Source organism: Miscanthus floridulus, chromosome 19 (assembly GCF_019320115.1).
Source record: "Miscanthus floridulus cultivar M001 chromosome 19, ASM1932011v1, whole genome shotgun sequence".
Lineage (NCBI taxonomy): Eukaryota > Viridiplantae > Streptophyta > Magnoliopsida > Poales > Poaceae > Miscanthus > Miscanthus floridulus.
The window spans coordinates 85328555-85389502 of NC_089598.1; the positions used below are offsets into that span (position 1 = coordinate 85328555).

Sequence of the window (60948 nt, forward strand, 5' to 3'; positions counted from 1 at the left end):
TTAGACTTCTCCCAGTGAGGTGGGCTTCTCCTAGTGTTTTAGCATTCAAAATTTAGTATAATTTTTTTCTACTAAATGCCTCCGAATGAGATTTCCATGTGCTATGACTAGTGGTAGTGTTTTACTACTACTTAAAAACACTAGGAGAAGTCCAACATTTTGTTAGTGTCGGGTTCATAAACCCAGGGTCCCTAATGGGCCTGCTCCCTTGCAAAAGCTCAGCCTAGCAGACGGCATTACAAACGACGTGCAACTCCTAGGCCGGCCCAGATACCTAACGACAGGCCGGAAGAGTGATCCAGTCTCCGACCGGAAGGCCTGGCTAAGGAGAGGACGACGCTCGCTTCCGACTTCGACCCGCTTTTTCGACCGAAAGGCCTAGCCAATGAGAGGACAACGCTCACTTCCGACTCTGACCCGCTTTTACGACCGGGAATACACCGAACCTCTGCTTACGGCTCTTCTCCGACCGGCGCGGTCGGAGCCGACTAGGAACGACCGGCCGGGGACGCCCGCTCGGTGAGGACCCAAGAAATCAGGCGAAGCAGATAAGGTAAGGCGCTCAAGTCAACCGTAATACCGAGGACCATACCCTGCACACCTACAGGACACTACTGTCAAACCATGCTAGAAGGGTACTTTGCAGCCTTCTAGATATATCAGAACACAAACAGTGTTGTAGGCGCCGACATTTGTCCTACAATATGGTAGGCGCCGACATTTGCCATACCAGAAGAACAAGATGGAGCCTGCCACATGCATCTGGGCATCAACAGTATTGTGGACGCCGACAAATTGTCTTGTATCCGACGGCGTGGGCAACAAGACTAAGGAACACTCTTTCTCTCTCTCTCTCTCTCTCTCTCTAAACTTGTAAGGCCATCCCCTTCACCTATAAAAGGGGATGCGCTCTCTCCCAACAAAGGACGGTCATTCTGACTCTCTCTCTCTCTCTCTGCTAGCTTTAGATATTCAGAGCACTCGAACAGTTCCACGGCTCTAGAACTCTAAAGCCACACAGAGCATACGTCCCAATACTTAGCGCATGTAGGAGCTCCCGTCACTCTTGACCCTTCGGTCCAGAGTCCGACCAGACTTCTAACATCTCCCATCTTATTCCCACTCGTTTATAACCCCATAGCAAACTTCGAGCATCTAGGCTCAGGAATAAAGTCACCGACTGACTCAAACTAGACGTAGGGCACGTTGCATGAACCAGTATAAACCCTGTGTCATTGAGTGCTAGGCCACATCCGATCACAACGTAAGGCAAAATCACAAATATTTACTTGTTGGTCACTTTTCGCACCGACAGTTGGCGCCGTTCGTGGGGAGGATGCCGTACGTTCACGCTTTTGGTCATCGGATGGCCCACCTTTCCGCCATCTTCGTCATGATGGGCTCAAGCGATACGACTCGCTTTGGCTCGCTGGAGTTTCCCACACTCCTACCTATTGGGATGTGGGTTCCTCTCGTGTTTGAGCCATCCCAGATCTTCCTCTATGGAAGCCTAGACTTCATCGCCAACTAGCTCGGTGTGCTTCACCTTCACGAGGAGGCACTTGTCCCGGCGCCGGTCAGAGTAGTGCCCTCCGTCGGCTCTAGGACACCCGGCGACCTCAACGGCAAGACACCTGCGCTTCGCTTCGAGCCCATGCTAGGCTCAAACCCCACTATGAATAACATACATATTGTTCTTTACTCATTATTTAATGTCTTCCACCGACTCTCCGGAGGGACCCCGTTGTCCCCACCACAACCGCTATGCAACCGGTTCCCCTACGGCCTCGCGTCGCCCACGGACACGTACGCACGGGGGCTCCGAAAGAATTGGACGCTGCCCCCTCTCACATCCAAATTTGTGGTGATGGCGGGCTATGCTCCTGCCTCTTTCCACAACCTCATGGATGATGAGGTTGAAAGCGACGGCTCCAGTATTGGCGACGTCGTGGCACCTAGCCACCCTCTGTCCCGGGAGTGCACTATGGCGGACGCTCCGGGACAGCCACCGGTGGTAGCGGAGTCTCTATAGACTCACACCCCTCTAGCCCCTCATGCAGAGGCCCTCGCGCATGCGTAGTAGCACGGCGAGGAGCTACGACAAAGGCAGCAGAGCTAGCCGCCGCCTGGGTTGACACGCTCGGCGCAGCACGCTGCGCCATGCGCGGGTAACCTAGCGAGCAGCGCCTGGGGTCGCGCTCGCTAGGTCCAGCGCAACATCATGGACGAAGGAAACGATCCCCCATAGTTTGCTCGGGCTGGCCAGAACATCACCGCGCGGCGATGCTTCTGCGTGGCCTTCCAAAGCCTATCGACTCCCAGGAGCAGGCGATCCGCCGGAACCTTCGGGCGCTGGTGGAAACCACCGTCGTTCAATAGGCGGAGAGCTCTGCATCGTGACACCGACTCGCGACCTCTCTCCCCACCAGGAGAATGGGGGCGCACTAGTCGAATCGCTCCATTCGCTCACCACTACAGTCGCCGGGTGTGGAACAGGAGGCCACAGCTGCACCATGGCCTGACCAGGCGCCCGCTCACACCGACCACATGTGCGCGAATGGCTCGGCCTGAACCAAGATGCTCGTAGCGTCATCAACAATCGGCGTCAAGCCCGACGTGATGATGATGTCCATCATGGGGCGGTGAGAGCAGGCGGCATGGGCCTCGGTCGGATCATCGAGGGGAGCAGGGAAACGCACCCCAGGCATGGTTGCTGACCAGACAACCGAAGTCCCAGTCGGACGGCCCAGGACCATAGGCCTTTGGTCGTCGCATCTAGAGAGCATCGTTCCCATAACGCTTCCGACCGCCTACCAACATCGCCAAATACACCAGGGAAACGAATCCCAGTATATGGCTCAAAGACTTTCGGCTCGCCTGCCGAGCCGGAGGAGTGGATCATGACCATTTCATCATTCATTACCTCCCCATCTGTGTGGGGGAGCATGTTCAAGCATGGCTCGAATTCCTCTCGCCTGACAACATCCGCGACTAGGCGGATCTCAAGAGGATCTTCATCAGGAATTTCTAGGGGCGTATGTCCGTCCTGGGAATTCCTGAGACCTCAAGAGCTGCCAGTAGGAGCCCAATGAGTCCCTGTGGGATTACATCCATAGGTTCTCAAAATGATGCAACTCCCTTCCTGATGTCGTTGACGCGGACGTCATCAGTGTGTTCCTCTCTAGGACAACCTATGAGTCATTGATCCACAAGCTTGGCTGTCTGAAGCCCCGTACCACCCGTGACCTACTGGACGTCGCCATGAACCACGCCTCCAGTGAGGAGGTGGTCAGAGCGGTCTTTAGTGGAGGCCGGAACAAGGGCAAGGCCAAGCACGAGGAACAAGACGAGGGTCCCTCCACATAAAGGGGCAAAAAGAACAAGAAGGATTGGCGCCGACCGGCCAACTTTGCTTTGGTAGTCGTGGGCTGATTGTGCGGGCAAGCAGCCCCAGTATGGCTAGTCCGACCACTTCAACAAGCTCATGGAGAGCCCATGCACCAACCACGCCTACCCCGTCAAGCACCTCTACAAGGAATGTGAACTCCTCAAGCACTTTCTACGACATGCCGGCGGACCAAAAGAAGGAAAGGGCAAGGAGGCAGCGGCCAAGAAAGGAGGCATGGCGGGCAAGGATGGGGACAGCTTTCCTGATCCCGAGGAATGCCTCATGATCTTTGGGGATCCGATGCCATCTACTCCAAGCGCCAGCATAAAGTGTGCTATAGAGAGGCATGCATTGCCGAAATGACCGTCCCCTCTTTCCTTACCTTGTTAGAATCTCAAATCACTTTTGATCAGAGGGACCATCCTTCCCATGTCGCCAAATTGGGTCACTACCCGCTCATCATCGACCCCATTGTCCGCAAGATGTGCCTCACCAAGGTGCTGATGGACAGAGGCAGTGGCCTCAACATCCTCTATGTCGACACCCTCGATGCCATGTGCATCCCCCGGTCGGAGCTCTACCCAGTGAGCTCTCCCTTCCACGGCGTGATCCCAGGGACACAGGCATACCCGCTCAGGTAGATCGACTTGCCCGTCACATTTGGAGACCGAGCCAACTTCCGCTAAGAGGTCCTCACCTTCAAGGTGGTGGACTTCCTAGGGTCCTACCATGCCATCTTGGGGTGGCCATGCTACGCCAAGTTCATGGCTATCCCGAACTACACCTACCTCAAGTTGAAGATGTCGAGACCGAACAACATCATCACTGTGGGTAGCACCTTTTCACATGCCTACACGTGCGACCACGAGCATTATGAGCTCACCACTGCCGTCATCAACTCAGCCGAGCTCCCTTAGCTTAGAAATTCGTTGACTCTGGTGGTCCTAGACTGCAACAAGCCCACCTCCTCGACTGCCTTCTGCCCAATCGAGGAAACTAAGGCGGTGGGGATCGACCCCACTGACCAAACCAAGATAGTGCGGATCGAGGCCAAGCTCCTAGCCAAATAGGAATATGAGCTCGCTGGCTTTCAATGCACCAATCGTGATGTCTTCGCATGGAAACCTTCTAACATGCTGGGCATACCGCGGGAGGTCGCCGAGCATGCATCATGCCTTGTCCCAGGCTCAAAGCCCGCCAAGCAATGCCTGCATCGCTTTGACGATGAGAGGCGTAGGGCCATAGGTGAGGAGGTCGCCAACTCCTGGCAGCCGAATTCATCAAGGAGGTATACCACTCTGACTAGCTAGCCAATCATGTTCTTGTTAAAAAGAAGACCGGGAAATGGAGAATGTGCGTTGATTATACTAGCCTCAACAAGGTGTGTCCGAAGGACCATTTTCCTTTGCCACGCATAGACTAGATAGTCGACTCCACCTCAGGATGTGAAATCCTCTCCTTTCTGGATGCCTACTCAGGCTACCACCAGATCACGATGCAAGAGTCCGACTAGCTCGCAACTTCATTCATCACCCCGTATGGTTCGTATAGTTATGTAACCATGCCTTTCGGTCCAAAGAACGCTGGCACCACCTATCAATGGTGCATGCAGCAATGCTTTGCTGACCAAATTGACCCGCTCGACTAGCCTGACTAAGTCGAGCGGCCAAAACCAACAATCGCCATCTATGTTGATGACATAGTGGTCAAAACGGCTCAAGCTTGTGACCTGATCGTGAACTTGGCCGCAACATTCATGAACCTCTGAAGGTTCAACATCAAATTGAATCCCAAAAAATGTGTTTTCAGAGTTCCATAGGAGAAGCTGCTTGGATACATCGTGTCCGAACATGGCATCGAGGCCAACCCCAAAAAAATCATGGTCATCTCCAACATGGTCCCTATACGCAACGTCAAGGGCATACAAAGGCTCATCGGTTGTTTGGCCGCCCTGAGATGGTTCATCTCCTAGCTAGGCGAGCAGGGGATGCCTCTCTACAAGCTTCTCAAAAAGACAGACGCGCTCGTCTAGACTGAAGAAGCACAGCAGGCTTTGGAAAGCCTCAAAGCATCACTGACGTCGGCCCCAATCCTCGTCGCTCCCGAACAGGGAGAACCCCTCCTCCTCTATGTCGCGGCAAGCAACCACGTGGTGAGCGCCACCCTAGTCATTGAAAGGGAGGAGCTGGGACACCACCTTAAGGTCCAACGACTCATATACTTCATCGGGGAGGTACTCACTGATGCCAAGGTTCGATACCCCCAGGTGCAAAAACTTCTATACGTCATGCTAATGGCGACCCGAAAGCTCCTACACTACTACACCGACTACAAAGTCATGGTCGTCACTTCATTCCCGCTGGGAGACATCATCCGCAATTGTGACACCGCAGGACGAATCTCCAAGTGGGCAGTCGAGCTAATAGGCCACGACATCAGGTATATCCCCCGCACCGCTATTAAGTCTCAGGCTTTCGTGGACTTTGTCACCGAATGGACGGAGGTCTAGCTCTGGACCCCAGACGTCACCCATGAGTACTGGACGATGTACTTCGATGGGTCCGTAATGGCGCCCAGCTTGGGGGCTAGAGTGGTTCTGATCTTCCCAGATAGGAGCAGGCTCTGCTACATGATCCACCTCCATCTTTTAGCCTCAAACAAAGCCACGGAATACAAGGCCCTCATCAATAGACTGTGCATCACCATTGAGCTCAGCGCTATGCGGCTGTATGTCCGTGGCGACTCAGAGTTGGTCGTCGACCAAGTCATGAAGGAGTCCTCTTGTAAAACCCCCCTCATGGTAGCATACTGTCAGGAGGTGCGCAAGCTCAAGGACAAATTCTAGGGGATTGAACTACATCATGTCCCCCAAAAGGACAACGATGCCAACGATTTTCTCACAAAATTGGCTACCAGGCAGGTCCCATCTCCAGATGGGGTCTTCATCACCGACCTTCACAAGCCATCTGCCCGCATCGTGGAAGGTCCAATCCAGACACACCCCGATGCCAATCTAGCACTCGGGGGCTCCGACCTTGGTGCCTCCATGACAACGTCGCCGCCATGGTCGCACTCGATCAAGCCGGCTAGAGAGCACCCCTACTCACATACCTCCTCGAAGAGATTCTCCCAGCAGAAAGGACTGAAGCGCAATGAATTGCTCAATGTGCCAAGATGTTCATCGCATTCGGTAACGAACTTTACAAGCGAAGTCAGTCGAGAGTACTCATTAAGTGCGTCCCTACCGACCAAGGGAAACAGCTCCTCCTTGAGGTCCATGCCGAAATCTACGGACATCACGTGGCCCCAAGATCACTGGTCAGAAAAGTCTTTCGCCAAGGTTTTTACTGGCCCACTACGCTGCGAGATGCAGAGGAGGTCATCCGTAGGTGTGAGGGATGCCAGTTCTACGCTCGGCAAACTCATTTGCCGGCACAGGAGCTCCAAACCATCCCTATCACCTGGTCATTCATGGTCTGAGGCCTCAACTTGGTAGGACCCCTCAAAAAGGGCCCGGGCAGCTTCACTCACCTACTTGTAGCAGTGGACAAATTCACCAAGTAGATAGAGGCGAAGCCTATCACCAACATTCACTTAGAAGATGCAGTCAAGTTCTTCCTTGACATCATCTACTGTTTCGGTGTTCCTAACTGTATCATCACTGACCACGGAACTAATTTCACTAGGAAGAAGTTCCTGGACTTTTGTGATGGATACGGCATCAGGATCGACTGTGCCTCGGTCGGACATCCACGTACTAACGGTCAGGTCGAGCGGGCCAATGGCATGGTCCTCCAAGGACTCAAAGCCACTCATCTTCGGGCGATGGGTTGCAGAGGTCCCAGCGATCCTCTGGAGCCTGAGAACGACCCTAAACCAATCCACAGGGTTCACACCCTTCTTCCTGGCCTACGGAGCTGAAGCAGTGCTGCCCTCCGACCTCGACCACGGTGCCCCAAGAGTGAAGACCTTTGACCGAGACCGAGCCATGGAGGCTTAGCATGACGCGGTCGACCTGCTCGAGGAGGCTTGCGAGACGACCGTCATCCGCTCCGCTCGCTACCAACAAACTCTTCGCATGTACCATGAAACAAAAATCAGAGGGAGGATCCTCGAGGTCGATGATCTCATGCTCCAAAGAACCCAATCAACCAAGGAGAAACATAAACTCTCTCCACCATGGGAAGGACCCTATATGGTGACCGAGGTGATCCAACTGGGCATCTATCAACTGAAGGACGACAACGGCAACGTTCTCACCAACACATGGAACATCAAACATTTACGTCGTTTCTTCCCCTAAAACTCGGTCTTACCACTTTCTTTCATTCAACGTTTGCTCCTACAAGCACCCCAGCCCGAGCACTCTCGGCCTAGGTCGCTCGGGGGCTCCACGAGGGTGCGATACCACCTCTCTTTTTACTATCATATAGTAAATACTTTTTACCCAAATGAAAGGTTAGTTCATTCCTTTAATTAACCTACGTAACTTTGTTTGAAACTCCTAACCGATCACACCCCGCCACGACCTATGATTACGAGCAGCTGAGCCTCGTGGGCCACACCCGGGTTCCTAAGGTTGCAGCCTATGGGTCAAACGGGCAGGTGTGAAAAAGAAAGGATAAAAACAAAGCTATGCTAGGGTAAAAACAAGGAACAGATGGGACAAGCTTCCCCTTACAAAGTGATTCCATTACAAAATGAAATTAAAGTATTCATGAATATGAAAAAACTGTTCACACGGTGGCTTTCCCATGAACTTAACTTTTCATGTACTAACTATTTCCACCCAAAATCCTATTGTGGCCGCCCGGCAGCATCGGCTGATGGCTCAGTCAGCGAGGATAAGGATTGCTCGCCTTTCGATGGGACAACGTTCGGCTCGGTCGGAGGCGGGATGACGCTTGCCCTCGACCTGGTCTCCACTCTATCCACAGGCGGGATGACATCTTCTTGATGCACGCCTTCAGCCATGCTCACACGGTGAGCCTCCATCACCCACTACGTGGAGACTTGCTCAGCAACCATTTGTGTGTATGGCACCAAGCTCTCCTCGAGCGCATGGATGGCATCCACACTCCAACCGTCGGCGTACCCTATGTAGATGATGGCAAAGTCCAGGTCTGGGTGGTGTGTCGCCACTGAGATTAGCACCCCAACGTCCCATAGAACATCCCATCGAAGATGAGCGCCTGAACTTTGTTTGGGACCTCCGCAAGCTAGACGACGGGCGTACTGGTGCTCGGCGCTGACCCGAACACCTTGGAAACAACCACCTGGGCAACGTTGAGGATCTGGTCGAGCTCCCCCTCGAGAGCACGTTGCTCTTCAAGGGACTTGGCTAGCACCTCCGCGCTCCGACTGATCACCGCCTTGGCTGTCTCTAGCTCCCGCTCCAGAGAACCAACTTTTCCACCCAGTTCTAAAAAAAGCACGACAAGTTTAGAAGCAAGGGAAACAAAAACCAAGACATCAACCAAAGGCGGAACAGATACATACTGAGGCAGGTGCCTTCGAGGATGGAGAGCCCTTCCTCTTGCTGGGTGATCTTCTTGAGCAGTCGAGCGTTCGACTCGTCCACCCCAAGCACCTGCCCCCGGAGCGCGAGCACTTCTCGATCAGCCTCTAACTGGGCCTTCTACTCCATCTCTAGAGCCACAAAGGACTTTTGGAGCGCCGCCTTGGTCTCCCCCAGGTCAACCTTCGCTGCGTCGAGTCCTCGCTCGGCAGCAGTCGCCCGTTCCGCCGTGAGCAGTTCCGCCGCCTGCGCTCCCGTCGCCTCGACCGCTTAGTCTTGGGACTCGTGGCAGGCGGATTCTAGCTAGCGCTCAAGCTCGTCGACCCGCCATGACATCGTGGCTTCCAGCTCCATTTGATCATGTTCCTCCTGAAGGAAATGGGACTTGCGAATCGATGTCGCCTCTAACTCCTATAAAGCGAGAAGCAAGCACGTTGAGACAACTAGTGGAAGACCAAGGAGTTGAGGACAAACACTAAAAACACAAAGGGCATACCTCAGCGATGTGTGGTAGGTTGACTGAGACTGCCTGATGGATGAGCTCAACCCGCTCCAAGGCCTCCTTGAGCTTCACCTTGGTTTGGGCGTGGTCAGACTCCATTGGCAGTCCTCTCTCCTCTAGGAAGTGCTAGAGCGCCACCTCCTCCTCGTTGCGAAGGACAAACTGAGACTTCCTCAGGTCACTAGGCTAGGGCCACACTAGCTTGTGGGTCGGCCCCAACCTGCTAGAAGATCCAGCCGCCGCAACATCGTGCAACGATCGGACCACCGCCAGCTCCTACGATGGCGGGATGGCCGGCGGCTCCACCCTAGCACCTGCCTCACCGGAGCAGAGGATCTCCACTATCTCGACTCCATGGCCAGCTGGCGAATGTTCTACCTCTAGCCTGGTCGTGTCTCCTCCTGACCCCTCTAGCTCTGACCAGGACGGCGAGCCAAGTGTTCCTCCACCGGGCGAGGCAGGGAGCCTGGTCTCCCTCTTCTCTTCCACCATGGCTATTGGGGGAGGGATAGCAAGGGTTACCTCCAACCCAACCTCCGCCGTCGCCATGAGGATCGCTACCATCACCGCCGCCGCCGCTGCCGCCGTACTCACGGCCAACCGGGAGGACGCAACCCCCAGAAGGGAAGGTCGCACCGCCACCAGTCTGCTTTCCCCACTGCTCGTCGTGACTTGCTACAGGCTGGGCCTCCACTCCTCCCGCATAGGAGGTGGGGTGATGCCCAGACCCATCAGTCCCTGGCCGTTGTCAAATAAGTATAGGTCAGTCATGCTCAAAAAACTCAACTATGAGATCAAAAAGGAACATAGATGCATACTTGGATGAAAGCAACATGGCCCTAAAGCCCCGACCCGCTGGCAACGAGCCCACCGGACGAGGACTGCTCATGGGTCATGACCTATGCCCCCTCACATCGATCGAGGGAGGAGCCGCCCCGGCCGGTTCCCAATTGGCCCACGAGTCGCCGCGACCGTCGGCTCGTGGCGCACCCACTAGGGCAACTGACAGGGCATCTCCCCGTTGTGGGTCACGCGCACACACCAACCCCGAAGATGCAGGGGTACGAGCATGCTCCTCCGATCGGCTGGCATGCCCCTCCACGCTCGATGCAGGGGGGCGAAGCCAACGATGCCTCCAAAGGGCGTGGCGACCGCACTCGCTTTGCCTCTCGCTCGACGGCGGTGTCCGAGCTCACGGCGCGCTTCCTTGACATGGGAACATCAACGTGCCTCTCTGTATCCTGCCCATCGCCGATGGACAAGGCCATAGGTGCACGACGCTCCACCAAGGTCACGACAACACCTTTGTCTCCATCATCCTCGGAGGTGCTCACATCACCACCCATCTCCGTGGGCTCCTCAGACTCGAGCTCCGCCTCCACGTCGCTTTGGTTTTCACCGGCCTGCACCTGCTAGGCGATCTCCTTCTCCTTCTCGTGCCTCCTTTGGGCCTTCTCAATTCTCTTCTTCTTTTTGGCAACTGCTGCCTCTTTCAGAGCAGCTTGCCGAGCTACGCCCTTCGACCCCTCAGAAGATGCGGTCGGGACTTGTAACCCGTGAGCCTTATGAAACGGATGACTCAAAGTCAAAATATAGGAGAGCAAAAGGGAAAAGGACACAGAATGAGAAGAGTGGAGCATACCAGATTGGACAGCTTCATGGCGTGAAGAGGTCTAGGCTTTCCTTCAAGGGACTCTTTGTCCCTTAATTGCAGCACCCGGTCGAGCCAACTCTAGACTTCGTCCTTCACCAACTCCTCTAGCGACGCACGGTCGGGATCCATTGGGCCGGAGTAGGCCCACATCAGTCACCTCCTCTCCACCAGTGGGGTGACTCAACGGCGAAAGAAGGTGTGGAACACCCGCAGCCCATCGAGGTCGTGCTGCACCAGCTTCTGGAGCTCCACCTCGATGACCTCCAGCTTGTTCTACTGACTAGAGGGACCCCACAACTAGCTCTCCTGCCTCTCCGAGCTTCTTTCGATGAACGACGGGAATGGCGCCTCCACTAGGTTCTTGATGTAGAACCACTCCCCATGCCACCCCCGATTGGAGTCACAGGGGGAGTACACGGGGTAGGAGCCCAACAATCTCGGCTTCTTCTACAAGGCAAAGCCCCCAACCAACGTGGTTCTGGGTGGCTTCCCCTCTGACAAGGCTTGCCCGGTGAAGATCAGTTGGAAGAGGTCCACGTGCGGCTCCATCCCGAGGAAGGCCTCATAGACGGTGATAAAACGAGCAATGTGCAGCACCCCAGTCGAATTGAGGTGCTGCAGCTCTAGGCCCCACTTGTTGAGAAGCCGACGCAAGAACCAGTGCGTGGGATATCCTAGCCCGCGCTCGTGGAAGGCGAGGAAGGAGATAACCTCATCGGCCCAAGGTCACGAAATGGCTTCCCCTAGTGCAGGAGCCCTCCAATGTGCCACCTCCTTCGGCGGAAGCAACCCCTTCTCGGCGAAGGCGGACAACACCGCCTCATCTACATTGGATGGCCTCTAGTTCGACATCGCGCTCCAGACTCACGAACGGATCTGTGAGTTCTCCTCTCCCTCGCTTTACCCTCTTTCTCCTAGGAACTGCTATGGAACATGAACGTGCTTGGCGAGAAGGAAGAAGGAGGAGAGGCGAAAGATGGAGAAAGGCGAAGGAATGGGACGAACTCTCTCTCCCTTCCCCTATTTAATGCGGATAGGCATGCGGTGGGACGCGTCTTGACTGATGGGACACACCCTGCCCAATGAAATGTCACCTGATTAAAGCGAGACATGGCCTGGGTTGGGCCCACCACTACCACAACCCAGGCATAGGAAACATAGCGCAACCGCATGCAAATGACCCTCCACCTTCCCAGGTAGGGTTTGGAAGGGCCCACTGATAGGATCTCTATCGAGGGAAGACCAACGGGCCACCTGAGTCGATCGGATGGCTCAGGCAACTGCCGAGAGACAGGTAAGGAGCAGTGGGATGCCCCATGCGGGCTACGCTGACTCCGTCATGAATGATGGATATGGATCCCATTCGGACATATCCGATAAGAGCTCCTCAAACCCGTCACTCAAGTCATCAAGGTAACTTTACTAAGCCTTCTTACTTTGTTTTCTGATGCATGATCATTCATTCATCATTTCTCATACACGCATTCACATATTCATTCATACAATCATTCATTCATCCCATACATCAAAAGCATCACATATGCAATCAATGCATCACAACGCTTCGTGTTGCATCACGAAGCGGTAGTTGCCTCATTCAGCATGAGCAACGACCGGCCCGCGAAGGGCTCGAGGCGGCCTCACGTCAAACAAAGCTAGGGGAGAAAACGCAGATGAGCCCTAGCGGCCCTTGCCCGATATGCTCAGAAGCAGATAGGGTCATCTCGACCTTCTCGTTCGATCCTAACCTCAAGCCATGACCACAGAATCTCCATCGAGCGGAGGCCAGCGGGCCACCTGAGTCGGTCTTCGGAACGACCCGAGCATCTGTCGGGATGCGGGTTAAGGAGCAGTGGAATGCCACATGAGGGCTATGCCGACCCTGTTACGAACGTGCCCGTTAGTGAGCTCACCGAGCGCGTCACTCGAGCCATCGAGGCAAGCGACGTTAGCTCAGCACCTACGGTTGTGGAAACCACAGACGCGGTAACACACGGAACTAGACCAACCCCTACCAAACCCAACAGGGCTCAGGGGCTCAGGTCGTCCGACGTCGACTCGGGAAACCAACCAACCGCGCAGGTTGCGGGTAGGACAAACATGGGCGAACACCCCGACCGGTAGAAACACAGAAGTCTACGGCCCTAGGAAAGAGTACCAAGATACTCAGCCTCCAACCGACTCACCAGCCGCATGCAGGCTCTGGGGCTACACCGACCGCCGCGCACCCGCTGGCAAGTCAAAAAATCCCCCAGACGATTCTACCCAAATCGCCTGGGGCCTCGGGGGCTACACCCACCAGGTGCACTCGCACGCACCCGCTGGCAAAAACAAAAAATCCCCTAGACGATTCTACCCGAATCACCCGGGGGCTCGGGGGCTCCTGTCGGGTTTATAAACCCGGGGTCCCTAATGGGCCCGCTTCTCCGCAAAAGCTCAGCCTAGCAGACGGCATTACAAACGACGCGCTACTCCTGGGCCGGCCCAAATACCTAACGACAAGCCAAAAGAGTGATCCAGTCTCCGACTTGAAGGTCTGGCCAAGGAGGGGACGACGCTCGCTTCCGACTTCGACCCGCTTTTCCGACCGGAAGGTCTGGCCAATGAGGGGACGACGCTCACTTCCGACTCTGACTCACTTTTCCGACCAGGAATACACCGAACCTCTGCTTACGACTCTTCTCCGACCGGCGCGGTCGAAGCCGACTGGGAACGACCGGTCGGGGACGCCCGCTCAGTGAGGACCCAAGAAATCAGGCGGAGCAGATAAGGTAAGGCGCTGAAGTCAACCGCAATACCGAGGACCATACCTTGCACACCTGCAGGACAGACTGTCAGGCCATGCCAGAAGGGTACTTTGTAGCCTTCCAGACATGTTAGAACGCAAACAGTGTTGTAGGCGCCGATATTTGCCATACCAGAAGAACATGATGGAGCCCGCCACATGCATCTGGGCGTCAACAGTATTGTGGGCGCCGACAAACTGTCTTGTACCCGACGACGTGGGCAACAAGACTAGAGAACACTCTCTTTCTCTCTCTCTCTCTCTAAACTTGTAAGGCCATCCCCTTCACCTATAAAAGGGGATGCGCTCTCTCCCAACAAAGGACGGTCATTCCGACTCTCTCTCTCTGCTAGCTTTAGATATTCAGAGCACTCGAACAGTTCCACGGCTCTAGAAATCTAAAGCCACATAGAGCATACGTCCCAATACTTAGCGCACGTAGGAGCTCCCATCACTCTTGGCCCTTCAGTCCAGAGTCCGTCCGGACCTCTTGCGCTCCCAATCTTACTCCCTCTCGTTTGTAACCCCACAGCAAACTTTGAGCACATGGGCTCAGGAATAAAGTCACCGACTGACTCAAACTGGACGTAGGGCACGTTGCCTGAACCAGTATAAACCATGTGTCATTGAGTGTTAGGCCACATCCGATCACAACCTACGGCAAAACGACAAATATTTACTTGTTGGTCACTTTTCGCATCGACAGGTAGTGAATAGTTAGCTCTCAACTATTAATACATAGATCACTTTCTTGTCCCACAAAGTTTCTTGATTCTTGTGCATAAGCTGGCTTTAAACTTACATGTTGCTTCCCATCTCTCTCCTCTTCTCTTTTCTCCTCCTCGGTATTTAGCGTACTTACAGTCTGTTATTACACTGCTCTAGGTTTAAATCCCAAGGCCCTTTATTGCACCTACATGGGTTATTTGGTTCATGGTCTGAGAAGCTGCCTGGTCCAGGCAACTCATCCTAGGCGTTCATTTTTCTATGCCTGTGGACAGGATTGTTGCATGGCTGCTGAGCTGCCTGCCAGGCTGCAACCAAACAGCCGAATCCAGCGAGGCAAATTGAATAAGATTGACTTAGTTTTGTGACAAAGTAACAAACTCTATAGCCTGTTATTCTAAAAAAAACTCTATAGCCTGTGGATTAGCCTGCTGAGATTCAAGGTTGTGGGAGAGTATAGTCAGCCCGCTCTAGTGGAGATGAAAGTTCTTATGAAATCCCTTTAACATTTTCAGTGTACCATCAGACAACCAAACTGAAAGTTTACTTCACATTTTGCATGTTACGGCAATTTTTTTATTATTGTAGTAAGGTTGTACGCCAGTAAAGATTCATACATCAGGATTTAAACGTAGTACCTTGATATTCTCTCGAGCGTCCATACCTTCTGAGCTACACAATACACTTGTGACTATATTACTGATGCTATTTTTTAACTATAATTTATGAATCTTATATTATATATTAGACACTCTAAATGATCTCAAATGAAAAGGTTGTTAACTGGAAATTAAAATTATAGATCTCGTCAAGTACTACAACTTTGGTATTGACTTCGGGTCCATTCAACATTGTTAATTAACTCAAATCCTATCCAAGAACTTATATTAAATATTTAAACATATAAATTATCTCAAATTAAAATGTTGACAACTAGAAAGCTTTAGATCTCTTTGAACTCTATAATTTTAGTATAAAGATTGTCTTACTTCATATGAAAAAATTACTTTTTTTACAAAGTAGCCTACCACTGTTAGTTGTAGCCACAAACCGTTAATGAAAACCTATCTATCACTGTTCACTGCCCTGGGTTTGAAAGAAACCGGTAGTTATATTATTAAATCTATAGCAGTGAACTAGTTTCATCAGCCAAGCCGATAGACCGGCCCATATATGTAGTAGTGAAGTAGTCTTAGCCATGCATACTTTTTTCAGGCTAGTAACATCCTGATCAAGTCTAAAGCGTTTACGCCAAATTACAAGGTCATCGCAAACCTTAGAAACTATGGAACGTCTTGAGGAGTTGAGGGGGATTCATTCTGGAAAATTTCACCATTCCTAGCGTCCCACAACCGCCACAAAATCGTCAGCGGGATGAAAGGCCAAAGCTTTGCGTCCAAGTGAGGAGGGATACCAGCGTTCCATATGCCTACCTCGGAAAGAGCTGCAACGTTGCGAAGCTTCAATTTGTTTCAGCCATGCATGCTAGACGATAGACCCGGCCCATATAGCTAACAAAAATTAGAATTTTGCGCCCCAATGATCCATCTATTATTGTTTGCCCTCTTATGGAAAAAAATATAGCTGCGCTCTATGTATGTATAAATTTCTAAATTTTTTAGTCATGTTTGTCCTTTTTATGGTACCACTCCGATTGCCTATAAATAGCAGACAACACGGAATGACAAAAAAAAAAGTAGGGACAAAATGCAACGTGAATCTTAGGGTCCGTTTGGATGTAGATATTGCAGGCTCTGGAATTGAATTGGTATCAATACCAAATCAGACTTATATTGGAAATGGATACCAATTTCAAAATGGTTGTTTGAATATAGATAGAATTGTCGGTTGAAGTCCAATGTAGTGTCGAATACAAATTATTTTTTGGATGTGCCTACCGTGGAATTGGGAATTGACCCATCTTCTTCCCCACCGCACCCACGACATAGCCCCTACCTTGCCGGAGCGGAAGAAGACGAGGAGTCTATAGTGCGCTCGTCTTCTCCCCCACCTCGCCGCGAAATAGATCTACAGTGCCCCAGCCTTCTTCCCTACCTCACCGCAAAATAGAGCGCCCACACACGCATTGTGCCGCCGGCTGATTTGGGCTGGGCGGGTGCTCGCCAGCAGCGGGGGTAGGCCGGTGAGGGCGCGGGGTCCTCGTGGAACAGATGATAACAGTGGACCAGCCAGAGGCAGCTCCTCGTGGCATGGCTGCGTGTGGGTGCGGCGGTAGGGTCATGCGACAGCGGCGGGTGGCATGCAGTGGCGGTACTTGGAGCAGCGAAGGGGGCTATGAGAAGGAGAGCGAGAGGGAAGGTGCCTGCGTCACCGTCGTCATCCCGTGTTCACCTCCGTCTCTGTCCGTAGCACCGGCGAGCGTTATGCGTGGGGAAGAAAGGGCCAGGAGAGCGGTCCATTCACGTGAATACAGAGGGGGAGGCCTCAGTACTGTGGACGGGTTGGAGCAGGCGGGCCCCAATGTTGTGCGGTATTAGAGATTCCACTTGCAATACCCAGACCATCCAAACAACAAAATTGGGAGTCACCAATGCCAATGCCATTTTTTTAGAGTGCCAATGCCAAGTTCTGGGCCTGAATACCAACATCCAAACGGGCTATTAGGTATTTTCTCCCTGTTGAAATGCGCCTAATAAAGCACCGCATGGTAGCAGATTCGTGTCCCGACGATTTGGAGGTTGCAGTCCTGATCCGCGTTCAGCCTACCGGTTGAAACACAAATACCGCCAGAGGGGGCTGATAAAAACGAAAATCGTAAAAACCTGTGAAAATCGGTTGAAATTTCCATAAAATTTTATCTAAATTTTGAAAAATCTGAATGAAATAGAATCGAAATTACAAGAGGTCAACGGCAGGAACGAAAATCGTCGATTTTCAAAGAAAACCCGCCGAAATTCTGAACCCTGCTCCTGATGCATCCACCTAGTGTAGAGTAGCGCAGTGTGCACGAGCTTGCATATGGGACGTAGCACTCGCCTGTACCACACATCCGCGCGTAGTGCCCACGCACAGGCTTGCAACTTGCGTGGACAGGATGAAGGGCCGCCGCCCATTCACGGCCAGCAGCAATCACATCGTCGGCGCCACACAACGAGCAGCACGCATAACTTGGCCGCCCGATGAATGTGGCCACAACGAACCGGACTTAGCGATCGCTCGGATCGACCATGGGGTACTACGAGCTGGCCACGAAGACTACTCTTCTTCTTAGCCTTGTGCTCGGCGCCGCCGCCGTCGCCGGCAGCGTCCCGCCGAGTAATAACATCCTGCGGCAGGTCCCGGCGGTCTACGTGTTCGGCGACTCGACGCTGGACGTCGGCAACAACAACTATTTGCCGGGGAGGAACGTTCCTAGGGCAGACAGGCCCTACTACGGCATCGACATGCGGGGCTCCGGCAAACCAAACGGAAGGTTCAGCAACGGCTACAACACCGCCGACTTCGTCGGTATGTATATACATAGTTACATTGCTCTTTAGCATGTGTTCTATGTGCATGGTTATTATATATGTACGCCGCAGCAAAGAGCATGGGTTTCGAGAGTAGCCCTCCGCCGTATCTGTGGCGTCAAGTTCCGACCAACTGGTCCAGACCGCTCTCGCCGCCGGTGTGAGCTATGCGTCGGCAGGAGCTGGACTCCACGGTAAGTGTTCTCCAAAACATTTACATACAGGTAATTAAGTGACTGGTGAGTAACAATGTATATGTATCATGTATGGATGAAGAACGAGGGCAACAATATCCCATTGTCAAGGCAGGTGCAGTACTTCAAAGCCACCTGGTCTAAGATGGTCGCTAACAATGGCTCCGAGGCGGTGACCGTCCTGCTCTCCAGGTCCGTCATCCTCGTCGGCATCGGCAAGGTTTTCATTTTCAAAAATTGAAATTTATCGGGGGTCACAGATAAAGAGGATAAACAGGATATATCGGAAATATCGAACCAAATTCAAATAAATTTGAATTTGAATTTAAATAAATTTAAACAAAATTTTTACGAAAAAGATAGATATTTTTTTATCGGCACCTACGAATAAAAAGGATATATTAGAAATATCAAGAGATTTCGGCCGAAAAAGAAAACCATGGCGGCAACGACATATCCGCGTTTGAGAACGCCGACGAGGCGCGCAACAGGTCAGCCGCCGAGCGGCACGACGACGTCGCCGTGATCTACGGCAGCCTCGTCTCCATCTACTCGGCCACCATCACGGTACGTAAGAGCTCATCATCACCGGCCTAATAATCTTGCCAAACTGTTGCCTTTGAGCCAGGCGCGTTTGTCTCCACAATTTGACATGGATAGTCATATTTATTTCAGGAGCTGTACAGGATGGGGGCTAGGAAGTTCGCCATCATCAACGTAGGGCTAGCCGGTTGCCTGCCGATTGCGCGGGTGCTCAGCGCGGCGGGCGCGTGCTCAGACAGTCGGAACAAGCTCGCCGCCGGCTTCAACGACGCCCTCCGGTCCCTGCTCGCCGGCCTTCCCCGAAGGCTGCCGGGCCTCGTCTACTCCCATGCCGACTCCTACGGCATCATGGTCACCGTCTTCGCCGACCCGCGGGCGTCGAGGTTCACAGACGTCTCCAGCGCGTGCTGCGGCAGCGGGCTGGGCGTAGGGGGCTGCCTGCCCACCTCCACTGTCTGCGCCGATCATGACCAGCATTACTTCTGGGACGGGACCCACCCTTCCCAGCAAGCCGCGTTGCTCAGAGTCCAGGCCTTCTATGATGGCCCAACACAGTACACCACGCCCATTAATTTTTAGGAGCTGGTCCGGAGTACAGACGAGTCGGTTACTGTAGTTGCGACAAGAAACAGAAATCAAACCGGTACTGAGGAAATAGTTATGTAATGGATGGCATTAGTGGGTAATTATCACCCAATTTCATGTTTTTATGGAATTCATGGGTCTGGCCCCCTAAATCCAGATTTTTTATGGCTTCATTCAGATCTAATGGTGGGGAAATGTTTGGGTAAAAAAAAAAGATTCAAAGCTGATTTTGGTAGATCTGGATTACTTCGAGTTTCCCAAACAGGCCCCAAGCGCTGGAGCTAACATGTATGCCATGGATTTTACGCTCTTGTCGATGCCACTGGACACAGGCTCATGTATCCAAGTGGTGCTGCTTTTATGGAAATTGTGGGACAACAGGAGCAAAGTGAACGTCGATGAGCTGATATAGATTAGTCAGGAAGTGGCCAGAATGGTTCTGTTAATGGCTAGCGAGGGACAACAGCTGATGGTGAAAAACAGACTTACCATAGCTCCCAACAAGCAAAGCTGGAAACCTCCGGAGGATGAATGGCTGAAAATCAACATTGATGGAGCCTTTCTGAAAGAATGATCGATGGGTGCGTGGGGGTTCATCATTCGGGACACTGTTGGAGATTTAGGCCGTGTTCGGTTGGCTGAAAAAACGGCTGATGTTGATGTTGATTTATTATGAGAAAAAAATACTGTTATTTCATTGAAACGGTACGGCTGATAAGTTCAAGCAAACAGGGCCTTAGTTATTGCTGGAGCCGGTAATGCAGGTTTGCTGTAGGATGCGCTAATGGCTGAGGCGGTAGCATGTCTAAAGGCGCTGGAGTATGCGGAACGATATGGAACTTCTCGTATTCAGTTAGAGACCGACTCGACCCAGCTTTGTCAAGCTATTCAGACCAGTTTCCAGAGACCTCAGCGCTTGTGGCAACATCTTTAAGCTTATTCGTGAGCCCCTGCGTAAGCATTTTGTTTGTCTTAATGTTGTTCATATACTCAGAGTCTGTTACTCGTCTGCGCATGAGCTAGCCAGATTTGGCAATGGTTGGGAACCAACGTGGACGGATGGTCTCCCGGATTGTGTAAATATTTGTGTGGATCACGACTTAGCTGAGCACAGGTTCAGTAATATACGCTCATAGAGCCGAAGCTTGAATCAAGAAAAAATGTATGAGCCAGCGTCCTGCCATCCTTGGAGTCCTCGTCTCCTTTAGATATGAGTCGAACTCCACGCCTAGTTGCCCACTTCGTTGTGAAATTAGGTGTTGTTCTGGTTGTGGAGTCTTAGAACGAAGAAAAAGGAATGAGCCACATACACATGGGTCCCACGCAATCACGGGAGGGAAAGTGGAAGAAAATTTTCTCAATCTATAGGGAAATTATTTCCTTCCCAGAGAGCAGTTACTTTCATGTGTATATCTCTATATTTATAGCATATATGGCCCGACGAAGTATATGCAGATAAAGTATATCATCATACTAGACCATCTAGGGTACCATGTATGACAAATATATATATATATATATATATATATATATATATATATATATATATATATATATATATATATATATATATATATATATATATATATATATATATATATATACTTAGAGTATATGGTTATACTTATTTTATATGTTACTATCATAGTATTATATAATATATTAAAAAATATATGCTCTTTTAAAAAAAATTCACATAGTAAAGATCTGAAGTGTCTTAATATTAGTACGTTAACATACTTAAACTGATAAATAAGTATGTACACATACGCAACGTGATTTATTAATTATGGGAGTAACTACCCCTGAGAGTATATAAAATACACTATATATATATATATATATATATGGAAAGTATATTCAGTAGGCAGCTACAAAATAAGTTAGTATGTAGCTACCTTCATTTACGATAATTTTATATACTAATTTATGATAATGTCAATACATATTTACGATAGTTAGGTTACTATAACATATGGGAATATTTATCATAACGTTATAGTAAACCATTTAGCAAGGAGTTACTATAATCTTGTAAATTAATATAGTAATTATCGTAAGTCAAAGTGGCTACAGAATAAGTTATTTTGTAGTCAGTTACAAGGTAGTGTATATATATATATATATATATATATATATATATATATATATATATATATATATATATATATATACTCCCTCCAGTTCTCTAAAGCAAGTCGTTTTGGACATCGACACGGTCTTTAAGAAACGACTTTAACTGTAACTTTTTGCTATAAAATATAGTCAATATATACTTTTATGAAACTGCATTTCAAGATGAATCTACTTACATCACTTTCATATTTTTAAACTCAACCCAAAAGAAATTATTTGTAGTCAAAGTTTAAAATATTTGACTTGACATCCTCAAAACGACTTGCTTTAGAGAACTATATATATATATATATATATATATATATATATATATATATATATATATATATATATCCTATAATCTAAATCTAGTATTCTCAATCTTCTATACCAAGAGTTTTTAGGCATCGTATACCAAATTTTTTCATCACACTATAAAAGAGCAAATAATTTGTGAAAGCTATCCTTCTATAATAACCGTTCGATCTATGCGATGTGTTATATGAGCCCTCCGTCGTATGTGATCTTACTCTTTCTCTATAACAACCGTTCGATCTTCACGTCATGCTATACGAGCCTTTGGTCTTCTATGATCTTATATCTAAGATGTAAGACTCCTATTCAATTAAAAAAATACGTCTACTAGAGTTCATATGTTCCACGTCTCTTGGTTTGGCCCCGAAACGGCGCCTGCCCGGAAACCGTGATGTAACTTCCAACATCGTCCTCCTTCGTCCGTATAAGTATCGCCCTATGCGCCAAATCAATTAGCCTTTTCTCTCATGTCGAAACCGAACTCCAACTCCTGGCATCGCTTCAAAACTGCTCTTCGTCGCTCTTACAGCTTTCTGAAACCAGGACGCGTGGCATGGGGAGGCAAGCGTCCAGCCGACGGGGAGGAGCGAAGAGGATTTACAATGCTGTTGTTAATGGTTTGATTGCCGAGAGAAGAGACTAGATCCAGCTACTTTTGCTCCCAATGTTTGGTCATCGGACAGAACAGGAGCAAGCCTTGCTTGCTTTTCTAGGCTACTCGCCGAGTCACCGGTAAAAGATACATGAAAAGCAAGGAGACGTGAGCATTGATAAATCTCTAAACCTCTTGTTTTAATAAGAGTTACATGTACAAAGTATAAATTGAAATATATGACACACTACGTCAGATTTGGACATCACTGCCGGCCTCATCACTGCCGGATTTGTGACAACCAGCAGTGACGTACCTTCACTGCTGGTTATGAGCTCGAAAATAATAAAAATGATTGGGACTGGACTAAAACCGACAGTGAAGGACTACTTCACTGCCGGTTTGTGGCTTGAACCGGCAGTATTTTGGCGGCCACTCATCACTGCCGGTTTAAGCCAAAAGCCGGCAGTGATTAGGTTTGATCACTGTCGGTTCTAGCCAAGAACCAACGGTGATAAGCCTACAACACAAAAAGGTTATAGCCGTCCTCACCTTCCTCCTCTCTTCCATCCCGATAACAGAGACGCACGTTTGGGCCCTTCCCTCTATTGTCGCGGCTGCTCTTCACCATGAAGCTAGCGCTTGGATTTTGAAGAATGGCTTGATCTTTTTGCTTTAAGGTTAGTAACAAGCATCCACTCCTTTGATTTTGTTGCTTAATTAGCTTCGTTTTGATGGCTACATTGATTGATTCTCATTCTAGTTCTTTCTCCATTCTAGAGAGCACTTTTCCATTTGGACATTTGTGCAAGGCTTAAATTATGGTGAATTCACATCATCCAAAAGGTTGGTGTCTATAAACACATTTAAATTCCTAGCTAATTATTCCACGGTGGTCAAGATCATCATTGTTAGTATGTGGTGCTATAATTAGTTCTTAGAAGTAGAGTAGAATAGATGTTCTTCATTATTGTACAATAATTGTTTTTTACTATGACTTTCAATTTACAGGCCCGGAGCTACCAATTTCAATTTTTTAATAATTTATGTACAATAATGTTTTCCAAAAATGGTAATTTCGAGCTACAATTGTTGTTCATGAAGCTCGATTTCTTATTAATTTTTTGTAATTATTGTCTCAGTATTTTTTTATGCAGAGATGGATCAAGAGTGGATACATCTGTCCCGAACGGACAAGCGGTACATGCATGGCGTCAGCCAGTTTATCACCAATGCCAAAGCCCATGTTGGGAATGGAAACCGTGTCTTCTGTCCATACAAAGATTGCAAGAATCAAAGAAACTTTCATCAAATTGAGTCTATACGATCGCCCTTGATTACCAGGGGGTTCATGTCAGACTATACGATATGGACTATGCATGGTGAGGTTAGTGTGAATGTTCTGTAGGAAAACATTGATGATATGGACATGCCTGATGTAGCCATCCACGATGCTGACGAGGAACCCGGTGTCAATGCAGAACCTATGGCCATAGTTAATAATGTGTTTAGAAACACGCTAGCTGACAACACTGAGGATAACGATGGCATTTCTCAGCTGCTACGTAATATAGAGACCGGATGTCTTAGTGAAAGACAGCTGAGAAAGCTAGAGAAAATGAGACAAGATGGTAAAACACCATTTTATAGGAATTGTCCAATGAGCAAACTGGAAGCCGACATCATGTTGTTAGAGTTCAAATCAACAAACGGATTGAGCGATAAAGGCTTCGATCAGTTGTTAGGTATAATAAGGAAAAGGCTCCCAGAAAAAAAACTAGTTGCTAGAAAAGACATACTTGGCCAAGCAAATGATCTGCCCCATCGGCCTCGAGGTTGAAAAAATCCATGCGTGTTCCAATGATTGCATATTATACAATGGAGAAAAATACAAAGACTTGGACAAGTGCCCCAAGTGTGAAGCTCCACGGTACAAGGAAGGGCCGTCAGATGAGGGTACCAAGACCAGAGGAGGTCCTGTAAAGGTCGTTTGGTATTTCTCTATAGCTCCTCGGGTGCATAGGCTATTTGCATGTGCAAAGTGAGCCAAGATGTTGCGCTGGCATAGCGAAGAGCGTAAGAAAGATATAATGATGAGGCACCCTGCCGATGGGCATGACTGGAGGACTATCAATACTATGTTCTATAAGGACATCGGTGGAGAGCTAAGACACCTTTGGTTTGCTTTGAGCACAGATGGGATGAATTCTTTCGACTAGGTTAGAAGCAATCATAGCACCTAACCAGTGACGATGTGTATATACAACCTTCCACCTTGGGTCTGTATGAAGCGGTCGTATATCCAGATGCCACTACTGATCCAAGGGCCAAGACAACCTGGGAATGACATCGATGTGTTTCTGGAACCAGTGATCGATAAACTAGTGGAGATGTTTGAAAAGGGTGTGCCGGATGTTTGGGACAAGTACAAAAAGGAATATGTCACGATCAAGGGAGTACTTATCGCTACAATCACTGACCTGCCAGGTCGAGGTTCGTTGTCCGGAGAGAAGACAAAAGGCTATACTGGATGTGTTGAGTGCTTGGACAACACCAATACGGTAAATCTGCCAAATAACTCAAAGATAGTTTATATGGGATACCGTAGGTTCCTACCTAAGGATCACCCTTACCGTAGGAATAGAAAAGATTTCAACGGTACTATTGAGAAACGCTTAACTCCAAAATATCGAGATGGGCCTACGATACTTCGAGAACTCAACAAACTGGAGGTTGTCCTTAGAAAGAGGGACAATGCAGTAGCAGCGTCTGATGGGAGTGTTTGGAAGAAAAAATTAGTTTTCTAAAAACTATCTTACTGGCCATTTCTAAGTGTACACCACTGTCTTGATCCTATGCATATCACTAAAAACGTGTATGCTAACACTCTTAACACCTTGATGGACACCGGGGGGACATGGAAGGATTCACTAGCCACATGCCTGGACATGCAACACTTGAGAATCAGGAAGGAGCTGCATCCCATGGAGCTAGAGAATGGCCAGTTCGAACTTCTGATTGCATCATGGACATTGAAGAAGGAAGAAAAGTGTGCGCTTATTTCTTTCTTCAATGAACTCAAAGTGTCGACGGACTACTGTGCGAACCCGAAGAGGCTAGTGAACATGAGAGAACTCAAGTTCAACTATGGCCCTATGAAGGCCCATGACTGTCATGTCATTATGACTCAGCTGCTCCCTGTTTCCCTGCGTGGTATCCTTCCCCCAAAGGTCCGCTCCTCAATCATAAAGCTTTGCTCGTTCTTCAACGCATTCTCAAAAAAGGTCATTGATGTGTCCACGCTAGAGCAGCTGCAGCGGGACATGGCCGAAACTCTCGTTAGGCTTGAGATGCATTTCCCGCCGACTTACTTTGATATCTTATTGCATCTGCTCATTCATCTTGTTGACCAAATTAGAGCCCTTGGCCCAATGTACCTGCATCAGATGTTCCCTTTTGAAAGATTGGTGAAAGTTTTTAGGAGGTATGTTAAGAACAGATTCAGGCCAGAAGGGGGCATGGTTGAAGGATGGTCAACGAAAGAGGCCATTGAGTTCTGCACATATTATTTAGACATCAAAAGGGTCGAAGTTCTAGAATCTCGTCATGAGGGAAGACTATGTGGCAAAGGAACGATCGCGGAGAAATTTGTTATAGTAGATGACCCTGTTTCTTTCAGACAGGCATAGTTCGCTGTTCTCCAGCAAGCTGAGGGTGTGATGCCATACATTGATGAGCACAGGCAATCACTACAAACTCTGTATCCGAGTAGATCATAGGCTTAGCTAGATAAAAAACATAAGGAGGAATTTGTCAACTGGTTGCGATGTCGCTTGCTTGGAATAAAGTTAGGTAATCAACTGGATGCCTTAGCCAAGGGACCTTTGAGTATATATCTTAAGTACCAAGGGTATGAGATCAATGGATTCACATTTTACACAAAAAAGCAAGATGGAAAGAGCACCTACCAAAATTGTGGTGTTCATTTTGATGCTCACGACGAAAACGGCAACGTGCAGGCGACATACTATGGTTTCATAGAGGAGATATGGGAGCTAGCCTACGGTCTGTTGAAGGCAGCTCTTTTTCGCTGCCAATGGATCTGGCTCAAGGAAATCAACACTAACAGCGAAAGGTTCACTACCGTTGATCTCACTAAAACCGCATATAGAGACGACCCCTTCGTCCTTGCAAGAGATGTTATGCAAGTCTTCTATGCAAAGGACAACAAGACAAAAGGAAGGCTAAAAGTAGTCCTAGAAGGGAAAAGGAAGATTGTCGGTGTTGATGGAGTGACGGACGAAGAAGACTACATGGGCTATCAGAAAATGCCTCCATTCGAGACGAACGTACCCCTACCTATCCTTCAAGAGGGTGACGAACCAGCTTACATACGGCTTGATCACAATGAGGCCCTCATTGTTGATGCACCTAAATATAGTTAGATTATTATTAACTATGTAATCATTATGCAGACGTTGTATCTGTAATTCGCACTGAATATCTAATTTATATTTTATGTGCATCTCTATAATTTAATTATTGACTATGTAATCAAATATTGAGATGATGTTCACAAACACTATTATTTGATAAATAGACCATTAATTAATTATCATAAAATTAAATAATAAAGACACAAATTTTTGTGTTATTTTAGAATATGAACTAACTGCATTATTTCTATTAATAAATAAATAAAGAAAAGCAAACTAATCAAACTCTCTATCCTAGCTCAGCGGTTAAGGCCGTGCACTCTGTACGCTGAGACCCGCGCTCGAATCCTAGGCGGGCCAAACTTTTTTGATTTTGTATTTATTATTTAGTAGTGCATTACGATGGGATAAAAGAAAATGAACAACTAATTCTAACGTAATCCCTATTCTAGCATAGTGGTTAAGGCTCCAAGCTAAGAACCTCGAGACCTGGGTTTGAATCCTAGGCTTGGGATTTTTTTATATTTTTTATAAAAATGCCGTGAGATAGTGATTTTTTTTATATTTTCTTACTAAAATGCTGCGATGGCGGCAGGTCCCTTCACTGTCGGTTTTGGTTTTAAAATCGACAGTGATAGCACTGCGATGGTAGGCTCCAAACCGACAGTCATTTTTTTATATTTTTTACTAAAAGGCTGCGATGGCGGCAGGGCCCTTCATTGCTGGTTTTGGTTTTAAAACTGGCAGTGATAGGTTCTATCACAGTCGGTTGCTCGAACCGACACAAAAGGCCCCATTCACTATCGGATTTTAAACTAAAACCGATAGTGATGTGTAGATGCTCCTCACATGCCAACAGTGCTCCCACTGACCACAACAGTAGAAAAATTGCTCCCACCTACCCCGACAACTTTAGTTCAGAAACAAAAATGTACCATGAATGCTAGCCCCCTATAAAATGGCCCTCGGCCAGGAGCTAGCCTCTCCATGCATGTTGATATCAGCCATGCCTTATCAGCCATGATACAATGTTTTCCTCTCACAACAAACCACAGATATCATTATGTGTCGTAGTCCACCAAAATGGTGCACACAAGAGGTACTAGAAGAATGCTACTGAAGATAGAGCAATACCGAAGATTGGAGATGCCACGAGGTTCATAGAGCCATCCGCTGCGGTGCGCATCTGAAGAAAGGTCATGTACAGACAAGGCGAATTCATCGATACCACCTTGTCATCTCCAACCGATATAGCTTGTAGACCACCTCGGTGCTGCTGTTTGCCCCTAGTTGGTGCTAGAAGAATGCTACTGAGGTGGTTACATTATAATGTGTTGATACACATTGATTGTAACATTGACCTGTACGTAAATAGGTCTTTGTTATCGTATATGTAATTTTAGTGTAAGGTCTTTGTTATAGTATATGTAATTTATTTCTAATATTTTTGTTATTTTTTGATGTATTTCATTACTATCTAAATAAATATATCATTGTTGTTAAAACTTTCCCACTGTACTATCTAAATAAATATATCCTTTACATATATGCACCTTCACTATCGGTTCTACTTACACACCGGCAGTGATATCAACTTTCACTGTTCGTTCTATTTAAAAATTGACAGTGATATTAACTTTCACTGTCGATTCTACTTAAAAACCGGCAGTGATGTCCATGCCCCCTATATAAAACAAACCACCAGCCACATACATCGATCCCACCCACCCACGAACTCTCACGGTCTCATTTCTCACGTTTCACTCTCACTTCTCAAGAAATCCACTCTCTCTCTATGTGATTTGGTCATGGCTCCTACATTTTTCAATGGTATTGATATGTTGTCTTCTCCACTATTCTATCTATATTCATTTGATCTATATTTATATTCATGTTTATTTGCATTCTATATTTATATATATTCTTATTCCTTGCATTCGATCTATATTTAATTATGTTGCCACATTTTACTTGGAAGAATTTTTTTGTGCATATATTTTATGTTCATATTTTTTTGACATTTTATCGATTAGGTGGTATGCACAACAGACCTCCCCCATCACAAGAACCAGGTTCCCACCCTGATGATGAGCCATTCGCTCCTAATGTGGCCATTCCACGGTTCCCTATTCCAGCTATTGTATGAAATATTTTTCTAACATCTTTTGTTTTTTTATGCTAACAAATAAGTGTAATTAGTTTAATATCATTGTTGTATACATATATGTCGCAGACTATATCCCCAATAGATTGGCTTCGAACAGCACTTAGCTGGTTCTTAATCTCGGACATCGTCGAGAACACGACATCTAATGCAAGTGGTCGGCTATGAACGTGTGAACTCAGTGTTTCCATCCCTTTGAGGGGTGCAAATCATCGGAATCATATCCACAAGACTAGGAGACAGAGCCCGGATGTGATAAGCACCCAATTCAGTGCCATGCGCATCTGTTTAGATGCACTTCGATGTGTTTGCTATTATGTGCTTGATTTCTCGCACTTCAAGACACTTGCTTTAAATGCTGGTGATATCCCCATCCCGTAAGCAAGTGAATGGTTTGCGAGCTACAACCGTGCGGATGTGATAAAATGGTCACTTATACCTGAGTCATGGTTATTTGTTGTTTATTATTGTAATAACATTCTCTATTTTTATCTTTTTCTCCGCATGTAGTTTGCGCTACAAGACCTTACTTATGTTGCATGTGGCTTGTGGGCCTTTCTAGACCAAGCTACGGAGCAACTCGGGTACGATTAGGACTTCTGCAATGGAAATCTCGGTTAGCTCACAATAGAAGAACGCCAGTACTATATAAGAATTCCTAACAGAGGCAGTGGTCGTTCAGTAGGTTATATCTATGGCCGACCATTCTTTCGGTATTGTGAGGCACGAGAGAGTGCACTCATACGGGCATTGACCTTCATCGATACAAGCGGATACATAATCCGTGACATCAATTACCATATATGGCTACAGAGGCATGTTAGTGTGTGTGGCCCGATCGAACCCGACGGTAATTCTGATAGTAATTAATGTTTATTTAGCTAGGTTTTTAAGGTCATAGTTTAATTGGGTTCTAATTTTAATTTGTACGGCTTTGTATGTTTAATTATTGTCATGCATGTAATTTGTGTAACATTTGTTGGGAAACTAGAAATATATATTTCGGTGTCGTATTGGTCTTAAAATTATTCTCAGGTTTGCACGTGACACAGGTGAAGGAAACACCAAGTTTGGGATTTTTCGGAGATGGTTTGCTACTTTCTGAGGTTTAATTGAATTTCCACGCGACGACACCGATTTATTATAAGTTGAACTGAGTCTACCTACGAAAAGATCCAGAATGGTGCCAAATTTTTACACAGGCTCTAATGTGCCCTAGGGACAAGAATTTTGTGGAGGTCGATGAAAAAATCTATTGGGTCCAAGATGTAATTCACCCTCTTTTGTCTTATTCAGCACAGAGAAAAATATATTCATAAAAATGATAAAAAAAAAATCTCAGATCTTGTTTGGGGGCCTTAATTTGGGTATACATGCTTGCCAAAAAATTTCAAGCTATTTCGACATAGGCAGAGTATACATTCTTCAAAGAGGTGCATGAGCCCTTTCATCGAACCATAACTATACACATAGGTTATCAAGGTTTCTGTGGTTCATACGCATTCTTATGTCATATTGGTCTTAAACTTTTTCTTAGGCTTGCACGTGCCACGTGTGAAGGAAACACCTAGTTTGAGATTTTCCAGAGATGGTTTGCTACTTTATGAGGTTTAATTGAATTTTCGCGCGATGACACCGTTTAATTATAGGTTGAACTGAGTCTACCCACGAAAAGATCCAAAATGGTGCCAAACTTTTACATAGGCTCTAATGTGCCCTAGGGATAAAAATTTTATGGAGGTCGATGAAAAAATCTATTGGGTCCAAGATGAAATTCACCCTCTTTTGTCTCATTCAGCACACAGAAAAATATAATAAATAACAAAACTGATCAGAAAAACCTAAGATCATGTGTGAGGTCTTAATTTGGGTGTACATGCTTGCTAAAATTTTTTTATTTTGATATAGGAATACACATGCGTCTATTTATTCAGTATATAAAAGAATCTTTTTTAATATATATAAACATCACTGTCGGTTTAAAAAACCGGCAGTGATGAGACGAAACCGACAGTGATGCTGGTTATCACTGTCGGTTTATTTTTAAAATCGACAGTGATATATAAAAAATTAAAAAAAATTATGCAAGCTCTCAGGTTCGAGCTCAGGTCTCGGGCTATAGAGTTCTGAGACTTAACAACTGCGCTAGTATAGGATATGTGCTAAGGGTAATTTATTTTTTCTTTTTGATCTTTAGACCACTTAATAAATTATAAAATTAAACCAAAAAATTGGACCGCCAGGAATTCGAACACGGGTCTCGGAGGCTAAGCTGCGGGGTCTTAACCATTGAGCTAGTCGGAGGTATTCGAAAGAAATGAAAAAGTTATCCTACTTAACCCCTAACTATTACACACACATCACTGCCGGTTTGATGGCATAGGTTTGTGTGGCTGTTGTGCATTCATAGTTGCCACTTTTTATACTGGGGCAATGGACAAGATTTGACTCTATTGAATCGCGACTTGTCCTGCTTATTCATCTGATAAATCGCACATCAGACCCCAGCTTGCATTTGGTCATTCACCATGCACGCTTATATTCTCTAGTCTCTAGATATATGTTACGTAAAAAGAATTAAGCCAGTAGTATAAAGATATAGAACGAAAAAAGAGAGCGAAGGATCACCCAGAACACAAAAGTAACCGGATAAAATGATTTCACGTAGTATCATGAAACAGAAAAGATTGCATAATTTTGAATTCGTAATTTTTCCCTCTTGTGGCTTACTACTTATATGGAACTGCAAAAGCATATATATACTATATATATTCTTTGTATGGGTGCATTTTTCCTACTCTTACGTGTACATACTCATTTATCAGTTTGAGTATGTTTATATACTCATTTTATGATACTCCAAATCATACTATGTGAATTTTTTTCAAAAACAACCCATATTTTTTAATATGTTATTCTAATACTATGACAGTAGTATACAAAATAAGTATAATCATATACTCAATGCATACTTGGCATACATACTACCATAGATGGTCTAGTATGATCATATACTTTGTCAACGTACACTTTGTCGGGCCATATACACCTTAAATCTAAATATATACACATGGGAGTAGGAGTAACTACTCTATGAGAGTAGAAAATAATTTCCCTTCTCTATATTCACACAAATATGAGTAATCTAGGCAATCAACACCAAAACTCCAGGGAGCATGTCATACTTTTGCATACATGTCCTTTTTTCCTCGACACTCTGCCAATTCAATTCGATTGATATTGCAACGCTTTGTCCATGGAGATAAGTACATGGGTGTAGAAGCATTTCAATTTACTCTTAAATCACTAGCCAGAACCCCGCGGCAATTGCCGCGGGCCAGATAGACTTAGCTGGCATTTTGGGTTTCCCCCCTCTAAAACATATATGCATCGATTATTTGTGGCTTGCATAGGTAAAGGTAGCAAAAGAAACGAGTCTCGGGGGCTAAGCTAATAGATAATTGAGCAGAGCATGGCACAACAGTGATGATAATGGAAGGAAAACCGCCAGCGCAAAAAAATTGGGCCACCTGGGATTCGAAAACGGGTCTCGAGGGCTAAGCTGTGGGGTCTTAACCGTTGAGCCAGTCTGAGGTATTCAAAAGAAATGGAAAAGTTATTCTACTTAACCCCTAACTGCTACACCAACATCACTGCCGGTTTGAGGATTGACCCGGCAGTGATATTTTCTTATCACTGTCGGTTTAGACTTGCAACCGGTAGTGATGAACAATTTCCCAAAGTTATTTAATAATCTATAAAAATTAAAACAAAAAATTTAGGCCACCTGGGACTTGAACACGGGTCTCATGGGCTAAGTTGCAGAGTCTTAACCGTTGAGCCAGTCGAAGGAATTTGAAAGGAAGGGAAAAGTTATACTACTTAACCCCTAACTGCTACACTCCCATTACTGCCGGTTTGAGGAGTGAACCGGCAATGATGGTTCCTCATCACTGTCGGTTTATTATTAGAACCGGCAGCGATGAAGCTCATTGGTATATAGCAAGGCACGGGTTGAAATCTTTCAAATTCATTTCAACCCCACGCCAACCCGTCCCCCCACGCCGACGGGCACCACCATTCCCCGCGCACCCGTCCACCGCCCCCCACGCCACCGTTCCGAGCCCCGTGCTCCTCTTCTTCGATGCCGACGCCCGTGCACCGCCCCATGCCGAAGCACCACCCCACGCCGTCGACTGCCCCACGCCAGAGCACCGTGCCATCCATGCCCTCATTCCTCGTCCACGATGCCGGGCGTGCCCTCCTCCTCCAAGCCTGTACTCTCACCACTGAGGTCTTCAGGAGCGCACGAACAGCTACTTTCCCACCCCACACAGTGAGTGTATGGCTCACTGCCGTCTTTGTGTTTGATGAAATGCCCCACCGTCTTTGTGAGGCCTCTCAGTGATTGCTCAAGCTCGAGTTGAATTTGTTAATGAAAATGGTTATACTGAGCACATGTCCATTGTTGAAATATGTTTGTTATATAAATCTGAGCACATGTCCATACCAATGACGATTGATTATATTCTGAGGATTTCTCTATACCAAGCACATGTCTATGCTTATGATGGTTGTTTTTAATCTGAGCATTGATCCATTGCCAATGGTGTCTTCTTACTTCTTAGCACTGTCCATTTCCTATGATGTTAGAGCCAATAATAACTATATTTAATCTGAGTGTTTTCTCTCGTCTATGATGGCACTTAGACTAAGGTTATGATGACTTAATATATTAATTGGATTGAGGTTATGGTCATGTGCAATGATGATATAATCATAAGTTGTAGTAACTATTACTGAGGCTACAAACATGTGTGCTATGGTCATATGTTGTTATCTTTTTGATATAATCATAAGTTGCTACATATTCCACAGTCACGATTAGTGAGTGATGTAGCCACACACGCTAATCAATTGAGAGGGTCATAGCTTACTTGGTGTCTCCAGCAGGAGCCTCCATCGGCCGAGGAGGCAGAGGGTTCGGGTAGCAGGAAGGCCAGATCTAAGCGAGGTGTGTCAAAGATTCCTGTTGGTAGGAATGCACACTGGCACATCACTGAGTTCGATAAATTTGGGGATCCACTCTCATCGCCTATAGCTTTGACCAAATACAAGACTATCAACGGGTTAATTGTAAGGGACTTCATCCTGATTAGGTACAGGAAGTGGATTGGGAAAGATGATGACCCTTGGAGGGTTCCCGAAAGTGAGAAGGATTACATATGGGATATTAAGATCCTAGAGTATTTCACTTTCCCAACGGAGTATGACAAGGAGTTAGTCAAGAAAAAGCAAAAGAAATCATGGGGACATACTTCAAGAATTTCAAGGGGACATTGTACAAGAATTTTGTCCTCCAAAATAAAGAGATAGATTTTGATGGTGGACAGTTTAGCAAGCAGAACGACTTCTGGTAGGATTTCAAGGAATACAGGTTATACGAGGAGTAATTAGAACTAAGCAGGAATAATAAGGAAAACTCGCAGAAAGCGATGAATCCTCATCATCTTGGCTCTTGTGGCTACACCAAAAAGATGCTAGAATTTGAAGCAGAACTTGAAAAGATGGATCGCCTTGCTGAGGAAGGCGTTCAGGTTGAGACCACCGATTAGGAGCCAAGATCGGTAATATACTGTATGGGGAGGAATGTACGCCATGCAGAGGATGAGAGCTTTAGCTCGACAAATCAACCCATGAGCGAACTCATCTAGAGGATCTCCTAGGTAACTAAGGAGGTGAGGTAAGGGACTCGCACTTCTAATAGGGAGAAAGACGTGCTCACCCAAGCACTCGGAACCAAGGAGCACCCTGGTCGCACTAGAGGAACCGGTGTTGTTCCTTGGAAACTAGCATTCCCCCAAGAATCTAACACTTATCGGAGCCGCTTGAGGGGTAGAGCGGATCAGAAGGCAGAGTATTTGAGGCGGCTAAAAGAGATGGAAGAAAGAATGGACGCACAGATTGAGGTGACTATTGAAGCACGAGTCCAGTAATTTTTGTTGTCCAAGGGGTCAGGAGTACCACAAAACCCTACTCCTACTGCCTTTAGCCCACACTTTAGGGGTCGCAGTAGCTGCGGATCGACCCCGCTCGACGAAGAAGATGCGAATGTGCCTCATCCGGTGGATGGCATCACTAAACCTGTCAATGTCAAGTTGTACATCCATCAGGAATGGATAAAGGACAAGGTGGCGCTCAGCCAGACCTAGCCTACGGGAGACGGGACCATTAATGGCTGCCCAATTCCATAGGGGTACGCTCACGTCACCATTGACATAATACTTGATAAGAATTATAACAAGATACACATTGAGTACCCTATAGCGGAAGACAGGCCGAAACTTGGTCATAACAAGGGCTCTCAAGTGGCCTGGCGCAAGCGCTTCTTTAAGCTTGACCACCAATTGTCCTCTAATGATGAGGACGACTACGAATCTTCACCCACCCATGATGATCACTCACCATCTCCCAACAGAGATCACTTCCCTCCTCATCCCTTGCCATCACCCCCGAGAAGATAGAGGTCTCCTTCTATTCCTCCTCGTCCGACTCCATCTTCATCAGCCCCGAGAAAAGAGAAGACTCCTCCTCTGCCATCTTTATCAGCCTCGGGAAAATAGAATTCTCGTCGTCATCCTCCTCCTCCTCCACCTCAGCCCAAAACAAGATCAAAGACATCCTCGTAGTCGCAGAAAAGGTCCTTGGATTCGGTCGCTAATGCTCCTAAAGTGGATGAACAAAAAAGAAAAAGGTTGTTCAGTAGCAGCGTTATAAACTTGATAAAAGAAAAAATTTATAGCACACATCTCGAAGGAAGATTGTGTTAGTTTCTTCGATCTTTGTGCCTCACTGCCTCCATTTTTGTTAAAGTCCGAATTTGAAAGGCAAACACATAATCAGTACGCTACAACAAGAGCCGAAGAAGTACATAATGAAGATTTAAGGAAGATACAGAAGTACGTCGAAGACAACCCTGAATTAACAATGGAAGAGACCGCGAACATCTATTATGATGTACAAGGGACGGAAACACCGGCAATGAAATATGAAAGGGGCAATCTTTTGGTTCCCGATCATGAGTATAAAAATTTGACAACATATATATGCCAGTTGCATGAATATTACATGGCTCAAGCAACAAAGACAGAGGACTTTGATTTTGAGGTTATTATCCGTTTGCCACATGTTTTTTATTATCCTAAAGAAGAGAAGTTCGATGTCGAATGGGAGTGCTTGTTCTAGCTATACCAGAAACGCTCTCTCGATACATAAATGTTGACGTTGTGGACTATGTAAGTAACCTACACGCACGATATTACAATTAACTACTCTCTCGGAACACAAATTGTTAACTTTTAAGCACTTCCCATGATTTTATGTAGGTGTATAGCAAAATTTTGCATACTAAAAAGTAAATGGGATAACATAGGCTTCTTGGACCCCTTGCGAGTCAATGAAAAGACATGTTTAGACCTCCATGGATGTGACGTGGAAGACCTGAAAGTGAGATTGATTGTTGTTTTTGATGAATTCAAGATGAAGAACAAAACCCACATACTTCTAGCCTACAACTGCGAGTATGTGTTCTCGGCTTTTAATTTATGCTTCTTTTTCATTAAGATTATTCGATAATTAGGATTCTGTGATTGCAGCAACCATTTTATCTTCATTTGTGTCAATCTTGCTAAAAATCTGATCAAGGTGTGGGACTCGAAGAAAAAATTATTTCATCGTCTAGATGCACTGGTGGCAGTGCTGAATTAGTAAGCGATCCTAATAACATATTATTTTGTAATCACACATACCGTTTTCTAATATTTCTCCTTTTAATATTGCACAATGTTCGAAGAAGACATATCGGTGGGACGCAGGTCCCATTCAAGGTTGTCGAAATGGAGGAGAAGTACCTAAAACAGCCGGCGGAAAACAATGAATGCGTGTTTTATGTAATGTGGGCAATGCTTCGCTACATTGGCGGAAAATCGGAAGAAGCAGATAAGTTGGTGTGTATAATCCCCATTTCATTTATGTCTATTAATAATTCAACAAAATAATTTACTGATTTCTCTTTGGATATCATCTTTTTTGAACGACAGCGAAAAAAATATAACCACGAAAGGCTGTTAGATATGGAGATCGTCGCACTGCAATCGAAGCTGGCAAAATTCATCTTAGCCGAGGTATTGGAAAAAGATGAAGTATTTTCAATCGCACAATCCGTGAAGTTGAAGGACCAATATGGCCCAGAGCGGCTCGCTAGATTATTGTAAGAAGTCCGAGAAACATTGCACAATCCGTGTAGTCCGGAAATATTTCTTTTTTATTTTGAGGGATCAAGATCTTGATAAGAACATATAACCGTAACATTTGTAATGTTTAATATTGATGGACCTGTCGTCTACGTAGCGTATATAAAGAGAAACCCGATTCCACGAAAAAATATAAATTAAAATAAATTATAAAACAATAAAATACGAACGGGGCATCACTGCCGGTTAGCAACAAACCGCCAGTGATGATCATGATGGCACTGCCGGCTTGAGCACCAAACCGGTAGCGTTAGATTAGCTATCATTATCGGTTCTTGTCACAACCGGCAGTGATTCTTACGATAACACTGCCGGTTGAATCATAAATCGACAGTGATGTTCGCGGTTACACTGCCGGATGGTCTCATGAACCGGCAGTGTTAGTGGACCTGAATTCTACCGGTTTTATTAAAGAACCGGCAGTGAAGTTGAAGAACACTGCCGGTTTGTAGGAACCGATAGTGATAGCTAACCCTCATCACTGTCGATATGGTTGTGCCAGTTTAAAATCTGGTAGTGACGGGGTGTTTTGAACCGACAGTATTGTCGTGATCTAGAGTAGTGACAGCTGTTGAATAAATTTCTAAGCCACAAGTGTCTAGATGACTGCACAATAATTTTATATCCCATTACAACGCACCAGCATACTTGTCGTGATACGTAAAGAAAAGATTCGGATTGGTTCATGAGTCCTCGCCCGTCACGTATGCTATACGTGTCCTTAAAAGATTTTGAAGCCCATATTTGCCTTGCTGGTTGCCATCTTTCTTCGTTTTCCTGTCTTCTGTGCTCTTTGCTAGGGCCTGATTGGATGGTAGGAAATGTGAAGGAAAATCGTAGGGAGGAGAAAACGGAGGAAAGGAAGCTGGACTGAGTGTTTGGAACGGAGGAAATTCACTTTCTTTTCATTTGAATTCCTGTAGCTGGATGCCGATTTCATAGGAAAGAAAATATCCACCGTGACCCTTGTTTTCTTTTCCTTTGCGATTACCGAGCGAACGAGCGCTTGCTGTCTCTGCAACCTGACGACGGACTGCATTAGCAGAGGAATCGAGGAAAAAGATAAATAACGCTAAAGTAGTACTACATTAGATAGAAAAGACCGGGGTGCTCAATTGAACCATAGCAACCAGAGCAGGAGGAAGTATAATATCTGGCACGTGGACCATCCCATGATGCTTCAACTTATTTGTAGCTTTTTTTTTTATAAAACGAAAGGAATTTTGTTTACTGTTATGCTTAGCCTAAGCCATTGAGTTTCTAGGAAAACTCTTAAATTCCTATGCTAGCCATGTTCCTTTGTTCCAAACGCCAATTTCTATAAATTCATATGTTTTTCCAATCCTGTGTTTTCAACCTTTATTCCTTTCCTATTCCTGTGTTTTTTCTCTATTCCTCTGTTTTACATTTCTCCGTTTCAAACATGCCCTTAGCTGGAGTTTTTGTGTTTGACGGTAATCCTTGGAATTGTGCTGGCTTTTGTTGTATTTGGTTTCAACTGACGCCCGGCCGCCAGGACCTGTGCTCCCGCATACGCCGCTGAGGACGGCCATGGTACATCTGGAAGCTCGGGTGCACGATCGAGTTTCGAGTCCGGGCCCAAGGCCGCCACGCAAACCAGGCTCGATCTGCTACGTACGAGGCGCTAAACGATGCCAAATTGTACTGCCTACAATGAGTTTCCCGTGGCACACATGAGTGACGTAAATGAGCAAACCTAGCAGGTCGTAGAATCGTAGATTATTTATTTCTCTATTCATGAACGTATCCTATACTTAATATATGGTTCTATTGTCACATATTGATGTTGATGGCGACAATCTAAGCAAGAGATAATTAGTTCATAATTTCATATTCATATATAATTTGGATAATATATTATTAATTGAAATAATAAACATGTGCGTGTCGTACGTGTATATTTGCTCGTAAAAAAAAGGGGAGATAGAATCTTGGTGAGATACCCTTAAACCCATCCCCAAATATATATATAGAACTACTATCATGTAGTTGGCTACAAAATAACATATTCTGTAGCCACTTTGAGTTACGATAATTACTATATTAATTTACGAGATTATAGTAACTCCTTACTAAGTGATTTACTATAACGTTATGGTAAATATCTTCATGTGTTATAGGAACCCAAATATCGTAAATACGTATTGACATTATCGTAAATTAGTATATAAAATTATGGTAAACGGAGGTGGCTATAAAAATAACTTTTTTTTAATCTGGCTACTGAATATATATATATGCCCGCTCACTCGTGCCGCCGCGGCGCCTCCTGCGCATCCTCTGTGAGGAGCCCGTGAGAAAAGGGCGTGCACGTGCAGTTGGGGACTTGGGCCGACGGGCGAGTGTGGCGCAGAGTCGGGGCCCCTAGGGAAGCCTCCCTCTCGATCACCTCTATCCGGGCGGCGGCGGCGGACGAAGACGACGACGACACCAATCCTCAGGTACGCGCCAGCCTTTCCTTGATCTTGCTCGAACTGGAACTCGAGTCATTGGGGTTGGTGATTGGTTGGCCTGGTTCATTTATATCTGGATGCTGCGTTTTTGGGTGGTTCCTTGCAAGACGGGTTTTTATTCGCCTGATTTACTGAGGAGGTCAATGCTAAACTAGCGATTATTGCTATATCTCGGTTAGATTAGATCAAGCACGGTTAAGATTGGATCCGATAAAAAGCTTCATCTGTCAGATAAGATCAGTATACCAACGATGTCTATGTCTGAATATTTGTGTTCATCACTTGGCCTTGTTTTGTTTGCACTTGTGATTTTCACCTGTCTGTTAAGGCTCGGCCAAATTCGATTGAAAAAGATTTATACTACTGGCCGGGTTTATAGATCCACATCACGTTGTATTCTATTTTAGCTAAAAGGTTTTTTCTTTGGAAAAGAAAATTATGTGCTAATTTTCATCTAGATATGAACTTGCTTGCTCTGTGCTACTCGGATGGTTGTTTTCCTATACTAGAACTGTAGATATTACTTTTATCCCTTAGTCATTAGCTATCCTGTTAAATATTAATATGTACTTGTGTGAGCATCATATATATTTTAATGTAGGGTATGGTATATAGCTTTGAAGCCTTGCATGACCTGAGAATAGAATGAGAAACTTTCAAACGATTTTTCTTCTATTCTTTGCATTGTGATACTTGGTGTTATTATTAACTTACCTGAGTCTAGTACTACATTTAATTTATGATTTTTATCTCATTAACTCAGAGTACTACATTTAATTTATACTATTTTATTCATGTTTGCATGACTCATTAACTCAAAGTACTCCTATCTCAGCAAGTTCTTTACTGCCTTTGTCTTCCTATAATAGTCCACCATGTGGTGCTCCAGGATCATGTTGCCTGGAAGATAACCAAAATGAAAAACATGGCATAGTTATGATGCATGAGTAATTTGCGGAACACCCCTAGCAGATTAGTTGCACAACTTAAATTGTAAGTGAAGTCACTGTGTGCAGGCATTCTATCATGCTTGAGTTAGATTAGCTATTTAAGCCTAACAAACTGCACAGGAAGCAATAAAATGCATTGAGTAATTTAGTTGCAAAATCTTGAGTAATATGTACTAAGGAAGTTGAACATCCAGAATAGTATGTTCCTTTTGTATAGCTGACATTTATATATGTACAATCATTATCAATCGAAAGATGTGACAAAAACAGTTGACATTTATCTTCTTTGTGATATTATAGTTGTAATGTCAGCTGATTTAAAGTTCTAAATTAACAACGATTGTCATTTCTTTCTATGCCCAATTTATTTATATGGTTTGTGCAGATAACTTGGTATTCTAAACCCAAAACCTTTTACAACATCCTTTGTGAAATGAAGATTTGTATGAATTATTAAAGAACCCGCGTGTAGGACAGGACCATAAAAGTGTTGAGGATTTGTTGTTGCATTACCATTATGGGAGCTTCTAGCTATGTTGTGTGCTTCGTTTAGGAGATGCTAAATTAGTTGTAAACTTGAATTGCTTTCTTTGTACCTTACTAAAACTTAGAACAACCAACAACTACCTATATTATACTTTTGTTGCACATGCCCTTAAAAATGCTAATTTATATTTTTTTCATTTACCCTGCCAGACAAGCCAGACAACAGTCGAGGGAGACACTAGTTAGCTGAAGCCACAGTGGGAGAAGGTATATAGTTTGTTAAAGTGCATCTCTAATTTACAATTTATAATTTACCCATTGTTATATTATTACATCATGTTCTTTGTTTTTTTAAATAGTTACCACCTATTGAGAGCGTTATTTTAATCCTTTGTTTGCGGTGAAGCAAGGTATCAGAATCGTGTACTTTGTATTATACTCGCAAACTAGTAAGAGATAAGGATTTGGATCCTAAAGTAGTTTTTATCAAACTTACCAAACTTCTCTGAGATGATATCCTCATTTGGGATTATATAGTGTTTGTTGTTTTGTTGTGTCTCAATTCTTCAATATCCTTGTACGGTCCAAAATCTTCAATATTCCCATACTGAAGCTTTATCGTTTTTGTAGTCATGTGTGAAATGACAACTTCTATAATTTGGGTCTCTTTGTGCAAATGATTGTTCAAAAAAATATTAGTTAATGGTGCAGTTTGTTTAGTGTTTTTACGTCTATATATTCATAATAGAGATAAGAGGCCACAAATGTTGATGAATACAGTTGATTGTTTTAGACAATTTGTAGCAATTTGTAGCACCCATAGTAACGTTACTACTATTCGAGATACATTTTTGTCCACTGGGAATTCAGAAAAATTTAGAGGTAAGAGACAGATGCATTCAACGGGTTTGGTTCTAAATCTGTGTTCTAAACCCGTGTATGATGTCTAGATGCTCCTTTGTGATGAGGACATGACACCCATGCATATGTGAAAGGACCTAGGATGCCGCCTAGAGGGGGGTGAATAAGTGTTTCTAAAAATTAACACCTTTAAATGCGGAAACAATTAGTAAAGGGAGTTTCCAAAATAGAAACTCCAAATAAAGAGTAACACCACCCCTCACAAGTTAGCCACACAGTATACAAGGTATAAAGAATATATCTAGAAGCTACAATCCTGCAGCACAAAGTTAGAACTGCGAATAAATATTTTCAGCATAGAGCTCTAATACCAGACACGTCCGGTATGCACGGTTTCTCCAAAACAGCCCCGAACTTGCTCCTTTCGATTTCTATCTTCAAACCAAACTGCAGGTACCTACTAGAGATATCAATATACACAGAGAACCTGCACAAGAGCTGGAGCAACACAAATTTCAAATGAAATGCGAATTGAGACATGATAATTGTTTTACCGAAGTTCGGACTCGTTCGAGTCCTACTCTCCGTTGAGGGGGCTGCGGGTGACCCAGCGAAGGTCAGCCCTAGAGGGTACCATGAAGGTCACTCTAGCCGGAGTCTTTTCCAACTCCTAGTTGATTCCGAGGCGGTGGAATCGACCATTATAAACTTTCCGAGGCACACCACAATCTCCCGGGTGCTCTCCGGCGACGCCTAGCCGTCTAGGACCGAAGAGTCCAAGAGTAACAAATACGAATCACGAGATTGACAATATGCACAAGTGCTCAAGTGGTTGGATTGCTCTCTTTTTGAATTTCACTCAACCCACAATTTTATTTGGCAAATTTAATCAATCACTCACTAAGAGAGGGTTGGGAGAGTTGGCAAGGCTCAAAAACGTGTGTGGCAACCAGTAGAATCAGCAGCCTCCAAAGGTGGAGGCTTGGGGGTATTTATAGCTCACTTGGAAAAACTAGCTGTTTTATAGCCGTTGCCATACCGGACACATCTGGTATGACTCACACTGCCCCAACGGTAACTAAGTTACAGTGACAATGTGAGGTGCCAGAACTCCCGATGAATACCGAAACTCCCGACCCTCAGCAAATTTGAAAACCTTGTAACTGAGTTAAAGTATGTGAGGTGTTGGAACTCCCGACACATGCTGGAACTTCCGACCGTCGGAACTCCCGACTCACGTCGGAACTCCCGACCCTCAAGGCTTTTGAAAACTAGCCGTTGGCCTCTGGTCGTGCATACCGGACACGTCCGGTATGAATACCGGACATGTCTGGTATGACCACCACAGTGAACTCTCCAAGATAGTTAAAGCGCTAGACGTCGAAACTCCCGACCATTGCCCGGACTCCCGACCGTCGGAACTCCCGACTCACGTCAGAACTCCCGACGAACTAACCCGAGAACAACAATTTTACCACTATTGGGTAACCAGCAAAAATAAAGTTAGCTCTTTTGTCGCTCAAATACTCAAAACTCACATGGGTTGGCTTGAGCACTTATGAAACATTATCTATCAACATGATGCATCCCTCTTAATAGTACGACATACCTATTAAACTCAAGATTAAAGAAAAAACGAATTTATATCGCTTGAGTTGACCTCTTTTGAATTAATGTCGTCTCTTTCGATCTTCATCAAATAAGGGTGCCAACATGTTGATATTGATCTTTACACTTGAGCATAGCCATCTTGAGCACGTGACTTGATTCCATTCATCAAATATGAATAACTCCAAAATGTATCAAGTCACTTCCATCAAACACTCCAATAGTGATTTGATCCTCCACATAAACGTGGCCATCATAGCTTGATTAGTACCTCAACAAAATGCAAGTACTTCCTTCTTCACCCTAGCTAGGTTCTTCGACCGCCAAGTCGTCGCTTGCCCTTCACCCTTGCTTAGTACCTCGAAGCCTTTCCTTGCTATCTTCACCATCTCAAGCCATCAAGTCACATCTTGTGTTGAATCATCCATTCATGTATTGTTATCTTTTTCATTTCAATTTAGCAAGCTTCAAATATGAGACCATTCCATATGCAATATCTTATATCTCATTAATTAATTCTTACAAGCTTGCTTTCACATAATACATGGAAATCCCACAATAAACAAGCCCTTTGCATGAATTCCATTTGCATTGTTGTCTTATACTTGAACTAGATTGTTTATACAACAATACATCATTTTGGCTTTCATTAAGTACCTGTGAGACAACCTATTACCTGTCTACACTTAGCAAACGGGTTAGTCATTTAATCACGTTGTCATTCAATCATCCAAAACCCACTAAAGGGCTAGATGCACTTTCAATCTCCCCTTTTTGGTGATTGATGACAACTTGATTAAAGCTTACAAAAGAATATAAACATTTAAACTTTTGGGTTCAATGATTTATGAGAGGCTCCCCCTTAATATGTGCTTATGATTAGAATTCACAAAATGACCTCAAATGTCAATTGCACATACTAAAACATATAGGAGACTCCCCCTAAATCATTGCATCCGTGGGGTCCATATGTGTATGACAAAGTAGAATTGTGATGCATATGACAGGATATATCACACAAGAATAAATATAAAGTCATCACATCAAATATTTTCATTCTAGCATGCATAGACCTTATGAAAAATAAATACAACACATGTATACCACACATAGCACTCATTGCACATTTTCTCAAGTCCACAAGCCACTGATATAAATAAAGATCATGTCTCAAGAGATACATAGATAAAGCATAAGTAAGTCTCATCTCTCACATGATACAAATTGTCTCAAACTCAAGATACATCAATGAAGCTCAAAAACAAAAACTACAGCCTACAATGCATATCATCAGGTACAAAGATAAGTCAAATGAAACAAATATCCTTAAGCTTTAATCAGTCTATCTCCCCCTTTGTCATTTATCACCACAAAGGTCCAACAATGACAAACTAAGGACAAAAGGGGCTGTAAGCTGTATCTTATCTCTGGCATCACTCATCATCATCTTCGTCTCTCCCAGCATCTTCATCATCTGAGCATGTAACTCGAGCTGGACGAGAACCACCTGCGCTAGATGGGTCATAGCCAGCAGACCCATAGTAGCCGCCACCAGTAAGGTCACTCCACCAGTCAGAAGCATAGTCATCTATAGAACTGGGACGTGGCTGAGAGTGAGTAGGCACACGAGCCTGTAGTGGTAGAGTGTTAGGGTGCTCTGGTGTCTGCTGCTGTCGCTGAAGAAACTCAGCATACTCTCTGTCGTATCTGGTCTACAACTGCTCCTCAGTCTCTGGCTCACTAGCTGCCTCATCTGATAGTGGAGACCTAGGAGGATCAAGCTCAAGCCTAGAAGCAATTTGCTTCAAGGTTCGAGTATCCTTCCTCCTAGCCTCCCTCTCCTTCTGCTGCCAGGTCTGGATGTCCCGGCACATCCCAAATATGGAGCTGAAAAGCCTGCGAATAGACGAGGGAGGACTACCACAGCGTGAAGAAGAACATGAAGGAGCACGTGGTGGAGGTGAAGCTCCTACTGCTGCACCACTCTCAGGTGCATCTGCCTTAGCTGTACCTGCTGCTCCTCCTGGACCTGCTGGAGGTAACCCTGTCTTAGGCAAGTCTACAACAATCTTCAGGGCCTTGTGAATCTTATCATACTCGAATGTGCGCCCTATCACCAGCTCAATCATATACATGATATATGGAGCAAAACCACAGCCCTTGAGGGGCCTCTCTCCCACACTCCTGATGTCGGACCAAATAAAGTCAAACATGCTGAAGGACTGAGCATCAGGTGCCATCCTGTGGAGTAGGTTTCTAGAATAATCTGCAATGTTGCCCTTGTCTCCACCCTTGCAGTCAATAGTCTTCCTGAACATTCTGTCCAGGTATCTGTAAGTAGGGTGAAGACCTAGAACCTTCCCCATAGCTCCTCTCACACCTCTTGGTGGATACATATAGGCGAGCTGCTCAGGAGGTAACACCTGCTCGGTGTGGATCCTGTCTCTCTGGAGGTCATCCTTTGAGAAGCCAAGCTGAGCGGCAAACACATTATAATCTACACTGTACCACTGGCCCTCAAGCATCCAGTGCATCCACCTCTCATCCTCCTCAACAAACAGAGTAGCATAAAGCTGAGCTACTACCTCTGTCTTCCAGTCATGCTGGAACTCCATGATCTCATAAACTCTTGTGCGCTAGCAAATGGCAATAGCATGATCAACTGAGGCCTTCTTCAACTCTCTAACGTACTACCAGTCTATCCACTGAGATCTGGCAATCACTGGGTTCCTAGTGAGAATCACACTGGAGTAGAAGTCCAGGTGAAAAGCTATCTGGAAGCAGTGATCATACTGAACCTTAGGTAAGCCTCTCGGATCAATTCTTCTTTCATCTCTGGCTCTCCTGGTCATTCCCTTTCCATGGTAGTCAACTCTGGGAACATAAGAGGGTACATTAGGCAGACGTGTCTCAAGAAGTCCATAATGCATACCCTGACCAGGCTGGTGCTGAGCTGGAGGTACTGCCTGCTCCTCCTCAATCTCCTGCTCCTCATCTGAGTTGTCATCTTCTGAGCCTCTGTCAGTGCTCTTCCTCTTTCTATCTTCTCTAGACTCCACTCTGAACTCATCAGTGTCAGTGTCAGAAGAAGAGCTCCCTGACCCCTCTGCATACTGAGGTGCTGCACTAGAGGCAGCCCTGGTAGACCTCCTACTGGTCGGCTTGAATCTAGGATGCATTTCCTGTCTCGCCTTCTTATACTTTTCAAGTGCGGGATCATGCCTGTGCTTGGACCTCGGCTCCTATCGTCCACTCATGGCTGCTGTCTTGTATCCAAAGATTTTTCAAGAAATTTCAGATACATGCCCAAAATTTAATCTCGAATTGCAATTTAGACGTAGAATCTTTGATCCATGGTTTTACATCCATTTTGACACACAACTGTCAATAAGTTTGCAAAACATAGATACAAAAGAAGCTAAGCCTAACAAACAATTCTAAGCTTGGATTGAATCAAAAGGGAGCAGAGGGTCTGCTCTGTTGGGCCATACCGGACACGTCCGATATGGGCGCCCAGCAACCCTAACTAGGGTTCCTCGATTCAAACCATCATGGATCAATTCCAAACTTTGGGCATTGCTTCTATATCACCAATGCAGCATATTGACCAAAGGAATTTCAATATCAAGGATTAACCATGTAGATCAGACGAGGTCCACGATTAGGGTACCTTGAGAGAAGAGATGAGAGAGCGATGTGAAATCCAAATCCACGGGCCTTCAATCCTTGATTCAAGCCTTCTCCAATGCAATCTCCCTCTCTCCCTTTTCTTGGTGAAATCCTGGTTGCCCTAGGAGAGGAAGAAGTCGGCGGCTGGGTTGGTTGGAAGGAGACAAGCGTGTCTGGGCCGAAGGGGTACGCTCGGTTTTATAGCCCCGCTCATACCGGACACGTCCGGTATACGCGGGCTGGCCCAAATAATTCCAAAAAGTGTTTTCTCTCTTCCAATCCCCTTTTCTATTATTTCTCAGTCCAAAAAGGTATATAATCTTGATCCAAACCAAGTATCATCACTTTCTTTATCTAATGCCATAAATGATTTTCTCTTTTCCAAATATTTGGCATATATAGATTTCGCTTACTTGAGAGAGATAGAGTGAGACATAATAGATTGTGGACTTAAGAAAGCCATGTCATGTGTGATTAGCCAATCAAACAATCAAGGAGAGCTATAATCATCACATGACAATGCTAGGTCACAAAGACCAAGATTCAAATAGTTTTTCAAATTCACACCACCTACACATGTTAGTTATGGGTTTTGAAAAATATCTCTCCTATGTCACACAAATGCACATTCTAACATATAAAGGGCCTTAGATGTACTTACAATGTATGTATGTAAACACATACCTTTTCCTTGAGCCCACAAGAATACCACTAAGAAGATAAACAGCATGATGATCTTTATGTTGACCTTAATTGCCAAATAATCATGCTAGATACATTTTCATCCAAAGAACTACAAAGAATGCTAGATAAATTTGTTAGTCCACAATGGTGAAAAATAGAAACTTAGCTCCCCCTAAATAAGTGCCTCAAGTAATTTGAATGACTTTCAACAAGCACTTTATTCTATTTTGAACCACAACCAAATAATTTGCCATATTTAAATTTGAGTTGAAGAGATGCTCACAATCCACTTAGATTTGGTAAACCACAAACTTCTGAGTAAATTGAGGATATATTAAAATATATGGATAAAAAAACTCAGTTGCTTATTCAATTAGTGTTCTGGTTCCTATAATACTGGACACGTCCGATATATATACCGGACACGTCTGGAATACAAAGAACAGAAACACTTACTTTCTATCCCTGGCCATACCGGACGCGTCCGATAGTAATACCGGACACGTCTGATAGGTGCAGGACAGAACCAATTAATTCACTGCTTGTGATTCTTCGTTTAGCTCTATTATTTATTGTATACTTATATCTCAACAAATGAATTGCTTTACTAGAGAGCCGTTAAAAGCATCATATGGCAAAGTAAAATTCTTTTTAATTGAATCTAATTAGCCACTTTCATTATTTCACAAATGTACCTATTTGTGAACTATAGAACACGAAACGAACAAAGTGGCTATCCTATAAGATTTAGGTACTTGTTACCAATGGTGAAGATGAAATATATGATATATTCATTGAATTATCTCCGAGTCAACCATATAAATGATTATGATAAGAATTGGTTGATAGATTGAGTGACTATCATCAAATTGCTTGCTCAACCACCCCAAAGCCTTCATCTCATCACCAAGTACCCACATCTTTATCCTAAGCATACTTTGGTACCCAACACTTGTTGGGTCCTTTTGAGTTAGTCAACAAGTGCCTAGGCACCCAAATGGCTTTAGCACTAGTTTGTGGTGAACACATCACCTTGCTAGCGCTAACTCCATTTGTGGTCTTCCTAAGCATATCATTATAAACAAATGTGTTCGGCTTAGGAGTTTTACCATTTGGGCATTCATAACTTAAATGCCCCTTTCTTCTACAAGCATAGCATATGCGGCCTTTGTTTGCTCTTTGCTTGCTGTGCTTGTATGGACATCCATCAACCATGTGGCCCATCTCATTGCATCCATAGCATCTTCTTGTTGTAACTTGGGCTTCCTTTCTTGCCTCTTTGTACATTGGGCATTTCTTGGTAGAATGCCCCAACTTCTTGTTCATGAGACAAGTGCTTTGTCCATCACTCTTCATTTGCTTGGCCTCCTTGGTAGAAGCCTTTTGATTGGCGGCTTCAACTCTGTCGGCCCAACTCTTGTGTGGACACATAGCCCACTCATGTCCATACAATCCACAACCATAGCACATTCTTTTTCCATGTTTCTTGCTCTTGGTTGTGTTGGCCTTGCTTGAGATGTGATTCCTTTGTTGGGTTTTGGAGGAATCAAGGTTTGAACCCTTCTCAAGCTTCTTCACCATGTTATCACAGTTATCTTAAGAAGGTTGTGCTTTCTCCTTACCCTTCAATCGAATCACATCTTTCTTTAATCTTTTCACCTCTTCTTTGAGCTCTATGTTTTCTATGAGATTTAGCTCAATCAAAGATTGGCTTGCTTGAGGAGCACACTCATTAGTACAAGAAACATTTAATTGAGATGGTGTACTAGTGAGTGGATGTGTGAGAGGTTGAGAAAATTTTACCGATGTAATCACAACCTCATGAGCCACCTCAAGCATGATGCTTGATTCTACTACTTCATCATGAGAGCACTTTAGATGAACATAGTTTGCTTGTAGCACATTATACTTGCTTGATAGTTCATCTAGCCTTGTCTTGAGCTTCAAGTTTTTTTTCTCTAGTTGTGAAACACTAGAAGAGGATTTAGTAACTAAAGCATGCTCAATTGATAATTTTTCATACCTTTCACTTAGAGCCTTTAGTTCTTCCATCTTGGAGATGAGAAACAATTCTTGCTTTTGAAGTGATTGCTCTTGCTTCTCAATCTCTTCTTCAAGCTCATCATTCTTTTCAACTATCTTCATGATGATGAACTTGTCTTTACGGTTGAGATGATCAAGGTTGTAGTTGTCTTCAACTTCAACATCACTCTCATCTTGATCATCTACTTGTGCTTTCTCCTTTTCTTGATCTTTCTTGTTACTCTTTTTCTTGCTTTTCTTGGCCATGAGACACAAGTGATGAGTATCATGAGATACTGAGGTTGACTCATCACTTGGTCACCATCGGGCTTGAGCATCATTGCAAACAGCTGCTCGCTGGTCTGCTACCTCGGCCATACCGAACACGTCCGGTACATGCAGGCAGACAGTAGGTCATGCGCTGCTTGCACTTCTTGCTCCGGCTCGGCGCTCTTGAGGTCTTGTGAGGCTTCTTCGCTGTATGATGACACAATGGTCATACTTTCTATTGACTCGATCTCAAGTGCATCATCACATTTGGATTTTCCATATAAATCAAAAAGTCTAATCCAAATGAGATGAGCACTCTCCGAAGGTGGTTGTCTATTGAAGATTGCCTCATCTTGAACCTCTACACTCAATGTACTCAAAATAATATTAATAGCTTGAGCATTGAGTTGCACGCATATCTCTTCCTCTTTTGACAAATTTTTGTAGTTGCTCCAATCAACTGTAGAAAGAGGTATGCTTGCATCCACAATATGCTCAACAAGAGGACTAATATCTCTAAAAGCATTTAGTACATGTATTGACCAAGTTAGAAAGTTTGAACCATCATTTTGGAGAAACACCGGCTCCAACTCGATAGATGTCGACATCCTTTTCTCATAGCGGTGAAGCTTTAGGTGAGAACCTTGCTCTAATACCAATTGAAAGGACCTAGGATGCCGCCTAGAGGGGGGTGAATAGACGTTTCTGAAAATTAACACATTTAAATGCGAAAACAATTAGTAAAGGGAGTTTCCAAAATGGAAACTCCAAATAAAGAGTAACACCACCCCTCACAAGTTAGCCACACAGTATACAAGGTATAAAGAATATATCTAGAAGCTACAATCCTACAGCACAAAGTTAGAACTGCGAATAAATATTTTCAGCACAGAGCTCTAATACCGGACGTGTCCGGTATGCACGGTTTCTGCAGAATAGCCCCGAACTTGCTCCTTTCGATTTCTATCTTCAAACCAAACTGTAGGTACCTACTAGAGATATCAATATACACAGAGAACCTGCACAAGAGCTGGAGCAACACAAATTTCAAATGAAATGCGAATTGAGACACGATATTTGTTTTACCGAAGTTCGAACTCGTTCGAGTCCTACTCTCCGTTGAGGGGGCTACGGGCGACCCAGTGAAGGTCAGCCCTAGAGGGTACCACGAAGGTCACTCTAGCCGGAGTCTTTTCCAACTCATTTTCCTCCTTCCACTAGTTGATTCCGAGGCGGCGGAATCGACCGTTACAAACTTTCCGAGGCACACCACAATCTCTCGGGTGCTCTCCGGCGACGCCTAGCCATCTAGGACCGAAGAGTCTAAGAGTAACAAATGCGAATCACGAGATTGACAATATGCACAAGTGCTCAAGTGGTTGGATTGCTCTCTTTTTGAATTTCACTCAACCCACAATTTGATTTGGCAAATTTAATCAATCACTCACTAAGAGAGGGTTGGGAGAGTTGGCAAGGCTCAAAAACATGTGTGGCAACCAGTAGAATCAGCAGCCTCTAAAGGTGGAGGCTTGGGGTATTTATAGCTCACTTGTAAAAACTAGCCGTTTTATAGCCGTTGCCATACCGGACAGCATACCGGACACGTCCAGTATGACTCACACTGCCCCAACGGTAACTAAGTTACAGTGACAATGTGAAGTGCCGGAACTCCCGACCATCGAAACTCCCGACTCACGTCGGAACTCCCGACCCTCAGCAAATTTAAAAACCATGTAACTGAGTTAAACAATGTGAGGTGTCGGAACTCCCGACACATGCCGGAACTTCCGACCGTTGGAACTCCCAACTCACGTCGGAACTCCCGACCCTCAAGGCTTTTGAAAACTAGCCGTTGGCCTCTGGTCGTGCATACCGAACACGTCCTGTATGAATAACGAACACGTATGGTATGACCACCACATTGAACTCTCCAAGACAGTTAAAGCGCGAGACGTCGGAACTCCCAACCATTGCCGGGACTCCCGGCCGTCGGGACTCCTGACCATCGGAACTCCCGACTCACGTCGGAACTCCCGACAAACCAACCCGAGAACAACAATTTTACCACTGCTGGGTAAATACCGGACATGTCCGGTATTGCCAGACCAGCAAAAATAAAGTTAGCTCTTTTATCGCTCAAATACTCAAAACTCATATGGGTTGGCTTGAGCACTTATGAAACATTATCTATCAACATGATGCATCCCTCTTAATAGTACAACATACCTATTAAACTCAAGATTAAAGAAAAAACGAATTTATATCGCTTGAGTTGACCTCTTTTGAATTAATGCCGTCTCTTTCGATCTTCATCAAATAAGGGTGCCAACATGTTGATATTGATCTTTACACTTGAGCATAGCCATCTTGAGCACGTGACTTGATTCCATTCATCAAATATGAATAACTCCAAAATATATCAAGTCACTTCCATCAAACACTCCAATAGTGATTTGATCTTCCACATAAACGTGGCCATCATAGTTTGATTAGTACCTCAACTAAATGTAAGTACTTCCTTCTTCACCCTAGCTAGTTCTTCGGCCGCCAAGCCGTCGCTTGCCCTTCACCCTTGCTTTGTACCTCGAAGCCTTTCCTTGCTATCTTCACCATCTCAAGCCATCAAGTCACATCTTGTGTTGAATCATCCATTCATGTATTGTTATCTTTTTCATTTCCATTTAGCAAGCTTCAAATATGAGGCCATTCCATATACAATCCCTTATGTCTCATTAATTAATTCTTACAAGCTTGCTTTCACATAGTAAATGGAAATCCCACAATAAACAAGCCCTTTACATGAATTCTATTTGCATTGTTGTCATGTGCTTGAACTAGATTGTTTATACAACAAAACATCATTTTGGCTTTCATTAAGTACCTGTGAGATAACCTATTACCTGTCTACACTTAGCAAACGGGTTAGTCATTTAATCACGTTGTCATTCAATCATCCAAAACCCACTAAAGGGCTAGATGCACTTTCAATATGACCATGTTTGGCGCATGGTATGGAGAGGTAGGAGACCAGCAAGGGTGTCTAAGTCAATAAGGAGGTCCGAGGCTAATTTGGTTAGAGTTCCCGAGGTGGAGGCCCAAGGCAACTCAAGTTCAAGTTTGCCTCGGCCTCTAGGACCAATCTGCCTTAAACTGTTCACCTAGGACGTATCCGGACTCCGTTTTCGATGATCCATATATGGATAGAAAGCTAATTTGATAAGAAAGCCAATCCAAGTGGTCTCACATCAAAAGCTCTTCGGAATCAACAGGAATCGTCGAAACAAGTCAGCGTTCAGAATCTGCTAGGGTGCTGCGACACCGTCTTTTGGTCCGTTGGACTGTGTATCATGTTTGGGCCCATTAGGGGGCGCGTCCAGGGGGGTGATGCCCAAGACTCTATAAATAGAAGCTGTCGCTCTCCTTAGGATTTGGGTTTTATTTTGTTCTTGATTTCCTCGTGAAACAGACATCGTTTTGCTGCAACTGTCGCCGCTAAGGCCGCTTGCTGTGAACCAGGGCCCCAGTTCTTGATCTTGTTCTCCTGTGGCGATTAGTCCTTTCGAATAAAGACTTGAACTCCTTCTTATTTTCATAAGCCTCATATTTATTTGCAATTTCAGATTACGTTCATCTCGTTCTTGCTTGTGTTCTCGATTTGCTTGCAGGAAAGCCTTCTCGGCGAGGTCAATCACGTTCGCGTGGTTGATAACCAAAGGAGCAGTGGTGTAACGGTTACGGGGGTCCGAATCAATCTTGGTTCGAAGCCTAGATCATGAACGTCGAGTCTCCACCAATCGACACTATCATACTTTTCGAAAGATCGGGCCTAAGTCTACATCAAGTGGTATCAGAGCCCTTGTTGCCCGTTAGGTATAATTTTGTTTTCCCCTTTAGATTGTAGCTATTTTTGCATTACCTATAGTCCACAAAAAGCCAAAAAAAATATACCGCCACATATTTCCTATCCTATAACCTTATTGTGCCATGCAATTTCGTTTCTGTTTCGCGTTGTTGAATTTGTGTCCTAGGTCAAGTTCTGGTTGCTGGTTTTAAATTGTTTTTTAGTCCAGTTTATGTTTTTCCCTTTGTTTTTCATCATAATCCGTGAACACCTTCAAGTCTTGCTGTGTTTCCTTTGTTTCCATCAAACCTTAGTCCACGACATCTAATTTGTTATACTTGTCTTCACTGTTTCCATCAAATCCTTACTGCCGTGACCAATTTTGCGCGCATTGTTCCCGTTCTGTCCTCTAATTCGGAGTGCATTCGTAAAACTAGTCTAGTTTTCGCATACGAACTCGGATTTCGACGTTCCATATATCAAAATCGATCAGAAAACAAATTCGGATCCGTCCATCCACTATTTTGTCGAGGTCGGAGATTTTTATTTTGGTCAAAAAGTGGTCACAAGATCCTCTTTTCGTGATCATAAGTTTTTGTCGATTTTGAGCACTTCTTCTAAAATTTCCACAAGCCATGCCTTTCACTTGTTTAAGCTCATATTTTCTATAGTTACTTCTTTTGTGGTCCTAAGTAAAGGAAAAATATCAAAAAAATAAAGAGAAAAAGTCGAAATTTCCCCAAAAAAACAACGACAGTCCAAAAAAATAGAAAAAAGAGAGGGGCAAAAGAGGAACAATATCTAAAGGAGCACATAGAGAGCGCCATTTGAGCTGTGTTTGCGTGTGCTGATTTCTGCCTTGTTCCTAATCATATTCCTGCTGTTTTCATCACTTGATACATCTGGTACTTGGAACGTTAATAGGCCAGCAACTAAGATAAGTACTCGGGATACTTATTCAGCTTTGCTATTCAGTTGCGACTATTGTTATTCCTTGCTACTATATTGTGCCTGTCCAAGCTCCCCTTTCTTCTAACCAAGTATAGGTTCGCCTTGCAACTGTTACACTCAAGCTACAACGGTATCACAGTCATCGACCGATTGCACCGCCTGTTGCTTTGGTAAGAACACTTGTAAGACCGTGGTAAGACGCTTGAGAGTTGAGTGGCTTGTTTTTCCTTGTCCACAACCTAAGTAGTTGATAGGGATAATACTTTTGTGTTGTCTTTTGCTGTCTTCTAACAATGACAGGTTGTTCGTATCCACCAACTTATTATGGTATAGGTGCTGATGAGTACATGGAGTGGGAAATTGCCATAGATAACATATTTGCTACTCGCTTTATGTGTCCAAGGAGGAAGATAAAAAATGCAGCTAGTGTTTGGCGACATTCTGCTTTATCTTGGTGGGAGTCTTTAGATCCTTCTGATAAGCCTCAAACTTGGAATGATACGAAACTCCTTATGCGAGAAACCTTTGTTAATTCATCTCCTGTTTTGAGTTCATATGCTGAGGTGCACCATTTAGAGAAAGAGTCTGTTGTTGTTCCTCTTGCTATGACTAACCTTCTGCAGGATAATGTACATAAGCGAGAGGATGACATGGAAGAAAATGAGGAGCTCACAACCTCATATGCAAATTCAGAACCATCACTTCACAATGCACCTATTACTCCTGCTGAACATGAGAGCAAAGGTAATGCTCATGATGCTAAACTCACGGAAGGTGAGAGTTCTCTTGATGTGCTGAATTTTTCCACCAATCATGCTATGATAGAGCTAATTTTAATGGAGCCTTCGCTTGATTTACCTTTGTCACAAGAAGATTTGCTTGATGTTTCTTGTGACGAAGATGACTTCCATGATGATATTTATGTTATACCCATGCAATCATTGAAGAATGATCATGCTATATGTGTGGTGAAATCGAGCACTTGTGCTGAAAATAGACTTGTTATTCATAATGCTAGTGAAGTTGATGAGCTGAAATTGTTCTTCTTTAAATACTTTGGGTTACATTGAATTTTATGTTCTGTGTAATCTTAGTTCTTTAGAGGAGAAACTTTATGCATATGTTGATTTGCCATGATTCTCTAGACATACATATCATGTTTTTGGCAAATATAACAACAAGGGACAATATATGATACATCGAGTATACATTCGTAGTAATATGAATTTTCCTTTTGTTGTATAAGATTATGATCATTTAGAGGGCAACCATAATAATACAAATATTTTCTCATGTTTCTCAAAAAAATAAGTTCACTTCCAAGAAGGGGAGCATTGTTGGTTGCTACCTATGTCTGCTAGACCATCTATTCCTTCATTGTCTTTGGTTAGTTCTAATCTTTTGCAGGATAGTGTTGGCATATATCGTGTGCATTCGGATCATGAAGTCTACATGCTTGCTGAAATTTTTATACAAGATGACATGCTAGAAACTTGAAAACATAGTCACGTTCCTTCTCATAATTATTTCAGTTCTCTTTGTCTTCGCACCCCCATTCTCCTTTGTGTTGTGCAGGATCAGTTTTAAGCACAATTGACGCCGAAGACGGCTTTTCATCAAGAAGGGGAGGATGATGAGGACATGACACCCATGCATATGACCATGTTTGGCGCATGGTATGAAGGGGTAGGAGGCCAGCAAGGGTGTCCAAGTCAAGAAGGAGGTCCGAGGCTAATTCGGTTCGAGTCCCCAAGGTGGAGGCCCAAAGCAACTCAAGTTCGAGTCTGTCTCGGCCTCCAGGGTCAGTCTGCCTTAAACTGGTCACCCAGGACACATCCGGACTCCGTTTCGACGATCCATATATTGATGGAAATCTAATTTGATAAGGAAGCCAATCCAAGTGGTCTCACATCAAAAGCTCTTCGGAATCAACGGGAATCGTCGAAACAAGTCAGCATTCAGAATCTGTCAGGGTGCTGCGGCACTGTCTTTTGGTCCGTTGGACTATATATCGTTTTTGGGCCCATTAGGGGGCTTGTCCAGGGGGTGATGCCCAAGACTCTATAAATAGAAGTCATCGCTCTCCTTAGGGTTTGAGTTTTATTTAGTTCTTGATTTCCTTGTGAAACAGACATCGTTTTGCTGCAACTGTCGCCGCCAAGGCCGCTTGCTGTGAACCAGGGCCCCAGTTCTTGATCTTATTCGCCTATGGCGATTAGTCCTTTCGAATAAAGACTTGAACTCCTTCTTATTTTCATAAGCCTCATATTTATTTGCAATTTTAGATTGTGTTCATCTCGTTATTGCTTGTGTTCTTGATTCGCTTGCAGGAAAGCCTTCTTGACGAGGTCAATCGCGTTCGCGTGGTTGATAACCAACGGAGCAGTGGTGTAACGGTTGCGGGGGTCCGAACCAGTCTTGGTTCGAAGCCTAGATCATAAACGTCGAGTCTCCACCAATCGAGGCTATCATACCTTTCGAAAAATCGGGCCTAAGTCTACATCACTTTGCCTTTGCTGGCTTAATGTATTTAAGCTATTTAAGGTTGATACATCCATAATCTTTTTTATACGAATTAGAAATGCCAGTATCCTAAACACTATTTTGAATTGTTCTCCTTGTTTGTTAATGGATTCTCTAATATTATCAAAAGATGCATACAGTAGTATAGTATAGCCTCATAAGCTATTGTACATCTTTTGATGATATTAGAGAATGTCTTGCCAAACGAGGAGAATAATTCAAAATAAAGTTTAGGACACTGACATTTCTAATTCGTATAAAAAGAAATTATTGATGTATCAATCTTGAATGACTTAAATACATTGAGCCAGTAAACTATGGATATAGACGTAAAAACACTAAACAAACTACACCATCAATTAATAACTTTTTGAAAAATCATTTGCACAGAAAGACTAAATTATAGAGGTTCACTTTTCACACATGAGTGCAAATCCTATAAACCTTTAGTACGGGAATATTGAAGATTTTGGACATTATAAGGATATTGAAGAGCTGAGACACAACAAAGCAATAAACAATGTATAATCCCAAATGAGGATATTATCTCGGGGGATTTTGGTAAGTTTTATAAAAGGCTACCTTGGGTCTAAACTCTTATCTCTTACTAGTTCGCTTGGATAGCAACCATAACACAAAGGGCATGATTCTGATATCTTGCTTCACCCCAGACAAAGAATTAACCCTTCTACTAGGCAGTAGCTATTTAAAAAAATAGAATAGAATGTAATCTAACAATGGAGTAAATTATAAATTAGAGAGCACTTTGACAAACTATACACACCTCCTCCTCACTTGCCACGGCGACAGCTAGGGTCAGGTTTCGTCAGGCTTCGGATTCGACAACCAGGTCTAGGTTCAGCCAGGATCAGGTAAATGCAAATCTTTGCCTAATTTCTTGCTCTGAAGTTTTCTGAATATTTATAATGAAGCAACTTTCTAATATTGTTTGTGAACATTATCCTTTGTGCAGGCAGTGTGTGCATCATCCGGGTCATAAACTATTAGATTATAGAGGTATAATTATTTCTTTCTGATAAAATAACCATTGTTCATTCAATAGTAAATTCTCTTCTATGTAGACCATGTCTGACATGTTGTACGGAACAATATTACTGAATTTAAATGAAAAAATAACAAACTAATGTTAGGATGTTTTGGTAGTGGATTACATTTACAGTTTTTTTTCTTTTGTTTTTTTTTTCCTTAGCTGACAGAACATGACAGGTTAGGTAAAACTTTATGCTAAAATTTTAGAACCTGCATGTGTGTGAGTTGAGTGAGGTCTCGATCTGCCTTTACAGCTGTTGTTTTAGCCCTCAGCCGATGCGCCACAGCATTGAGATGTCAAGGGCGTTCAGGCCCAGGACACTCGGCTACGGAGTTCGTAACTGGAGTTGGTACTGGCACTGGGGTTTTTCTCCAGGACGTCCAATGGTGAAGAGGTGAGATTAAAACAGCATAGGAAGATTAGGGAATTGGTTTCTCATTTTTCTCCCCTCTTCACGTCTGATTACAGCCACTATATATAGGCTCTTAGGCCCATTCAAAGATAGGAATTGAAAGCTATAAAACCCCTAAACTTAGTCTTTCTTGCATGTTGCTCTCCTTGATTTGCTCTGGGCGCCATCTGAGGGCAGTCACCATGCGCCTAGGCCTTGCTGGAGCCATCAGTGGCCCTGGTCTTGCGCTGCCTGCGGGAGTAATGGCGCCCCCACATGACATCTCTCCCCCCCTCGACTAGCAGCTCATCCTTGAGCTGGAACGCTAGATAGCGATCCTGGAACGAGTCCACGTCCTCCCAAGTGGCCGAGGAGGCTGGTTCATTCTTCCACTGGACGAGTACTTGACGGATGCCATGGGCAAGCCTGGTGCGGACGGCGCTCGCTGGTTCTGGAATAGCGGCTCCGTGGTGCAGAGCTAGGAGCGGCGGTGGCGCAGCCGGTGGTACCCCCACGAACGGATTGAGGAGGCCGACATGGAACACATCATGAAGGCGGGCGCGGGGTGGGAGATCAAGGCGGACAGCCACCGGGTTGATGAGCTCGGTGATGCAGTACGGCCCATAGTAGTGAGGCTTCAGCTTCCCCTTGGTTGGAGCTTGCAGCGAGGCTGCAGGGCGGTGGCGTAGACGCAGCCAAACCCAATTGCCCACGGCGTAGGAGACGGCACGGTGGCGCTTGTCGTAGTGCCGCTTGGCGACGGCCTAGGCCTGCTCTAGGCGGTAGCGCACATCAGCCAACAGTTCGTCGTGGTCCGCCATGTTCTTGGCGATGGCAGCGACTCTGGTTTCACCCGGCTCATAAGAGCGGATGGTGGGGGGTTCGCGCCCGTAGACGATGTTGAACGGAGTGTCTTGGATAGACGATTGGTACGCCGTATTGTAGATGAACTCCGCCCACGGTTGCCAGCGCAGCCACTGGCGAGGACGATCTCCGGTGAAGCACCTCAGGTACATGGTGATCACCTTGTTGGTGGTCTTAGTTTGGCCATCAGACTGGGGATGGAAGGCCGACAACATGTGTAGCTTGGCACCGGAGAGGCACATGAGTTCGCTCCAGAACTTCGATGTGAACACCGGGTCACGATCCGACACCATGGACTGCGGAATCCCATGGAGACGAACGATGTCGCAGAAGAAAGCTTGGGCGGCCGTCTCCGCCGTGTATGGGTGAGCGAGGGGGATGAAGTGGCTGTACTTGCTGAAGCGGTCAACCACCGTCAAGATGACCGACTTGCCACCCACCTTTGGCAGTGCCTCGATGAAGTCCAGGCCGATATCTGCCCACACCATGGTTGGGACAGGGAGCGGTAGCAGCAGACCTGCAGGGTGAAGGTGTTCTAACTTGTACCGCTGGCAAGTTGAGCAGGCGCGGATGAAGTCCTGCACCACAGTGCGCAGGTTGGGAGCGTGGAAATCACGCCGGAGTCGATGCAGCGTGCGCTGCACCCCCCTCGTGGCCGTCCTCATGGATCGCGGCCACCAGCTCCAGTAGTAGTGGAGCTCCAGGCGGAATGTACAGCCTGGAGTTGTATGCCACCATGTTGTCGATGACAGACCACGGAGTCCCCTGCTAGCCAGCCACAATGTCATCACGGAGGGCAACCAGGGCGGGATCAGATGTCTACAGCAGGCGGAGGCGGTCGATGAAGTCGAAGTGTGGCGTCGAGATGGCAAGGAGGCTGCCTTCCTCCGTGTCCCTGCGTGACAGGGCGTCTGCCACAGTGTTGGAGGCGCCAGGCTTGTATTCGATGGAGAAGTCGAAGCCCAACAGCTTGCCTACCCAGTGGTGTTGCGGAATCATGGCGA

At 45.1% G+C, this 60948-nt stretch overlaps 1 long non-coding RNA gene and 1 pseudogene across 1 annotated transcript; both read left to right on the forward strand.

Annotated features, from left to right (window-relative positions):
• Window positions 1-17586: 17586 nt before the first annotated feature.
• On the forward strand, window positions 17587-19983 carry LOC136526301 (GDSL esterase/lipase At4g28780-like; annotated as a pseudogene).
• A 19640-nt stretch (window positions 19984-39623) lies between these two features.
• Window positions 39624-56088, forward strand: LOC136529758 (uncharacterized). The gene is made up of 3 exons (XR_010777405.1): window positions 39624-39761; window positions 41420-41476; window positions 53989-56088. It is a non-coding gene; the product is annotated as an uncharacterized lncRNA (long non-coding RNA).
• Window positions 56089-60948: the final 4860 nt, after the last annotated feature.